The sequence below is a fragment of the Siphateles boraxobius genome, unplaced genomic scaffold (genome assembly GCF_051911475.1).
Source record: "Siphateles boraxobius isolate OS27281-9 unplaced genomic scaffold, OSU_SipBor_1 104, whole genome shotgun sequence".
Taxonomy (NCBI): domain Eukaryota; kingdom Metazoa; phylum Chordata; class Actinopteri; order Cypriniformes; family Leuciscidae; genus Siphateles; species Siphateles boraxobius.
In genome coordinates this window covers 3609861-3681949 of record NW_027508705.1, presented here as the reverse complement: position 1 = coordinate 3681949, position 72089 = coordinate 3609861, and the positions used below count along the sequence as shown (strand labels likewise).

The window sequence follows — 72089 nt, the reverse complement described above, 5'->3', positions numbered from 1 at the left end:
CAGCAGTCTCTTGTGACGTGTCCCTCGGACTCATCCTCCGAAGCAACGGCAGTGAGGCTCGCAAGCGGCAGCTGCGCGTCAGTGAGGAGAGGTGGGGAAGGCGAGAGCGAGGCTCGAGGGAGGTTCTCCGGCGAGCGCGTCGCTGTGGCCACAGGTTCCGGCTGTCTCAGGGAATGGCACTTCTTTCTGCGCGGTCCCACAGGGGGCGGAGTGACTGCTGTGGTGTTTAAAAATTTGAGTCGAGCCCGCAGGGTCGACAGTGGAAGCTCCTCACAGAGCTCGCAGCCCCCGGACGCGAGGGCGAGCTCTGTGTGTTCCAGGCCCAGGCAGAGAGCGCAGATCAGGTGGCGGTCTCCGGCGCTGAGCGGGGCTTTACACGAGCCACAGGAAGTGCGAGGTATCTTTAAAAACACGCTCGCTGCTCTTTTAGAATAATATGCAAAAAGGATACGTCGCCGGATAGCGTAGCTCGCACGGATGGCTGAAGGTGGCGAAGAAAGCCGGCTTCCTCAGCGCTGTCCTAGGCTGGCTGTTCGCTGTTCGACGGCGGCGGTGGCTTCTCCCAAATCCAGCGATGCGAAGAGCTCGCTGAAGAGTCGAAAAATCAGAGAATTCAGCCTACAGCCCCTATTTTATACGCTAAGCCACGCCTATCTGGCGGGCTGTGACGCTATAAAGGCGCGGGCGCCCTTCATTGGGCGTGACGTCACGCCGGGCTCACTGGTAGACTGCAGCAGTTGCCCGCAGGGCAGCCAATGAGCACGCGAGATGGCCTGCTCTAGGTCTGCTAGCTGCTGCACTGCGTTGACAAGGTATACAAAATTAAGGATAATTTTTTGGCTTCAGTATCTCGAAGATGAATCTTTCCCGTAGTGTAAGCTAAACTTACGCAATACGAGAGAACCTCTCGTAAGAGAACTGTTTATTTCGGACGTGTTTGACATAGAACCAGATGAGCTGAGCATGTTATGAAAGTACTTTTACTTTTAATATTTAAAGTACATTTACAGTTCATTTTACTTTTTACTTAAGTAGGGTTGTCATTGTGGTACTTTTACTTTTACTAAAGTAAATGTGTCACTAGTTATTTGTACTTTTACAAAAGTACTGAGGTTCAGTACTTCCTCCACCACTGTGCATACTAATAGTAGCAAGTAAATTATAGGTATTGGCTGCAAGTAGTATCCGGTAACAACTTCCATAAGTAAAGTTACATTCAGTAGTTTGGTGCTAATTTAAAAATACTGCTTAAGTAAATTGTGTTTTTGTGAAGTATCATTCAAAGCCTAATTGTGTACACTTACACCCCCCTTTATTTCTCCATGTTAAAATTATGCTTTAACTCTCAGTGACACTCTCTATAACTATTATCAGTTTAATTTTCATAAAAGTCAGTGAAGATCATGCTGATCCACGTTGATGACAGTGCAGTGTCTAACACCACTGCATTATTGGTACTTTAAGTACACAAAGAACAGCGATGTTAGCACTAGTTAATGTATTACTGAATGACCATAGTAGTTACCGAATGCATCAGTGAGAAAATGTAATTGATTTTCATTCTGATGTTTCTCTACAGAGGCCTCGATATGCTGAGCTGCGTCTCATCATGAATCAGATCCCTGATATCCAAGTTGATGCGCTGGAGCAGTTTGATCAGAAGGCCGTCCAACCCGCGGTATCAAAGGCAGAAGAGAAGAAAAAGAAAGAGCAATTTAAACGGCTCATTGCAGGCATTATTGGGGTATGGCCACTTTTAACATTATTAAACATAGGTACTGAATGTTAATTTTTTTTGTCATGGAATACACTTTTTTGCTCCCAAAGAATTTTTCAATATTAATTCAAGAGGTATATAATCTCTTGCCACTTTAATTATGACTATTGAAGTCATTTTCATTATGGCTATTGCAGACATGCTCAATTATATCCAAACTTAAATTAAACTTGTTTTAAATTAAAACTAAATTGTCTCTAAAATGAACGGAGGTAGCTGCAGACTGGATGTTCTACCTACTCATCTTTTTAAAGATGTTTTTCCTACTGTGAGTTCTAGCCTAACAGCTGTAATTAACAGTTCTCTAATGAACGGAGTGGTACCCAATAGTTTTAAATATGCAGTTCTTCATCCCTTGTTAAACAAAACCTAACTTGGATCATACAGTATATCACAACTATAGGCCAATTTCTAAATTGCCTTTTATTTCGCAAATTTTAGAGAAAGTGGTCTATTCAGTTATATTCATATCTGAATACTTATAATATTTTAGATGCATTCCATTCAGGCTTATGGACCTGTCATAGTACAGAATCGGCACTGCTCAAGGTCACTAATGATGAATTATTATCGTTGGACTCTGGATCACATGTTGTTCTGGTTTTATTTCGATCTGAGATCTCGCTGCCTTCGATACAATAGACCATGAAATTCTTCTCAATCGTCTGGAGTGTTGGGCTGGTGTGCAGGGTATAGCTCTTCAGTGGTTTGCTTCGTATTTAAAAGGCAGGACAGTTGCTGTGAATCTGGGAGACTTCTCTTCCACATTGGCCCCTTTAGTTTGTGGTGTCCCTCAGGGGTCGATTTTGGGACCGTTGCTGTTTGTTTTTTGGGGGGGGGGTTTATTATTTTTTTATGCCTTTATTCATCCCCACAGGGGAAATTCAGATGTCCAGCAGCATATAGTGTGTGTAGACTACCAACAAGCATTCTCACCGCAATACACTCATTAAAAACACAGATGATAACAGTTAAAAAGTTAAAAAAATCTACTATCATTAGTAGTAAATAATGCCCTTCACCCAGATCCATTATACAGTCTTATGGTGGCCGGAACAAATGACCTCCTATATCTCTCAGTCCTACAGCTCATGGAGAGGAATCGGTCACTGCGGCTGCTTTGCTGGGCAGCCACAGTATCATGCAGTGGGTGGCTCCTGTTAATAAGGATAGATTCCATCATGCTCCTCATTCTTCCCTCCACCAAATCTCCTACAGAGTCCACCCTCCACCCCAACACTGACACACACTTCTTAACAAATTTGTCAAGTCGGTTCCCCTCCCTGGCTGTCATACAGCTGCCCCAGCACACCACAGCAAAAAACACAGCACTGGCCACAACAGACTGATAGAAAAGGTACAGCATCTCATTACAGACTTTAAAGGATTTTAGCTTCCTGAGAAAAAAGACTCTGCTCTGACCCTTTCTGTATGCTGCATTAACATGTACTGACCAGTTCAGTTTATGATCCAGGTGGACTCCCAGATATGTGTAAGTCTGGACCACCTCAATACCCTCCCCCTCAATTACCACAGGCAGATGTTTTAACTTACGCCTCCCAAAGTCCACTATCATCTCCTTGGTTTTGGATGTGTTGAGGATGAGACCATTGCACCTGCTCCAGGTCACAAACTCCGAAATGACCCTCCTGTATTCCTCCTTGTCTCCTCCCCTTACACACGCCGCCACCACAGTGTCATCAGAATATTTCTGTATATGGCATGATGATGTTCTGTATGAAAAGTCTGATGTATATAGGGTGAAGAGGAAAGGGGATAGCACATTAACCTTGGGGGCCCCAATGCTTGTTTCCACAGTGTCTGACACCATGTTCCCCAGTCTGACATATTGTGGCCGCTCCGTGAGGTAACTGATGATCCACTTGATGAGAGCAGGCTCCATTCTCAAGTTTTCGAGTTTCTCTCTCAGAATCTGAGGCTGGATGGTATTAAATGCACTTGTAAAATCAAAAAACATCAGCCTCACATACCCTCCTGTCCCATCAAGCAAAGAGAGGGCTCGATGAAGCAAATAGAGGACAGCATCCTCCACTCCCATATTCGCTCGATAGGCAAACAGCATGGATATGCATTTGTATGCACTACATTTGGTATTTGTTCAAAGGTTACATGCAATTTGTAGGATGGTTTGTATTTATTTGTGAAATATTATCTAGGCTCATTTATTCATATTTGCAAAACACAATACATATTTGTTACTCCACTGCATTTTCGCAAAAATTGACCTTTGTACTTGAACATTGCTTTATGTTTGTTTGCGAGTCGATTTTTCCTTTGCAAAGCAGATCGAGTTTGTTTTGCGAGTCGATTTTTCCTTTGCAAAGCAGATCGAGTTTGTTTGCAAAATGCTGTATTTGTTTGTTTAATTATGGCACATAATTCGCTCCATAGAACTTGTCTGGTTCTTGTTGACTTCTGAGGATCTGTGTCGAAGGCGTCTAGTCTACGAAGTCCTGAGTAGGGAATGAGACACAACGTCAGTAGATGATGCTTTAGGAACATCCTCCAGGTGTGATGATTTTCTGAAGCTGGTATAGAACAATGTCAGTTAATTTGCTAATGGCGCTAACACTAACTTCTGAGACACCATGTCATCAGAGAACCTATATAACCGAGATGTTTCCTTTCATGGGTTCAGTCAACGCTGCATCAGGAGTCACACATCCAAATTATAAAACCTGATAAAAGTGTGTGAAGATGCCCATCCTGCCGCCACACAAATATTTTCCAAAGTTGTACACTTAAATAACGCCTGTGAGGAAGCTAGAAGATTGAGCCTGAACACCAAGATGCAAAGTTCAGATGCCTCAAGAGAAACCACATCCTTTGTTTTGTAGCCGGAACACCTTATTTACAACCACCAAAATAAACAAACAACTGATCTGATTTAAAGTGCCCCTATTAGCCTATGCTATTTTAAAGTTTCCTAGTGTTGTTTTGGAGTCTCCTACCACAGGTTTACATGCATAAAAGATAAAAAAACGGTTTCATTTTCTCAGAATATACATTTGCACAACACCACATTTTCAATGATTCTCAAACGACTCGTCAGATGAATCAATCTTTCTAAATCCCTCCTGTCCGCAAGCTACTCTGCTCTGATTGGCCAGACAGCTTGGTCTACCGCACACAGCACGAGTCGAAAACAAAACCGCCCATTGCCATAACAACGTCAGCTCTGCGTGTCCTGAGACTTCCTACACCGTAAACTAAACATAGTAACGAACAATGACGTCGATTTTATCAATCTGAGCGCGAGTCCGATGATGAAACACTGGAAGAACTAATGTTAGTTATTCAACCCGAACCTCCATCGCAAGGACGACTCGAGCAGGACTCAGTGTTTCTCAGTGATGGACTACTCGGTTTGAGGTACATTATGAGATGTTGCAACTGTAATTTTCACCATCAACATTATCAAGTGCATGTCCATCAATTAAACAGATTACTCTACTTGTACTTATTTATTTATAGAGTATTTTTCTAATTTATTGCGGTGAACATGTGTAAACTGTATCAATAAAAGTGCATACATTAGCCGAGCTCTAGCGTGAATGACTGATGTAACACAAACGTTGGTAAAACAAATCTTGCTGCATGTTAATCTTTACTCAATGTAGTGACAACAACACAATCTGCATTAATAGACACAGTTTTAAGTAATAGTGGCCCACAACTGATTAGCAGAAGTATTTCAGTAAGACAGTAATAATGTGAGTTAACCAATTAGCAGGAGCCCAACACAATAAAAACTCAAAACTAAGTATTTTGAACACCGTCTTTCAAGAGCAAGCGGTTTTCGAATCCTGCATTGAACTCCGAGATTTGAGAAGCAGTCGTCAGTAAAATAAAGGGAACACAGCAAAAGTTTAGGATTATAATGCTGTGGTATCGTGGTAAAGATGAACTTTAACCACTGATTCTTCACATGCTCGTCCTTGGGCAGTGAAAAAAAAAAACTGGCTTTACCTTCACATTGTAGAGCACAGCGTCTTCTCGACATGATGCTGTCCATTATCCACAGGAATCAGCTGCCGGTTTGAGGTTCAAGTGTCCCTGGTGTCTGCACGCGCAATAAGTGGGCGGACAATATGCTAATGTTTTGTCTTGACGTCACAACGAAACGGCTTATGACTCGTTTGAAAAACGGTTCATTTCATCGACTCAGAGTCGACTCTTACTTTTGAAAGACAATAACTTTTTATACGGTGCACTTTCAGATTTAAAACTTTGCAATGTAGGGTGGAGGATACCCAGATCTTTCTCCTGTTTAATGGTTAGTTAGGGAGAGAGGGAAGTTATCTGTTTTGGTTTCGTTTACTTTCTGTTTTGGATTTATTTAATGTGTTCCTTTACTTGATATTATTCATTTCTTTTCTAGCTTCGGCTACATAAATAACCTCTACCTAAAAAGGGAATAACATTAACTTACCTATACAAAACAGCAAACAAAACAAAACAGATAACTGTATAATTTGGACGTGTGACTCCTGATGCAGTGTTGAGTGGACGGGGAACATCTTGGTTATATAGGTTCGCTGATGACATGGTGTCTGAGAAGGCGGTGTTAGCTCCATTAGCAAGTGAGCAAATCACGCCAAAAAAGCTCTGCAAAAAAACGCCCACTTCCATGAAGCACCACGAATGACATAATAAAGTTGATCTCCCTACGCTCTCGACATACTTAAATATTTTTAAAAAATGGGGAAAAAATGAAAGGATCACCTAATCATCCACATGGACCATTGGTGCTTGGACCCTGATGATGTTAACCTGTATCGCTCAGCCCTAATCATTCACACAGTTGAACTTAGAAATATGAAACCATGAAAACAAAATATGAAAGCTTTATTTTTTCAATACAAAATCGGTCTTACATTTGCATGAAAAAATGTCCTGGTCTGCTAAAATGATGTAATGTCTTTGATTTATTATATGCAATTTCATTTGATTTAAATGTTGACATTTAATTGTAAACCTTTAATTTGATTGGTCCATTTGTGTGTGTGCTGATAGAAACCCCTAGGACAGCAGTTCAAGAAGGAAGTACACATCCAAAACCTTCCATCTTTGTTTAAAAAGCCAAAACCTACGAAAGATATGCTGGAGAACACTGATGCTGCAGGTCTGATCGCTCTATTCTCTCCTGACCGTGACCATTGCTGAGGGAACACAGCTTTACAACACAATCACTCATTGAGCCTGTTGTGTGTAGTACATTATCCAGCCTGAAAGGCCTTTTTAAGGCATTAATGGTTTATTGAAATTGGGGTGTATGTACATTGTTTCTCTTTTTTTGTATAGATATGTAATGGATCTGTATAATTGTTTAAAGAATATTAAAATCTTTCTGTCAGAGTACCTCATTAAAAAACATTTTTTGAAAAATATTAAGTTTTGTTAATTATACGGCCATATCAAATTGTGTAAAAAGTATTCATTTATACTCCTCAGTTTTTAATAAATATATACCTGGACAGTTGTCGGTGATTGAAAGGACTTTTTCCTCAGTTGTGAAATGTAAAGTCTGCGTAAAATATTTTTTTAAAGTGACAAGCCTATATATTGTGGTAGAAATCGGTAAAGATTTCTAACACCTCCAATATTATCCTCAGGTGACTCCCACTCTGACCTTGTCGGTAACCCCTGACACCTAAGTATAACTAATCCCTAACTCGCCCCCTATGAACACTATCACTTGGGAATAAGGTCTCTAGTGTTCCACTAACCTGCTGCGTAACCAGACAGACTCAAGACAATACCTTCGAATATGCCTTAATCACGGCCTCGAGGATCTCAGACCAATTTCAGAGAGAATCCCACCAGCAAAAAGAATGCAACCGTTTTTATAGAATAGGAGCATGGCAAAGGTGACATGAAGAACCAATTATATTGTAGAAAAATCATGGAATCATATGTATAATTCAGAAAACCCTTTACTAGGTAAAAGCAAATCTAGATTTCTTGATTACTTCATCTTGTTATTCAAAGTCATGAGTTTATATACTTAGACAACTGTCTAGTGTTGAAAAATATTTTTTTAGTGTTGTAAAAAGTCGAAGCAGAGACCAGGAGACGTTGGGATATCTTTCAAGCAGAAGTTACTCTTTATTGAGAACTTGGTGTGCGTCGCTGTAGTCATCTAAGTCTAAGTCAGTAGCTCAGCATAGTAGAGCTTTTACCTTTCAAGGGGGAAAAGGTATTACATAGAGGTGAAATCATATTACATAGAGGTGGAGACAATCTGAACAAAGCTAATTACAAAAATAATTGTTGAAATGGGTTTGGAGAGGACGCTGGCGCACGTTTGGCTGCCGCTTCTCCTGATCTAGTTGTTTATTATTATTTTACTCTTATATTCTCCTGAATCACTTTAACTTCTCTGAGTCTTAACTTGCTGCTGGATTTGCACATACTTACCTCGTCTGAACCAGCGTTTTAAAGTGTCTCCCCTGGTCTGTCTGCTGCTGGTCTCATCTGTAGCCGTGTATCTCCTGCACTGTCCCTGCTGCCTGCCTACTGTTTGCGGCTGTCTCCGTGTAAGATCAGACGGGTCCTTGGTGTTGTCAAGCTCTGCATGTGTAATGGCTGTATTACAACTTTGAACGTCATCATGCGACTTCACTTAATCACCTGAATTATTGACATCTTTATTATATATGGAACCTGCGTTAAGCAGTGGACTGAACTTCTGGACATCACCATGCTGAGGTACTCTTTCTGAACTTTTATCTCTGGATCACCATGGCCGTCCAAATATCAGCGTTATAAAATCTCTGCGTTCCTTGCACCTCCTCCGGCTAGCTACATTCACAGAGGCTCTTGTCAGAGTCGTTCTGCTGCCGGTGCTGGAGTTACTGCGTTTTGGTCGAACAGCAGGCGCACGCTGCATCGTACTTCTGTACGCCGTGGAATCTGTCATGGAAATCTACGCTATCCAGAGGCTCTCTCTCAAAAGTTTGTGGTGAATGTGTTCTGCAGCACTATGCGGATTGCTCACTTTAACACGAGGTCAATAAACAAAACAACACTTATCACTGATACTATTCTCGATAAAAAAAAATCGACATTCTTTGTCTCAGTGGCACAAAGACGATGAATATTTTAATCTGAATATGTGTGCCCCACCTGGATATAAATACATTGAAGTGCCTCGAGCTTCTGGTAAAGGTGGTGGCCTGGTTGTAATATTTGGACCTACTGTATCAATTAATGTTATTGATGATCCTAGTGTTTCATCATTTGAAGAATGTCTGGTTTTTAAAATCAATGGTGTTTCACCTGTTCTTGTGCTTCTCATTTATCGCCCACCAAAACCAAATCCAGTATTTTTTCTCTGAGTTTATGGAGTTGTTGACACTTCTTAGTCCACTCTGTCCTGCTATGGTGTTGACTGGTGGTATCAATTTTCATATTGATAATCCTAATTGTGTTAATACTGTTACCTTTTTGGACATTTTGGATGGTTTTGATTTTACACAGCATGTTGCTTTTCCGACCCATAGGTTGGGCCATACATTGGATGTGGTTTGCTGTGCTGGTGTTGGTATTCAATCTCTGGATGGTATTGAAATGAGTATAAGTAACCATAGACTTATTACTTTTGACATGAATGTTATGTCTTCACGATCCATTTCTAAACGCATTATTAAATTTCGAAATATCAAGTACTTCACTCTCTTTTCGACTTCTCACTCTGGGCTTCCCATTACTTATTCAGTTGAACACTATAATTCCATGCTATCAGCACTTCTGGACGAGTATGCACCTGTGTGAGAACGGGTTGTTACATTTAGGAAACCCTGTCCATGGTATACTCCACAGAGTTACGTTTAATGAAAGCTGCTGGAAGGCTATTAGAACGGCAGTACAAAAAATCTGACCTGACGGTACATAGGCTTCTCTACACCCAACAACAGTCTGCTTACCATTCTGCTCTGAATACTGCACGGAATAACTACAGGTCCTTCTCAAAAAATTAGCATATTGTGATAAAGTTCATTATTTTCCATAATGTATTGATAAAAATTAAACTTTCATATATTTTAGATTCATTGCACACCAACTGAAATATTTCAGGTCTTTTATTGTTTTAATACTGATGATTTTTTGCATACAGCTCATGAAAACCCAAAATTCCTATCTAAAAAAATTAGCATATTTCATCCGACCAATAAAAGAAGTGTTTTTAATACAAAAAAAGTCAACCTTCAAATAATTATGTTCAGTTATGCACAATACTTGGTTGGGAATCCTTTTGCAGAAATGACTGCTTCAATGCGGCGTGGCATGGAGGCGATCAGCCTGTGCTGCTGTTGACAATCTTCTCAAACCAATTAAGGCCATTGTTCATTCCTCTGTTGACCAGTGTAATAAGTTTCTTCACTATTTCACTATCAGATCGAGGGGCTTATACAGCTCTTTCATTCAATAATTTAACTGCGTTCACACCAGACGTGAATTGAGCGTCAAATTCGCGCCTGCCGCGTAGTTATACGCGTGTACACTTTGAATCCATTCGCGCGTCAAGAGCGAAATTGACGCACGTAAAAAACAAAAGTTTGAAGCGAAATATACGCGCGTCAGAGGCGAAATCTGTTGGCGGCCATCTTTTTACAAGACGGCTAATGTTGATCGAGCATTCATTGAAAGAGTCACCGCTCTTCATTTGCTCTGGAGAGCAGAACAGCGGCGTAGGGATCATCATCACCGTATTTGGGTCCACCAGACCCTTCGGAGGTGAACCCAGTTTGGCGAATTTCACCATTTGCTCCAGGAGCTGCGCCTGGATGTCGGCCGCTTTCAGCGGTGCATCCGCCTGTCCCGCGCCCAGTTTGATGACCTGTTGTCCCGCATCGGAGCGAGGATCACCCTCACCCACCTAATCTGTAATTTATTTTTGTTTTGAAGATAAATGGAACCAGTCTAGGCTACTACAAAAGTGATTACACTGTCCTGTGATTATTTTTTCCCTCACACAACACTGTCCAGACACAAACTATTCTTGCACTAAAGTATGTTCGTTCTCTTTACATTAGATTTATAATGATGTTTCATATAATCTAGATTAGATATGGAATAAATAGCATACAAAATTAATGTCACATATATTAAAATCAAGTTTTTATGTGATAAAATATTTACTTCACCACGTGACCGCAGCAAGCTGGCTCCTGATTGGTTAACGCGGCGCGAATTGACGCAGAAGTTCAGAATTTTCAACTCGGGCGGCAGACGCGAATTCGCATCAAACACATGAATGCACAAAAAAGCACTTAAATAATTTGCGCGTAACGCGCCAGACGCTCAATTCGCGCTATGCGCCCAACTTGACGCGCGAATGAGGCGAATTCACGTCTGCCGTGCTCTACAGGAATTCTTTATGCGCGTAATGCCTCTTTGCATTGACTTAACATTGAAATCACTCCTGCTAGACACTCTATTCTCGTCCGGTGTGAACGCACCATTATACATTCTTGGCTAGAGTTCAAGAGCGTGTATGGCTATTCAGTTAAATCATCACCTATCACTGAACAGTCTTTTTGAACCCTTTCAATCTGGGTTCAGAAAAGGCCATAGGACTGAGACAGCTCTAGTGAGGGTTGTAAATAATTTACTTATTGCGGGAGATTCAGGTGCATGCAGTATTTTGGTCTTATTAGATCTAAATGCTGCTTTTGATACTATATTTCACTCTCTTCTGCTAGATAGGCTGGAAAATTGACTGGGTGTTTCTGGAGCAGTATTCAGTTGGTTTTCGTCTTACTTAACGAATCGTTGCCAGTTTGTAAGCTTGGGTAATTACAAATTTGAGACTGTGCCTGTTCTACAGGGAGTCCCTCAGGGTTCAGTGTTGAGTCCAATTTTATTTAACATTTACATGCTTCTACTTGGGCAGATCATCAGGAAATATGGTCTTGGGTATCACTGCTACGCGGATGATACGCAGATTTACATCACCACTAGTCCTGATGTTCATTGCTCATTAATAGCTTTGCATAGTTGTCTAGCAGAGATCAGTTTATGGATGCAGACTAACTTCCTGAAACTGAACGGCTTTGTGTGTACGGAACCGCGGTGCTGAGCGCGCATTCTACAAGATACCACATTTATCAGACACTTAGGCTCTGTTGCGCAATGAATCCTCCACCATAGGTGAACTGTGATTCCTGCTGCACTCTGCGACAGCAACTCAAGCTGGATAAGCAGAGCAGACGTTTACGATAGTTTACATTTTTATAAACACAGCGAAACGACAGTCGAGGTGGTGACGCGGTGGGCCCCGTTGATGTAATGTGAATGTAGCGGTGGCATATTCTATGCTAATTCACCCTCACACTCCGTCATGGTGATATCGCAAGACTGCTTTTCACCCTACTCTTTACCGATTTACAATTAAAAGTCACTGACAAATTGGGATTTAAGGCCACTTAAAATATCTTGTGTAACAATTTTTAAAAAAATTGCCAGTTATTTTAATCAGATTGCACAATAATATTTGGACCTGGTCCGGGGAAGCAAATTATCAAACATTCTCTTTTATTTAGAGTTATTGTTGCACCTAATGTAATGTTTGCATTAAGATTGAGGATAATCCTCAAGTTTCTTCAATAATAATACCTAGATTATTTATTATCTTTTTCAATAATGAACCTGGTGAGAGTCCCTATAGGTTACAGTAGGGGTTGCCAAGTAAGTTTGGCACAGGGCCAACAAAAAATGGCGGCCCAGAACATAGTCAAAGGATATTTAAGAAATGAATTGATGAAAAAAGCACCCAGAATTGCCTGTGGCAGACTGTTACAGAGTATTTTGTGACTGGTAGTGAGCTGTTACTCTGTGTTAAATCCTGTAGTAGGACGTCCTACTGTACAGTTATTAACAAAAAGCCACATTTGGTGTCCGGGTTTTACACTGGATAATTAATAATGCTGTAGTGACACATAACCTGGCAAGTATCTTCATTCACCAACTTGCAACACAGACCACCTTGCTAAAACACACATGTGGGAGATGCGGAATGGATATAAATAACTTGAATAAGCCCATTAATGGCGTGTTTGAGTCATGCTCTTAACGAACTATGTTTTATGTCCTCTTACCATATTGTGAATAATAAATGTGTATCATTTTAATTTGCTTGTTGTTACACAATGGAGCCTAACTTATTGTAATAATTATTTGACGTAGCCTACTTTTACACTCAGAATTATTCCTTGGCATCCTAACGTAACGGCATTTTTTTAATTGTTTGCGTGCTGGAGGTAAATTAAGCTAACGTTATTACTTCGTGTGCAGAGTGATGATAACATTTAAGCTAGCTGGTGAGAGAAAATGGTACTATCACAGATTCTAAAGACGAAAGTTGACAGCGAAAATAGGGCATACAAAGAAGATTAAAGACAGCAATGCCAGAGACAATTTATATAGAGACATGCCACTTACTCAATCCTCAATACAACTATATAGGAAAAACACGCAACACCAAAGATGGCGGTTGTATGCACGTCCCGCCCCTCCCGCTGGAAAGCCAATTGTCTGCTTTTAACAGTCAAGCCGGGAAACATTTAAGCCTATCATCTGGTTCCACTGACGCATGCGCATAGTTGAGGTTTGCGACAGGGGAAAATACGTTACTGTTTGAAAAGGCGGCAGATTTGATATGCAGTTTATGTGTGCATTGTATAAATATCAGCATCCCAAGTGTCTACCGCAAGTGTCTACTATTGATAGCGGCTCCCTGATGCCCGCAAACTAGTTCAAATCTCCCGGAATCTAGAGCGAGCGAGCAAGAGCATGCACATACTGTGCTTCAAACCGTGTAGCACGCACACGTCAGAGAGGGAGAGAACCCTGCGCATGCGTAGTAAAAATATAACCTATGGGGAAAAAGGCGTTTTAAAACTTATTTTGGGGCAAAGTCATCAAACTTTTTCATTGATTTTTATCATATTTTACTGCTGTTTCTATACATGCAGTTTTTATGTCCCGGTGACCAGTGAAAGTGCAGTTCTGACTCTCTGCCCATTCATTTAGATAGGAGCCTGGTCTTGTCAGTCCGAAATAGCTGCCCGGAGGCGTTGCCAAGATGGCGGCCGAGTGGCATGACTTGCCAAAAAGGACTTTGACTGCGTTCATCCTACCTAGTTTTGTGAATGCAAAGCCGGTGTGTCGATCTTATCCGCAACGAAGCGATCCACGACTCTTTAGAATGGCTTTCAGAAATGTAAAAATTAAAAGCTCACCTTTAATTTCAAAATAAAACATTGCTGCTAAAATGTTTCCGTACTTTTATTTTGAAGGCAGAATCATTAAAGACGAAGTGATTGTGAGTAACTGTTGCTGTCATGACAGATCTATTTCAGAACCAGCCGCGATCAAAATAATCTGGCTGCGGGCAAGGGCCAGATATTATTGCTGGCGGGCCGCCTATTGCCAACCCCTGCTTACAGCATTGAGATTTTCCTCTTTTCAGTTTATATGTACCTGAAATGTTTTCAAATGAATCAGTAACTAATCAAATCATGAGATCGATATCAAAACTCAACCCTATTGATTGACCTAGAATAATAAAATAAAAAAACATCACACCAATAGATTATTCTGTTAATCTTAAAACATTAGTCCACATCTTTTTCCTGGTGCCTTATTACAAGATGTTGCAATGGGCTTTCTCTTGTTGCTAAGGCAGGACCGTTACTAGCACGCGCCCTTGATCCCTTACTTTATGTTGTGTGGCTCTTTTTGGTCTCTCATACTTCCATTGCCATCAATACAATTAGCAGGGCTTGAACCCATGTCACTCCTATTTTCTGTTGTGCACAATTTGGGGTTTTATAATCTGATTTGCATACTCACTATTTTTCCACCTTGTGGATGATAAGCACAATTCATTTCAAATTTATTCTCAACAATAAGCCAATTCAATTCTGTTTTCAAAAAACACTCAACCCACTTTGAAACACTTAACCCACTTTGCTCATGTTAACAGTAACATGGCTCTGGCCACAGGGTGGCAGGGTGCCATCCCACCACCCAACTATTTGACGGCCTCAGAATAAGTGGTGGGTTGGCGCCCACTGAGGGCCTAAACGTCCCCTGGCCACCTATGTCCCTTGATGGTGATGGTTCGAACACCTGCAACCTATTTGACAGGGTCCAGATAGACTGCATGAACAGACAAACAGTCTAATAGGTTTCAGAATAGATGGTTTGTCTACCTGCAACCTATTTGACAGAGACTGAAGTCCAAAACAGCATTTCACCAGTAGCCTATTCGACAGGGCCCCCTGTATGCAGTTCATGTCCGGAAATTCTAACTTCCCCAGGCCGGGAGTCTGGAGCCTTAAAGCGGTGGTTGATTATGATTTCCCTTTTCTAACTTTAGTTAGTGTGTAATTTTGCTGTTTGAGCATAAACAACATCTGCAAAGCTACAACGCTCAAAGTTCAATGCAAAGGAAGATATTTGCTTTTAAAGAAATCGTTTTTTTAGGACTACAACAAACGGCTGGTAGGGACTACACAGGATTCCTCCCGGGTTAGTGACATCACAAACCCTAAAATTTACATCCGCTCAAGTTGTCACATCCGTCTTTTCACATGCAATACAGTACGTAAGACAAATGCAATAGCATGTCACTCTGTAGGCAACAGTTCCCACACGAGTGATTTTATAGATTATCATGACAGAATATGCTAATCAAAGACTTGAAGATATTAACACCACATCAGCAACATAAATTCATCAACTAACCATTCAGAAACATCCTGTTGCATTCTACCTGTTGACACTTCTTGAGTCTCTCAATCATTGTCCGACTCCAGTTTAAAGGAACACGCCGCCGTTTTTTGAAATGGGGGTTATTCACCATCTCCCACATTCCTCTACATTTAGATAGGTGGGGAAACGCATTTTTGTCTCAGTGCATGCATTGTCTTCGTTTGGTTGTTTGGCTAGCTTAGCTTAGCATAATGAATGGAATCCTTTGTTGCCGGATAGCATGTCATGAGTAAAAGAGTTATAAAAAAACAAATGACTTATTGTGGCTTGCGTATTCACAACGAGTACAAATAGAAATGCCGATTAAGACTAAGCGATTTCCTAGGCAGATATTGAATTGGGAATATATGGGGTGGAACACAGGCGAAGCACTGCTACTTAGGCGCAGAGATATCACGCAACACCTAAAATCCCCCAACTTCCGTCATGAATATTAGCTGGCTATTTTTCCTACAGTAGACATAGTGAAGAACTGAACATGGAGATGAGATGGAGGAGATGAACATGGCGGATTTTGTGAGAGACGAAGAGGGTGACTTCTCAGACAGTCAAGATCCAGAACCATACCTCTATGAACCAGAGTTTTCAGAAGAGGAGCTGCGTGCTTTGGAAATAGACCGACAGGAGGAGGAGGTTGCGATCGCTCAACAGCCTAAGGACGTGAGGATGAGAGCCAACATGAACTGGTGGTGTGAGTGTGGGGGAATATGCCAACCTATGCCGACTGAAATAGAGTGTCTGTGCTGTGGCGAGTGGGACAAGGGACTGCCATCGATGACCAGGCTCAACGTGTCAGATCAAGATGAGCGTGCCCGCAGTTGTGTCACAGCTACCTAACTTGCGTGATATCTCTGCGCCCAAGTAACGTTAGCAGTGCTTCGCCAGTGCTTCCCCACCATATACTGGGGCTGCCCTTCCGTGGGCTCACCACCTGCAGGAGGGACCGTAAGGGGCCGGTGCAAAGTGGCTGCAGTTTAAGGCGGGGGGCTCGACAACCCGATCTCTGGACACGGAAACTAGTTTTTTTTGTGGAATGTCACCTCGCTGGTGGGGAAGGAGCCTGAGATTGTGCGTGAGGTTGAGAGGTACCGACTAGAGATAGTCGGGATCACCTCCACGCACGGCTTGGTCTCTGGAACCACACTCCTTGAGAGAGGATGGGCTCTCTACCACTCTGGAGTTGCCCATGGTGAGAGGCAGAGGGCTGGTGTGGGTTTGATTATAGACCCCAGCTCAGCCGCCATGTGTTGGAGTTCACCCCGGTGAACGAGAGGGTCGCTTCCCTGCGCCTTCAGTTATCTCGCAGTCGTTTGTGCCTACGGGCTGAACGGCAGTGCAGAGTACCCGGCCCTCTTGGAAATTGCTCCGACTAGGGACTCCGTTGGTCAACTGGGGGATTTCAACGCCCACGTGGGCAGCGACAGTGACACCTATAGGATCATGATTGGGAGGAACGGACCCCCTGATCTGAACCCGAGTGGTGTTCTGTTATTGAACTTCTGTGCTAGTTACAGCTTGTCCATAACGAACACCATGTTCAAGCATAAGGGTGTCCATCAGTGCACGTGGCACCAGGTTCGGAGGTTGTTGATCGACTTTGTCGTCGTTTCATCTGACCTCTGGCCGATGTCTTGGACACTCGGGTGAAGAGAGGGGCAGAGCTGTCAACTGATCACCACCTGGTGGTGAGTTGGATCCGATGGCGGGGGAGGAAGCTGGACAGACTCGGCAGACCCAAACGTACTGTGAGGGTCTGTTGTGAACGTTTGACCGAGTCCCCTGCCAGAGAGATCTTGAACTTCCACCTCCGGTGGAGCTTCGACCGGATCCCGAGGGATTCTGGAGATATTGAGTCCGACTGCAGCCCAGATGGTTGTGGAGGCAAAAGATCCGGCCTGGGAGGAGTTTGGAGAGACCATGGAGCAGGAGCTTGGTTCATATTGCCGGCAGTAGGTCAGACTTGTTCCTGGTGCATGTGGGCTGGGCTGCCTTTTGTCCGGGGTTCTGTTCATAATTTTTATGGACAGAATTTCTAGGCGCAATAGGAGGATGTATGGTTTGGTGACCACACAATTTCGTCTCTGCTTTTTGTGGATGATTTTGTCGTGCTGGACCTTCAGCATGCACTGGGACAGTTTGCAGCCGAGTGTGAAGCAGCTGGGATGAGAATCAGCACCAAATCCGAGGCCATGCTTCTTAGTCGGAAAAGGGTGGCTTACCCACTACAGATTGGTGGAGAGCTCCTGCCTCAAGTGGAGGAGTTCAAGTATCTTGGGGTCTTGTTCACGAGTGAGGGTTCACGAGTGATTGGTGCAGCTTCTGCAGTAATGCGGTCGATGTACTGGTCTGTCGTGGTGAAGAAGGAGCTGAGCTGCAAGGGCGAAGCTCTCGATTTACCGGTCAATCTACGTTCCTACTCTCACCTATGGTCATGAGCTGTGGGTCATGACCGAAAGGACAAGATCCCAGATACAGGCGACCGAAATTAGCTTTCTCCGCAGGGTGGCTGGGCGATCCCTTAGAGATCCTTTGGGAGGAGCTTAAGGGGCCAGCTGAGGTGGCTTGGGCATCTGTTCCGGATGCCTCCTGGACGCCTTCCCGGAAAGATGTTCCAGGCACGTCCCACCGGGATGAGACCCCGGGGAAGTCCTAGGACACGCTGGAGGGATTATGTCTCCCGCCTGGCCTGGGAATGTCTCGGGATTCCCTCGGAAGAGCTGGAGGAAGGGAAGTCTGGCCATCTCTGCTTAGACTGCTGCCCCCGCGACTCGGCTCTGGGTAAGCGGAAGAAGATGATGATGGTTTAGAATAATCTGAAAGGCCTGCAGTTGAGAGAGCTAACTTTTTTAATGTTGATCCTGATTTACTTAAAGTTGGAGATCTCCACATAATCTTGGATCCATGGGAAAGAAACAAAAAACATTCCTATCTCGTACCCCTGGTGATAACAGCATTTGTGATATCAAAAGTTTGGAATTTTAGAGACATTTTATTTATTGAGTCTAGAAAATTAACTTTAAACAAAATGGAGTGACCAATATTGTGACCAATAAACTTTTCTAGCCATTATTTTCTCTTTGGATACCTTGTGCCCTATTTACCCTTTCTTTGTCAGGGAACTCTGCATAATCAATTTATGTTTTTACCCCTAGTTAGTTAATTTAATAACCCTTACTATGTCAAATCCAGTCCAAGTTTTAACTGATTGGTGAGTCAAGCTCCTACTACTGTTAATGAACTTCCTTTCCTTCATTAAGATGTACAGTAGGGCAGGACTGGTACCTATCGAAAGCAGATTCAGAATGTTAGTTTAACAGAACATACAAAGAACTGCAGTGAATAATCAAATGAAATCAAGTGAATATGATAATAAGTGTTGTTGGGGATTTACAGTTAAAGACCTAGAACCAGATATGATGAATGAAGACCCTGAGTCAAGAGTGCAGTCAATTGAAGAATTTTTTTTACTGAAGATGGTTTGTAGTTTCATCTGGCAGAAGTCAGCTTCAAACTTACAGTTACAAAAATCACAGCAATTATACCATACACCATACACCAAGGTCTAAGCTACATCTAGCCTTCATTGACTAAAAAAATAGATACACATAGTAATTTTCCACACATATACAGATAGACTGAAGCATAACTCCATCAATTAGGCAGCTGTCACTCAGACCCTGAAGTTAGGCACGTCGTGACCTTCCAGGTCGCAGATTTGGGTTACTGACCAGCATGTCCCGAACAACAAATCAGTCCATCTCCTATAACCAAAAAGACTAACACACACACCAACACACAGCCTCTTCAAAGTTGGATTTGGCCAGGCTCTAACTATAAACAGGAGAGTATTTCTCAAAACATCAAGATACGTTCTTTCTCTCAAGGAGAGAACACTTTAGACTAACTGGAAAGTAAGGCTTTAACTGAGAGATGGTCCCTTAAATTATAGACTTCAATGACCATAGTTGTCAGGGTACCCTAGAAAAGAAGACGGATGACTTGACATGTTAAAGAAGTCCACAATTAATTTCTGGAAGCCGGGCTAAATAAGCACTGCATTCCTGTTACTGCATTCCTGGCATTTAAGGCCAGACCCTCGTTCACCTCTCATATACTTCATACACTTTGAAAGAATACAAGAAAGAACATTTTTGGTAATCGCTCATATAATATACAGAGGAAATATTGATAATTCATTGATAACTTGATTGTCAACCATATATATAAATCACTCAAAAGGATATAGATGTACTGAAGAGACAAGGAATTCCAGATTTTCCCCTTCAGTGTCCTTCTGTGTGGATCGGTTGGTCAGTTGAACTTGTTGGGCAGTTGCATTGGGTCGTCAACCAGTGATGGTACTCAAAGGCCAGGCGTTGAGATGTATGGGCTCCTTCTTTGCCTCTCCTCCGTCTAGCTTTAGATCAATCCTATCCTTAGGAAAAATCTCAAATGAAAGTTTCACCTTTTCCTGAACTGAATCAGCCTTGCCTCCATGCTGACCCCTCAGAAGGGTCAAAACTTCCTTTTTCGGGAGCGGAGATTAAGGGCCAATCCCAATTCTACTACCCCTTACCCCTTCCTCTCTGTTTTGAGCGTGCACGTGAAGGGGTAGGGCTGTCTCGATTCTATTTTGGTTGGAGGCGGAGGGCTAAGGGGAAGGGCCAGATAGCCTTTCAAACGAAGATTTTTCGGGACCACACTTCAAACAAAGGGGTATGAGAAGTGTCACTGCATACACCGGCTACAGACGGAAAATGGCTGCCCAAGCAAAAAACAAGACCCATAAATGTAAGAATTTTTGCCTTTAATAAGTATTTTAACAACAAATAATGATTTGCTTTGTTACATTCAATCTTGTGTTCATATTTACGGTCAGTTTCTTCAAAGAAATGTTTGTAAAAAAATCGCTATAGTTGGCTTATATTTTACAGTACATCTGCTATGAACACATTGTTTTCTTGTGGTTATATGTGAACACGATATAAACGAACAGTGCTTACAATTTCGTGCTTTTTGCAACATGATCAGATCAACCAGTCTGACATCGAGCAACGTTTCCTTCAGTCCAAATAAGTCCATTTTGTTGCAGCCATCATATATTACGTTACCATAAACTGATCCACCAGCAAACTTAGGCGTCAAAGATATCGTCGTCTCCGTTGTTTTCTGCGAACTTCACAAGACAAATGCAAAAAAAATAGCTGTAACCCACACAACTGAGATGACTGCAGCTGTCGACGGCATCTTGGAAGTTTGTAATAAACATCGGTGCATCTCCTGTGACGTAGGCGTTACGACGTATAATGACGTGTAACGGTGTAGTAGTGGTGTCCCATTTCTTAGGGGAATATTTTCACCCCTACGCCTTGCCACTCTGTTTCAAGGGTCAAGGGGAAGGCGAAGGCTTAGGGGTAGACGAAGGGAAAAGGGGTAGAATTGGGATTGGGCCTTAAGACCCATCAGCCACTTCCTCTTCTTCTATCTGTAATTGTGTCTTGTTGAACAGACTCCGTCAATTTTTGTCATACAGAAAAGTGTTATACATAATTCAAAACTGTTAAATATCTACTTTTATTTGTATACACATAATAAAAACAAAATGTTGTGCTTTTCGTAAAATAAAGAAAATAAACATGATGCGCATCTACCGTCTCTCAGTGTGAAGTTCATTCTGAAACGAGACAGAAAATGAATTGTAACTTAGCGAAAACTTGCCCCACAGAAATGAGAGATATGTCTTTAGAAAACTTGTCTATTTTTTCTAATTCATTTCAAAAACAAATATTCTGTTTAAGTAATCTGTATGAAACCAATGAGAGGTAGTTTCTCAAGCGTCTGCTCATTATCTCTAATATGACCACACCCACAAGGGATTTACATTCTGATCGTCCACGTGAAGGAACGCAAACCTGTAAACGCCCCCCATTACCTCAAAACAAAGCATCAAACTTCATCATTCCTCTAATTTTCATCGAGTTTGGAAGACACCCTGTGAGTTTACCTTGGATTTACCTCAGAAGAACAACATAATTTTAAGATGAGAAAGATTTTTAAGGTAATAAATCTATTCTCACTTATATAAGTTAGCGTGCTATTGTTGCATAAACTGTACTACTTGAAGTGGTGTCAGACCGAAAATGTATGAAATCCATGTAAAAATGTTGAAATATGAACTATAGACAGGTAGGCAACCTTTCAATGCTAAATAAATATAGTAGGTTAGTGTGACTTTAAAGTGCACTTTACAGAAGCGCGAGTAAAAGACGTAACCGCAATACAACTTCACCCATGCCATTGGATTCAGTCATTGGGCCAATGGGTAATCCTTACAATCCATTATCAATAAACCACATTTATTCATTTAATTTAAGAATATGACAAAACGATAAGGTTAGAAAAAATTGCCCATATCAAGTTAAAATAGCCTTTGGAAAACAGTTTAATTGTTTAACTTTTTACATGGATTCTATGTGAGGAAAATGTCTTTATCCATCTATTATGCTGTGCAGACTAAATGCTCAGATGCACCTACATAAACAAAGCTTGTCACAGTTGTGAAATGTGACGTCTGCATAAAATATTTAACTACTGAGGAAAGAGTCTATACAATCACTGAAAACTGTCCAGGTATACATTATTTATTAAAAACTGCAGAGTATAAATCACAACACTTTTTACATAATCTGTACACAGACATGTCAAATGCGAATTAGTGTTGATTTTGTTTTGTTTTTTTAAAAATAGCTCATTGTCTCCTTTTGGAATGTAGTGCTGGATGCTGGTTTTGCACATAAGATCCCTTGAACAGATATGGTACTGTATAATATCAAAGACTTTTTTAAAAATTTTTATGAGGTGTTCCGATAGCAAGATTTAAATTCTTTAAATAACAATTATACAGATCCATTACATAGATCCGTACAAAAGAAACAATGTACACCCAAATTAAATGAAACAAATTATCTCTTCGCCTTTCCTTATTTCAATAAACCATCATTGCCTTAAAAAGGCCTTTCAGGCTGGATAATGTACTACACACAACAGGCTCAATGAGTGATTGTGTTGTAAAGCTGTGTTCCCTCAGCAATGGTCACGGTCAGGAGAGAATAGAGCGATCAGACCTGCAGCATCAGTGTTCTCCAGCATATCTTTCGTAGGTTTTGGCTTCTTAAACAGAGATGGAAGGTTTCGGATGTGTACTTCCTTCTTGAACTGCTGTCCTAGGGGTTTCTATCAGCACACACACAAATGGACCAATTGATTAAAATGTTGACATTTGATTGACAATGATTTATTATATGCAATTTCATTTGATTAAATAAAGATATTATCATCATTATTGTAGCAGACCAGGAACATTTCTATGCAAATTTGACCAATTTTGTTATATAAAAAAAAGTGTTCATATTTTGTATTTATTTTATTAGCGAATGGAACTGTATGAATGATTAGAGCTAAGCGATACAGGGTTCAAGTGGATGATTAGGTGATTCTTTATTTTTAAAAATATTTAAGTATTTTGAGAGTTTAGGGAGATCAACTTCATTATGTAATTGGTGGTGCTTCATGGGAGTGTGCGTTTTCCGCAGAGCCCTTCTGGCATGATTTGCTCTCTGCAACTCTGATTGGTGGAATTTTGAGTACAGCATCACGAGTAATAGGCTATCAGATCTTTTGTAAATGGTATTTTTCAGGACTTTTGATTTAATGTCAAGTCACATTTATTTATATAACACTTTTTACAATACAGATTGTTTCAAAGCAGCTGTACAGTGATAAAAGGAAAATAATGCAACAAAGTTTGTTTTGTAGGGCTGAGCAAATATGGGCAGAATTCTTTACTGCCCTAGTACTTCAAAAAGCCTTTTAAAATGTTTACATGTGAATTAAACGTGGCACAATGGCCTTCATCATCACAGTATGCTAAAGCCCATCTAGTGCAAGGGATTTCATCAATATGCTGATTGAGGACTGTTGGGACACTCCAGGCACAGGATGGTTCTGTCGGGAGAGACAGAGTCATTTGCACCTCAATGACACGTCTGTACCATTTGCTTCACAGGACATATGCATTCATGGTATGGGCCAACCCCATATTAAATCCTACGGCTCAGGAATGGGATGTCATTAAAGTTCATGTGCATGTAAAGGCAGATGTCCCAAAACCTGCCCGCTATGTCATATTCTTGTCATTTTCACTGTGCTGTATGTAAAATTAGTGTTACCTTGTTTTTATTTGAAAAAATATAATCCCCATGAGTGCCCTGTTGGTTACAGTGTTTACTTCCTTTACATTCATATTTTTCAAACAATTAATTTATTTGTGAAAAATACAGTAATATTTTCCAGAATCAAGATCTAAAGTAATTGTTTAATTTAAAGATTTCTTTTTAAACTAATGTTTATTTCAGCAATCAGCCACCCTGCTCTTTGAGATATCGCCCATCAAAAAAACTTCATCGGTCGACCACTGGTTTAATGACTATTTTGACAACTGATCGTTTAATGCAATACTGTGTTTTGAATTGTGCAAATAGATAAGTCCATTGGCTTGTTCCAGTCTGGGTATTCTCCATAGTACACCTCATAATTAGGAAGATCGAGATTCAGATCATGATTGTCTGTTATAAGATCATGATATAAAATTTTGGGAAGATCGCCCACTCCCATGACGGGATTTAGTTATTCTATTTCTGTGATGTTTTGGCTGGGAAGAAGAACATTCAGGGAGTATTTCCAATGACAATGATAATCTCAGGTATTGATTATGTGCTTAGTTTAATTTAAGTTTGAATATAATTGAGCATGTCTGCAATAGCCATAATGAAAGTGGCAAGAGATTATATATATCTTGAATTCATCTTGAAATCAAATTCTTTGTACAAACAAGTGTATTCCATGACTTTTTTTCTAACATTAAGCATGTATTTTTTTTTAAATATTAAAAGTATCCATACCCCAACAGTGCCTGCAATGAGCCGTTTAAACTGCTCTTTCTTTTTCTTCTCTCCTGCCTTTGATACCGCGGGTTGGACGGCCTTCTGATCAAACTGCTCCAGCGCATCAACTTGGATATCAGGGATCTGATTCATGATGAGACGCAGCTCAGCGTATCGAGGCCTCTGTAGAGAAACATCAGAATGAAAATCAATTTCATTTTCTCACTGATGCATTCGGTAACTACTATGGTCATTTAAAGGTGCTAACATCACTGTTCTTTGTGTACTTAAAGTACCAATAATGCAGTGGTGTTAGACACTGCACTGTCATCAACGTGGATCAGCATGATCTTCACTGACTTATGAAAATTAAACTGATAATAGTTATAGAGAGTGTCACTGAGAGTTGAAGCATCATTTTAACATGGAGAAATAAAGGGGGGTGTAAGTGTACACAATTAAGGCTTGAATATTACTTCACAAAAAAACTATTGTTTTTGAATGGGGCATTGAGATTGTTATGTGCTACAACGGACGCTTCAATAACATACAGCATCATCAAACAAATGTATCTTTTTGTTTACATTACAAGTAATGTTTAATTTTTTTACTAAAGATATGTTTGGCTATACCAAAATTGGTGAATGCACATTATAACCCACTTATTGTCCACGCAAGTTAATCACTGTTCTAAACTAAAGCGCTGCTGCATTGTAACGCACACACATACAGACAGTAGCCCACACATTACACACAGATCACACGCACGGAAACATTCAGCAGCTCAGAAATTTATTGTCAACGCTGTTCTGTGTTCTGTTCTGTGATTTATCAATAAAATAGCTTAGAAACTGAAATGTTTTAGCATATATTTCTTACTAACTAAAACCCCCACCTTTACTATTAGAGAGACGCTGCCTGCTAGAATTAATTCACACGCAATCATTCTCACTAATACTTTCACATAAATGTAATCTTTACTGTGCTACTTTATCTATATATGATTTAGAACGAGCAGAAATCTAAGAGAAATATAACAAGACAAAGACAAAAGAACTGATAAAAATAAGCTGTATGCCTTGTGGGCAGCACTGTGTCAGATGCCATAGTTGTGCACAAGGCAACCCGCATTCGAGTCTCAACGCAAGCCTTTTTTGTTCATTAATGACGTCATCAACGACTAGTCAACTTTAATCTCATGAATGCCAACTTAAAAAAAATCTGAAGTCATTCAACCCCTAGTCTGTACGAGTCAGTGGATGAATGCAACTGATATCCAGCAGGTGAGCTACTTTGGGCACTAGAGTAACATTGGCAAAAAGTATATACTTTTTACAGTGGCGCAGCATTAATATATGTACAAATGTGCTTCCCATACGGAGAAACATGCAAGCTATGATAGCTGAGCTGAAATGACGCACTAGAGCCTCATAGATGAGCAAGGCCAGCTGAGTTAGTGCAGCATTGCAGCCTTCGTGTTGCCCATGCATCTGCAGACCCTTCAGTACACTGGCGTAGAGCCACGACACAGCCTCCGGAAGCAGGTTACCACCAAGCACCTGCACAAGAATTCATTCACATACACACACATAGTATTTTCACAAGGCATAGGATTCAAATTCAAAATAGCTGGCATCTTTAGAATTCAATTCTAATCTCATTTGCAGACTGATAGAAATATTGTGATGAATTATGAATGTTTAAAGGGATAGTTGACACAAACATTTTAATTCCGTCATCATTTAGTCACCCTCGAATTGTTCCAAAACTGTATGAATGCTGAACACAAAAGAAGATATTTTAAAGAATATGTGTAACCAAACAAGCCCAGAGAACTGCTGACTTCCATACTATGGAAGTCAATAGGGACCTGGGCCTGTTGGGTTACCCATATTCTTCAAAATATCTTCAGAAGAAAGAAATTTATACAGGTTTGGAACAACTTGAAGGTGTTTAAATGATGACAGAATTTTCACTTTTGGGTGAACTATCCCTTACAGAGACAGACAGGAAAAATCAGCACCTGTTTTAGCAAAGTCCAGCAGAGCAAACCAGCAGTCCGTTGACAGTTTACGGTGTCCTTCCAGGAAAGGGAGTTAAAACATATAGTCAGGAGGTTCATATAAATATCCTGAAAAGGAAGGGAGAAAAAAAATTAGATCTCAGAGGTCAGCTATAGAAGCCAACAGATGAAGCCCACAAATAAACATTTAGTTACCTCACTTCGGAGAAGGCTCTTGCCCAATTCTGAGAGCTCATCTGTAGGTGTATTTATTTGAATCCCCTGTGAGGAATCCATCGACACCATCTCCTCGTCTCCTGAACAGAAGATGAAAGTCTTTTTAAGATCTGCTGATCCTATGTCTTGACAACATCGCATGAAAGAAAAACTAAGGTGAAGTATATTGTATTTAGCATTTAAGGTGAAGATGATGACATCAGATGAATGATTCTGTTTTAGCAAGATGTTTCTGCAAGCTCCTCTTCTCTTTATTGCGAGCCAGATTAATGAAACTCTCACCTTTTGTCTTTAATGGCTCTTTGAGCCCCTGTCCAGTTGAATAGTTATGCTGATTGAATTAGGACTGGGGATACTCTAGAGTCTGGGGCAGGTTCCTATACCTGGATCCTTTATTTGCATGTTTTATTTATGGTCGTCACCCAGGTACTTTGTCTCCATTTCTAAGCACTGCCCCCTAAAATCTATATAAACTACAATGCATCACTGCCTTAGCTGGCTTTGATTACTGCAGCTACGAAACAACACATTCTCAATGAAGAATCCTGTTGAAGATGCATCCAAGTCTTCTGGTCTTCACCTCTGAATTTTCTAACACATCACAGTACTCAGTAGGCTTTAAACTACTAGTTAAGTCTGAAACAGTGCATGGTTCATATGGAAAAAAAAGGTATTGTGACCACTGTCATGTGGACTAGGGAGCCGAAGGAGGCGATCTAAGTTCGGTTGCACTGGAACTGTGGCACGATGCACGTGAAAGCAACTCACACTCTGGTCCATACTTGTTCAGAAAGTAAAGTAACTTATGTGTTTCAGACGTTATTAGTTCCATCCAAAACACACATACAAGCGTGAGTGAGTGTGCAGTAATCCGAGTTGAAAATGAAATGCTCACAATCAGATGTCTCCTTTAAGCAGCAGAAGCCACCTTCAACGTGATGCAGTGTTGTTCACTCTGCAGCACATAATAGTACCAAATTACTGAATAAATAGGCTACTTTGTTTTGCTTAGAGGTCATTTTGTAGCTCTCTCAGATGTGGTTTGGTTGTAAGAGAGACTACCGTGGATCGTGATTTTAGACAAATACATTTTATTTTAACCATTGAGTGGTCAGACTTAATTTCATTGGTGAATTTCCACCCAAGATACAGGGAGAATGTGATCATTAACTTACCATCTACGTCCTCTTTGTTTGCAGATAACTCTGGACATTTTCTTGTAATGCAAGTCACACCTGAAAACACATTTACAAAGTTTCTGTTATTATTTTGTATAAAAAGTGAAGAAAATTTGAAAGGCTTCACAAGCATAAGGGAAACTCACTTAGAAGGTCAATGACCTCACGCGTGACCAACCGCAACAGCTGCTCCTCCACCATTTCCTGAGTCACATGGTTCTCCTCATAGGCCTCCTCCTCCTGAGCACTAAAACATGAATAACAACAATATTAATAATAATATCGACTTGCCAAAGTCAACACAGATATTCTACTTAAACTTACAACATCAGTATGTTGCCATTCTCACGCCAATATAATAATAGTTTTATTTAAATGTATTATGTTGGCTTAAGAAAGCTTCCATATTGAACAGGTGCATGATGCATGACCAGTTTTATCTTTGAAGGTCTAAATGCAGTAGATTTTGGATTGTACTTCTGTAACCAAAGCTGGCTTGAGATTTAAAAAAAACATACTAATGCTGTATTTAAACATATTATGTTGACTTAGGAAAGCTAACATACTGATGTTGCATTTAAACATTATTATTATGTTGGCTTGACAACGCAAACATAGTATTCTATTCACAATGAAACACAAGTAGTGACTGATCTTCTGTATTGTGACAAAGATCCGTGTGAAACCGTTTACCAAAAGAAATAAGGGTTTCAAAAAACTTGGTTCTGTGCCTCTGTTGTTGATTGTTGTTGTTTTGAAACGTGCATAATGTTCCTTCTACCCAATAGAAATATCAGTATAAAGCGCTTAAAAAATATTTAGCAATTAACGCAGCATCGGTTTTTCCCGTCATCTTTTGTCTAGTGTTACAATATGACCACACTCTTATTCATGCAGATGCTTTTAAACCATTCAAGCACGCTAAGACACAAAAGAGAACGCAGTGTCAATCTCCTGTCTGTGCGACACACACACACACGACTTGTGCCCCTTCAGACAGTGCTTGAATGGACAACACACAAAATTATGCCAAAATGCCCATTTTGTCCAGTATCCACGCAAGCAGTCTTAAATTAGTTAAATGAAGTCTTTAATGAACAAAGAGTTGTGAGAAAATTGGATGTGCGTCAGATCCGCGTCATGTGCGGCAGGTCTTAAAGTGACATCAGCCTAATAAACCAGCTGCTGTCTGTCAAATAATCAAAGAACAAATGAAAAAGAAAAATCACTCACTGCTCTTTACTAATACTTTTTAAAACTACAAAAGTTATTCAATTTATAATTTATGCAGTGAAGACTGAAGTGTTTACAAGGCACAAGTAACAGCCACAAGTGACTTGAAGTACGGAGACATGAAAGATGCAGCTACAAAGTCACTGATGGTGTGAATGGGGCTTTAGTCAGGTCTTCCGGAGAATAGAAAACTCATGTCAGTCTTATGCAACTGCAGCAGTAGTTATACGATTCGGCTTATGTCAAAATGATTTATGACCCTAAATGTTCAGCTTCTCTCTTTCAATCTCAACCACACACACCCGAGGCAGGGGTATCACACAAAAAGTGTGAGAAGAAAGTGGTGTTAAAAGAGCTGTAAAAGAACCGATGGCCAGAACTGTACACAAAAATGTTGTATTATGCAACACTAAAATATCTCACCTCAGACTGGTCCTTTGGTTGATGATCTGCCACCGAAAACTCAGTCTCTGTTTTCAATAACATAAAAAAAATAGGAGATAGCATTAGGCAAATCCTGTGCTACAAGCAATATTGGTTGCTTCACTATACCCAAATTTAATTAATATTGTAAAATAACAGTGAAGTGTCTGTGCAACCTTCAAACTTCATACTAGGGGTGTGCAACATTGAAAAAAATGATATCTTAATATTTCATGGGATTTTGTTGATATTGAGATTTGAATGATATTTAGGCCCTGTTTACAGAGAAAGCCCGCGGGTGAAAGCGTAAAAATATTTGATCAGATGTGCCTTTCGTTTACACAGCGACGGCGTTTTTGGGGTTTAAAAACGCAAAAAAGTGAAACCACCCTCCAGAGTGGAAATCTTAAAAACGCTCCACCGTCGCGTTCCCGTCTAAAGGGTAAAAACGCAAATCTGCTCATGGTGGCTCTCGTCGCGTACGCGTCACAGACATGCGCCAGTACAGGAAAATAACAACCAACATGTCGGATTATTTCCATACGTCAGACCTTCAAGTTGCCATAGCAGCTCTGATAAACGTACAAGAGTCTTTTTGCTGTTCGCTTCACCATGTTTTGATTTCGCGCTACTAGAGAGAAGTAGAAGGAAGGTTGAACGCAGGCGCGCGGACTTGGTGTTGTTGTGTGGCAGTGCTTCACATTGCCACCTAGCCGCCTGGAGTACATTGAATTTCACACACTTTTGCGTCACCATATGCACGCGGATTTCCCCCCCATAACGCTAGTCTAAACGCAGAATTAAAAGGGATAACGCAACGCCACTTTTGCGTTTTCTCTTCAGGTCGTTTCCGTGTAAACATAGCCTTAGTGTGTTTTTCTGTTTTGTCTGGTTTAAGCCAGTCATGGAAAGCTGATTTTTTTTCTAGCAATGGTTAGTTTCACAGCAGCTCCAAATTAATGGAAATGAACTTTTCTATTAAGGGACAATTTAAATGAGGCAATTATTGGGTGTGATGTGAAGTTTACCTGCTGTAGATAGGCAAATAATGGACCCAGCAAAGGACAGAGTAGGCTGTCATAGTACTCATGAGGACAGGACATGACCAGCTGCTTCATGAAGAGACGTGAAAGACATTAAAGAAAACAACAAAAACAAACTGTAGCCTACCCTGAATACAGTTAGCATCATCTACATTTGATAAAAAGGATCCGTGTAAATAATGGCAAACTAATCCTGTGCCATCCAATGATGTTTATGATGAAGCTGCAAATGGTAATAGTTTAAATCATGTCAATAATATGCAACTATGCATGTTTAATTGAGTCAAATACTTCTCATTCTTTCTTATAGAGTGCCTTTGATTTAGTTTATACCTAGATGTTAGTAAGTGCTATTAAACATGTACTAATATGTAGTTACGCTGGTTGTAATTCTAGTCACTAGTTAAGGTTAGTTCTTTATTCATTCTTGATCATAAGCTCATGGTGATATATTAATTCAGGTATTACGATGATTATTTAGGTACCATTATTATTAAGTGTTACCGGTAGAGGTTACTGACTAGCTGCATGATTCTGCATAAATTGAGAATCACAATTTGTTTTGTTTGAAATAGAAATCATGATTATCCCACAATTCTGAACAGACAATTAACCAAAATAACATGTAATTTACTAGAGGTTCTGACAAAATGTTAATTGCTGTGGTCTATTTTTTTTTTTAAGTTTAATTTATTTAAATGAATAACTTAAAAAAAAATCTGTTTGAATGTCAGCGCCAGCACGCAGACATGTAGCGATGTTGAGCTTCAGACGGCCTGAGTTCGAGTACCCGCTTGCTGGTTGAAAACACTATCGTTTTGCCAACTGTTTTCTCTCTGGTTCAGCGGCAGTGCCAACGCAGATCTGTATGTTCGCTGTGATTATACAAGGTTTGATAGACATAGAGCCGAATCGCTTTCAGTTTGGAATTAGATTCCGTGGGTGTTTGAATCTAGATCACAATTTTTACTAATTAACCCTGTAGCTCTACTTTTTAGCAGAAGTATATTTAACTAATAGCAAAAAATACATATATATGATACAAAGGATATGGACTAGGGGACGGAGCCTGTGGTCTGGAACACTGTCTAGATGGATGAAGGCGGAACCAACAATCTGCTCTGCCAAGCCTTCAATTGCATAAAAGTCTTGTTGCAAGCAGGGACCAACATTCCCAAGCAGTTGGTAACTTTAAAAAGAAAAACAGAAAAGGGTAAACAGGACCGGGAAAGTGAGATTAAACCACTGGAGAAGAGTTTTTTTATATTAAACAAAAAACAAAACTGAATCATTGAACTTTGTTCCAACCAGTTTTCGTAGAGTGAAGAGAAGAAGCCTTGCATGCGCTCATCAATGTTTCTGTACACTGGAGAGTCGTAGGAATCTAAAACTTGTTGAGGAATTCCTGTAGGAAACAAGAAGAGTCATTTCTTTAACATAACCAGGGTTTGATGTTTAAGTGACAATTAATATTCAGTAATACCATCGATTCAACTGCACTGACACTAGTAGATGAAAATAAAATCTGAATAATAATATTCCATAATAATCGTTTACTCACCCTCATGTCGTTCCAAACCTGTACGACTTACTATCATCTTCAGAAAACAAATGAAGAACTTTTTGATAAAATCAGAGAGATTTCTGTCCCTCCGTTGAGAGCTATACTAGCTAAACCACCACTTTGACGCTTCAAAAGTTCATAATATACATAATCCATGTGAATTCAGTGGTTATAGTCCCAATTTGACTCTAACGCTTTATTTGGACATTTAAAGAGATGGTATAATGCCCCTTTTTACAATATGTAAAATACGTCTCTGTTGTCCCCAGAGTGTGTATGTGAAATTTTAATTAAAAATACCCACACAGATAATTTTTTACAGCATGTTAAAGTTGTCCCTTTTTGAGGGTCAGTAAAAACACGTCGTTTTGTGCGTGTACCTTTAAAGCGGCACTATGCAGGATTTCTGTTTTTGTCAAACAGCGATCCCTAGAGTCGCTATAGAGTACTTGTATTTAACGTTACTGTCGTAAACACCACTCACGCAGAGCGTATCTGGACTCACGGCCTCTGCACTTCATAATAATAAAGTAGCCTACCGTGTTAGGCTTACCTGAGCCTAAATGCCAGATGACACCAATAAAGTGTATCATGTACGTCGCATTATTTTGCAGGGCTCTCAAGTTATGAAGACAGGCAAGAGTGACATCCAGCCGACAGATACATTTTTGTCATTGGTTGTTGCGTTAAATGTTACCCAGATACAATAGTGCTATTTTCTGATTGGCTATTGTGTAGCTCTACGAACAAAACCTGATTCCTGCCGGTTCCACAGTGAGAGCGGCGGGGCCAGAGTTTTGGCATATTAAATATATTACAAATAGTTTTTCAGCGTGAGAAATACAATGTGTGGCAGGAGAGCGTGACAAAAGACTGAAATGAGTGACTGTCACGCTCAATGCGTGACACTTGAGAGCATAGGCGTAATTTGCGGGAGGGACGGGTGGGACATGTCCACACCACTTTTTGCCAGGGTCGATTGTGTCCCCACCACTTTTGAAACATCTCACGGCACGGATGTACCAATACGAATAAATAAAAAATCTCCAGTTAACTCTAGTAGAACATTCATTTCGTTCGTTTGTTAAATTAGAGGCGATCTGAAATGTGTTGTTTTTGAAATCAAGTGACCAAAGTGCTCGTTGCACCTGCTATCAGTGGAGTGGATACAGTGTTCTTTTGTGACTCGCGCACAGTCTTCACGAATCACACGGACGCGCGCTTCAATCCGTTGCAGAGAGACTTTTTATTCGTTACGGTGAAATCACAAAACATAATGCACAAAAAACGTGTCCCTGCTTGATATACAACCCAATCGGTTTTAATGAGGAAAAAAAAAAAACATACTTAGTGCGGATTAGAACCCAGAACCTCTGACACGCTTGGCAAAAGTTCTGCCACTGGACCATTGAAGTACATGAAGATAATAGTCGGATCTATAGATTAATTCAACACAATGTACTATTGTATACTATATACCCCCCCCCCACACACACACACACACAATCATATCTACAAATCATATTTATCTGACCGCTATCAGTTTGTAGCAGTAAATGAAGAGATGTCTTATCGATCACAAGTTCAGTATGGCGTACCACAAGGCTCAGTACTAGGACCGCTGCTGTTCACTCTGTACATGCTACCTTTAGGAGATATCATTAGGAAACATGGAATTAAATTTCACTGTTATGCTGATGATACTCAGCTCTATATTTCTTCCAAACCTAACGAAACTCACCAATTCACAAAATTATCGGAATGCATAGTTGATATAAAAAATTGGATGACTAGTAATTTCCTACTACTAAATTCTGAAAAAACAGAGCTTCTAATTATTGGACAAAAAACTCCCACACGTAATAACAGAGCAGCCATCAAGTGTTAGACGGTATTCTAGGTTAAGTCTTCGTCGTCAGTTAGGAACCTGGGTGTGCTCTTTGATACCAATCTTTCATTTGAAAGTCACGTGTCTAGTGTCTGTAAAACCGCATTTTTCCATCTTAAAAATATATCTAAATTACGTCATATGCTCTCATTGACAAATGCGGAACAACTAGTTCATGCGTTCATGACATCAAGGCTAGATTATTGTAATGCTCTACTGGGTGGTTGCCCTGCACGCTTAATAAACAAACTACAGCTAGTTCAAAACGCAGCCGCTAGAGTTCTTACCAGAACCAGGAAGTACGACCATATTAGCCCGGTTCTGTCAACACTAGGGCTGAAACGATTCCTCGAGTTACTCGAGTTACTCGATTACAAAAATTCCTCGAGGCAAAAACTCTGCCTCGAAGCCTCGTTAAATCCCTATGACGCGCACTATACGCGCAGCGCAGGGATTTGATTGTTTCACACGGACCGTTTATTCACACGGACCTGTTCAGGAAGCATATATTTTGAATTAAGTTGGCGCGATGGCGGAGAATAAATATGTAAATAAACGGCAGAAATTGTCTAAAGTGTGGGATCATTAAACACTTAATTCACTTAATACACTTAACTCGCTGAAACAAGGTAACGTAGTCTAAGCCTTTTGATGTTCGCTGATTTTAATCCCATACTGTATTTGTAGTGATGTCGTGATGCGGTTTGACTAGATATGATTTTTAGCTTTGATGACATTTTTAAGTAGTAAACGTAACTATCACGTTCAATTGCAAGAGAGTATAGCCTAAAAAAAGAACCCCTTCACACACACACACACACGCCAGTCAGACCAATTGCAGCAATGCATCACATATGCTTAAACTTTTATGTAGCCACGCAACAATAATTTCAGCATGCATTCACTGTACACACCGGGACGTGATGGAGGAACAAATATTGTATTCCAGTCTTTGCGAGACCTTGTTTGTATTTCACGTCTGCCAAATACAGACAACAACAAAAAAATAAAGTCCCAAGCCTGTTGTTTTTTTTATAAAGATTCGGAGTACTCATTTTTCAGTTAAAACGCACCGAACAAAAAGCGTGTCAGCTTTTACTGCGTGTTCAACAACGAGTCACGTTACAGCTCTTCTTCAGCATTAAACTACCAGAATACACAAATATGCTTAGTTGCTTAGAGTGGTTATATTATAACATCTTAAAGGAAAATTCACATATGAGATAGCTTTATAACTTGCATACTATATAACTTATAGTATATAACTTATAACAGCTTTAACTGAAATAGACACAAGTTTAATATAACTATTCTGTTAATAAAACACACACACAAAAAATATCCGATTACTCGATTAATCGATCGATTAAGTGCTAGATTAATCGATTACAAAAAGAATCGATAGCTGCTGCCCTAGTCAACACTGCATTGGCTCCCTATTAAACATCGTATGAATTTTAAAATATTGCTGATTACTTACAAAGCACTAAATGGTTTAGCTCCCCAGTACTTGAGCGAGCTCTGAACGCATTATAGTCCTTCACGTCTATGCGATCTCAAAACTCCGGCCAGTTGATAATACCTAGAATATATAAATCGACTGCTGGCGGTAGATCCTTTCCTATTTAGCACCAAAACTTTGGAACAATCTTCCTAACATTGTCCGGGAAGCAGACACAGTCTGTCAGTTCAAAGCTAGACTAAAAACACATCTCTTTGACCTAGCATTCACATAACACTCTATAGACTTCTATAATTCAATATTAGGCTGGTTAGATTAGGTCAGCCGGAACTGGGAACACTTCCCTCATATCCTGATGTACTCGTTACATCATAAGAAGAATGGCATCTACGCTAATTTTAGTGGCTTTGTTTATCCCGAGATTTTCCCGCAGCCTGCCGGATCCAGTCCGTTTCCAGATCTGACGAAGGACTTTCGCCTGGACCTGATGACAATGCAGTGCTGAAGTGCCAACTAGCCTCTCCCTATGGAGGATCCCTATACCACTCTACAGATAAAGCGTTGTGGACTTTTTCGGTTCGCGTACCTACCCAAAGTGATAAGATAAAAAAAAAATTCTGCATCAAAATTTATAGACAAGTAGTTTGTTTAGGCATGGTTTGTAAGGAATTACAAACCTGCGCACATATATTCAAACGCACATAACTATAGAATCAATTCTTAATGCGCATGTGAACGCCATCAGCGTCTATCACAGGTTCACGTTTAAAGTCTGTTTAGAGAGAACGGTGTCGTCTTAGCAGCCCCTAATTTAATAACAAATGATCATTTAGACGGAAGTGAATCAATCAAAACTAACTTTAGCTGGAAAAAACATTTTTCAAGAGCCACTATAAAACCAAACCAATCTCTGTTACCTTAAATTATATGTTTATCTCTGTAAAGCTGCTTTGAAACAATCTACATTGTTAAAAGCGCTATATAAATGAGGATGACTTGACTTGACACACACACACACACCTGTCCCACCCACTTTTTAAAACAAAGTTACGCCACTGCTTGAGAGCCCTGCATAACAATGTCTGTTATGATGTTGATTATTGCAATTTATCATAATAGTTTGCAAATTGTGCTCATTTACACTATATTCAACATGTAAGCTTATTTATGTCCTGATAATTATGTGAGATATTGACAACTGTTCTCATGATAATCGCAGGAATCAACTTTAACAGTGAAAGACTGAGTGAGTGGGACTCTTGTCCGGTTCCTCGTGCTGTCAGATTCTCGTTACCTTTTTCTAGACTCTTCCGACCGCGCTTTTTTCGCGTCGTTTTTTTCCGCCATTCTGAAAACGCAGGTCCGATGTTTACTCGTGTCTGACTCCTCGCTCGGTCAGTCTGCCCTTTCCTCTTTCTCTGTTCCTCCGACAATACTTTTCTAGCTTTCTGCTTCTTATATGCCAGCTTTGTCATGGGACGATAGTTGTTCTTATAGCTAGCCGTATCCTGGATGGGGGCGTGTACGCGTGCAGTGCCGTAAAGCAATTCGTTACCTCGCGAGACCTGATATCACATGATACTTCCTAACACTGAGCCCGCCGGCCCAAAGTTGCAAGGGTGGTTTTGCGGCTCACAGGCACCAGGGGGGTGCGAGACGACCACCATTCAACACGAAATCAGTAATATAAACATTACAATGACTCCAAAGCATTTCGGTTAAGGTAAAAAAGTTACTTAGTTCTGCTTTAAATGCAAATGAGCTGCTGCTCCCGGCACAGAGATGTCTTTGACTCCTGAATTCAAGTGAATTCCCAGAATTTCACTTCGGTGAAATCAACCGAACCTGCTTGACGCACGAGAATAAACCTCAGTGGTTCTCGCACATCAAGCGAACATGCTTGAGGTTCCATTTACCACAACTGATGTGTGAGTTGATGAATGTTTATATGTGAATAAAAGCCTAAATTGAATCTGTTCATCATATAAAGCGATCATGTCTCTTCAGAAAATTTGGACTAAACCAGTCAATTCATATGAATCAGTTTTATGATTTTTTCATTAACTTTTTGAAGTGTCAAAGTATTAGTTGCATAGCTGTCAATGGAGAGACAGAAATCTCTCAGATTTCATCAAAAAGATCTTCATTTGTGTTCCGAAGATGAACAAAAGTCTTATGGGTTTGGAATTACATGAGGTTGAGTAAGTAATGACAGAATTTTCATTTTTGGGTGAACGATCCCTTTAACTTTGCAGTACTGACACTTTTACTGAACTGAATTAACACTGAACTGACTTAAGCTGAATAAATTACTACAGTCTTCTGTAGAGCTGCTTTACAGCTAAATTTAACTTGTTTATAATTGATGAAATCTGCAACAGTAACTGTTCTTTTCCTGTTTATTACAGTGAAGCTGCAATATAAGGTATAATATAAATGTGACTTGACTTAACCGGTAACAGCCAAACCTGAATTATGATGTTTGTATCAGGACAGGACAAATTAGAAACCTACCTAAAACGGAATTCTTCTCCATTTCCATAATATCATAGACTCTAGTAAAGGTCTTGCTAAGTCGGTTGACGTTCTCTGGCAGGAACAAGCTGTTGTGGGTCCTGAAAGGATGAAGAACATGAAACTACTTCAAAAGCGGTTACAATTGAAGAAAAACACTACATATACACAAGCTAATCATGATTATTTTCACATATCTAATGTCTTTTTTTGGAAGCAAAATTTCTAGAAATGACCTAATGTACCTGATGAGGGCCAAAAGGTTGGGCAGAAGGGCCTGCACAGGCTCTGCACAAGGGTTTCTGTAGATGGGGGTCCCGTCAGAGGTAGTGCTGACCACAAAGCCTCCTGCTTTTGCCTCCTCAGGATCGGCAGGCCCACGAGCACGCTTCACAACTCCAAGTATGGTGTACACACAAAAACTAATCTGCCATAAAAGACACAAGCCAATCAAAGCCACTCATATTCACATCTATTACACCAGTGTTTCCCAACCCTGTTCCTGGAAGCACACCAACACTACTAACTTTCAAACTCATCCTCATATGATTAAACTCACGGAGTCTCTAAGACCTGAAATGAATTGGTCAAGTAAAATAAATAAAAAACAAAAAATAAATAAAAAACAACATTCTTTATCAACAGAAAGTAATCAAATGTAAAACACTGCATAGTCTTTACTGTATAATTAAATATAGATTCATTCTACTAAATCTACTAAAGAGCAACAAGTGATTTTTCTTTGTCTTTTGTTGTTTGATTAACATGACAGACAGCAGATGATTTATTAGATTGCTGGAACTTTAAGATAGAATACACTGATCCAATATACTGTTACACATGCAACTTATTTCCCAACAGTTTATGTTCACTTAAAGAGGACTTATTATGCAAAATAACTTTTACATGGTGTTTGAACATAAATGTGTGTGAGAAGTAGGGCTTTCTCATGTATGTGAGGCAAATAGCCTATATGCTGAGTTTCCGTTCATTTATGTGACACGCTCCAGTTCTTCGTGCAGTCAAAGATGGACCATCTTTCTGCTCTTAAGTTTATTCCGTGTACTGTCAAGAGCTTCATCAGATTTTTCATATTGTCAGTCCTGGCAGCAAGTATCGTCGCAAATATTGCATCGCAATTCTGAATCTCTAACCGACGTAATTTTCCCATCTCGGTTATTTCTGGTCGGTTTAATCCTGTTAATACATTCCCATTAAAAACATACTACTGCATTTGTAGTCACATGACTCCAACCCTGTCCAGCCAGCACCATGGAAGCTAACTCAAACACAAAGTCAACACAGCGTGCAAGCCCGAAAGAACTTTCGTTTGCGTCCTCACGTAAGTTTGTCAATTTTATGTGTTTAAAGACTTAAAACATTTATTTCTTAATACTTCCATTTATTTCTAAAACATTTGAACGAGTCGTGTTCAACCAAGTCTCTACCTTTCTTACACAGAAAAACCTCCTGGACAACAACCAGTCTGGTTTCAAAAGAAGCCAATCAACTGAGACTGCCCTGTCCTCAGTAATTGAAACTCTGAGACTGGAAAGAGCAGCTTCCAAATAATACTCATCCTGCAGGATCTGTTTGCTGGTTTTGACACCGTTAACCACCAGATCCATCTGTCAACCCTCAAGACGAAGGGCATCTCAGGAACCACACTCCAATGGTTCAACTCTTACCTCTCAGATAGGTCCTTTAGGGTGTTGTGGAGGGTTGAAGTGTTGAAGTGCCTCAGGGCTCAGTGCTGGGATCACTACTCCTCTCCATCTACATATCACTAGGATATGTCATTCAGAAATATGTTTTTTCCTATCACTGCTACACTGATGACACACAACTCTACCTCTCATTCCAGCCAGATGATCCTATGGTAGCTGCTCGCATCTCGGCCTGCCTGACAGACATTTCTTGCTGGATGAAGGACTCAACCTTGCTAAGACAGAGCTGCTTGTGGTCTCAGCCAACCCAACACTTCATCACAACTTCCATCCATTCAGCTAGTTTGTCAACCATGACTCCATCCAGGACAGCCAGGAACCTTGGAGTTATGATTGTTAATCAGATAAACTTCACAGACAATTGCCACTCGCATCAAATTTCAAGGCACTGATGTTTCCCTACAGAACAACCACTGACACTGCACCCCTATACCTAAACTCACTACTTCAAACCTCCAGAAGCTTGCGCAGCCTAAAGTGCTGTGCAATCATATCAGGGGATCTCTCCTCACCCACCACCAGTGTGCAGCATCCACTTGGATGATGCGACGGCAGCCACAGTACAACGGCGCCAGTGTGCTCACCAGCTACAGGTGGAGAGGAGAGAAAGTGATAGAGACATTTCAATGGATGGGGATTATTAGCAAGCAATGATTGGCAATGGCCAATGGAGGGAAATTGGCCAGGACAATTGAGTTACACCCCTACTCTTTTATGAGAAGTGCCATGGGAGTTTTTAATGACCACAGAGAGTCAGGACCTTGGTTGAACTTCTCATCTGAAGGACGGTGCTTGTTACAGTATAGTGTCCCCGTCACTATACTGGGGCGTTAGGACCCACAGTGGTCACAGGGTGAGCGCCCCCTGCTGGCTTCACAAACACCTCTTCCAGGAGCAACCTAGTTTTCCCAGAAGGTCTCCCATCCAGGTACTGACCAGGCTCGACCCTGCTTAGCTTCAGTGGGCAACCAGTCTTGGGCTACAGGGTGATATGGTGATATGGAATGACCTGTCTATTTCAACCCGAGCTGGTGAATATTAAGCCATTTTCAAGAAACTGCTGAAGATGCATCCCATCAACACTTAACTCATTAACACCAACATTTACAATTCTATATCTTTTTCTTTTTTTTTAAAGAAAAAAAAATCTTGGCTACATAAACTATGCTGGACTCTTTTTTGGTTGTCCATCGAAATCCGATGATGTTGGTATTGGTATCCTATTGTTAGTTTGATTGCTTCTATTGCTCTACTTATTTGTAAGTCGCTGTAATGTAAATGTAAATCTTTAAATGATACCAATTATGCATTATTATATAGTAGAATTTGCTGGCCGCCATTTAGAACTTCTTTGAAAACATCCTTTTTCGAACTCCTCCTAAACCTTTAGCCCAATTTTTACTGAAACAGGCTCATATCATCTTCAGGCCATGCTGGTAAAAAGCTGCTTTTTCATTGACCAAATCATTCTTGAACAACATCAACAAATTTGATGGCACGGTGCCAATCTGATTCTGAGGCTTTAACTCTGCAACACTTTATCATATTGACACCAAACTTATTTGTACGTCATTGTTACCGAATAAATGTAGTATGGTCAGTGTGAGGAGACAGCGCCACCTATTGGTCAAAAGTGATTTCCAGCTTTCAATTTGACGGGTTGCGACAAATAAAAAATGTGTTGCCGGTTTCAGAGTAAAGGCACTGTATGTTAATTTACATGCTCAAAGCATCTCATTCACAGTAAATGAAACAAGCTGCTCTGAGACACAAAAATACAGTATATCATGAACTACATGTGTAAATTACGCATTTCACTCTGAATCTGATAGCACATATATTAATTTAATTAAATCGAAGCCTTAGCAATCTGCTAATTACACTAAGCCATAGAGCAATATTGATTTAATTTCAATATATCATGAATCCCTAGGGCACACCTACCCGTGACCTGTTGATTCCCATCTGGTCCTCTGTGTCAGGGTCACTGATCACCTGATCAGCACCAACATATGCCAAGAAGGTGGCAGGATCCCATAACACGCTACACAACACAGAAATTAAAGAAGGATTTACATATCATTAATTAATTTCAACATCTGTTTAATAAACTCAGTAAAGGCCAGTCTGGGTAACAGCATCCCTTCATACCTCCTCATCTCCTCTGACAGCCACTGGGCAGTAACAGGTGCCATGAGTTCCTCCAGGAAGGCTTTCTGCTTGTTATAGTCTTTAAACTGATTGCTGATCAGTATCAGGGCTTCCATAAGAGCACACTTCTCCATCTGTGTCAGCAGCATCTCATTTGAGAACAACCTCTTCACATGCTCATACATCATGTCGAAGCATGGCTGCAATGCATGAAAAATAATCTATTATCGTTAGAGTTTATATCAAAATGGAATGCTAATATATCACAATTTCTTAAGGCTGACATCAAACGGACTAAAATCCTTCATCAAAATGAGAAGTATACGTTTTGAAATCATTTTCCAGCATTAAAACAAAGAGCAGAATTAATCCTAACAACTATTAAATAGCATGTTTTGCATTGTGGAGGAACATTATTTGTACTTGCATACTTTAACATACCAGAATAAAGTCTGAATAATCTCGACACATCCTAATGATGGAAGAACAGGCATGTCTTCTGACGTTCTTTACAGCTCGCGTTCGAGGTGCCTGAACACATCCACTGAACGTCAACAAGAGTGTTTGATTAGAGAATGATTTGCAGATATGTTTACAAGTATGGGGACCTTACCTTGCGTTCTTCAACCAATTCAAACGTGATGGCAGGAAATATCTTAGAAAGGAAACAAAATTGATGTTGGTAGATATTTAACACATCTATAATTGCACTAAGTAAAACACATTCAGGCTATTAATAAATAAATTAACTAAAATTTAGGTAAACTATATGTAAATCTATGACATAAGACTATTATAAATACAACAGCAGAGAGAAGACAAAAAATCTTGGGGAGAAGGGGAGAGAATACAGGGGGTTAGAAAATATTGTGAACCAGATTCAAACTCATATTACTGATTGATTGATTCTAGATCATAAGCCGTGTATAACCGGACCACAGGGCTTGACATTAACACCAGCCAATCCGGCAAATGCGGGTGGATTTCAGCAGTGGTGTGTAACGCAGTCACTCCTACTAGCCACTTTGTCGAGTTGAATTTTATATATATAACATAAACATTTTTCAATTGTAGTCTTTTAAAAGGCATCTGCAATAATAATCTAAGTGCAATGTAGTGTTGTCAAAAATATAGATTTTTTGATATATATCGATACTGAAATATCTGAAACGCAGAATAGATACACAATACCAGCTGTACTTTCTCGCTCTCTCACCTCTCCGACATGGAGTTGACACAAACCCGCCTCCCCTCACTCACTAGTTTCAATTACTCCGGATGAAAATTGTTGGTGTTACAGGGCTTGAATTTCTCACACCCAAAGTGAGTGCACATAAAGCTGCCTCTCAGTCCCTTTTTCTCTGCTTATCGCACTTAAACAGTCAAATACACACAAAAAAAGTGTCAAAATGCCGGTCTGGGCCAGTATTCACACAAACGCAGTCAAGTTATTTTTGAGTGAACATAAATAGTTGAGACGGAAACACGTGTAACAGTATAATGGGTCAGTGCATTAGCTCTTAAAGTAAGCTCAAATTTTGCTGTGCAACAGTAAATATGGCCAGACCTTAGAGCTTTACAATTTTGAAACAGCAGATTATATCCCTCACCTTATAGAGTACTTGAGGCAGGAAGTGAGGTTGGTGTTTGACGAAGGGAAAGAGAGTGGATATGATGGTAAGAACACAGGACAGAATGAGAGGATCTCTTGTCTCATAGTTTACAACCATCTGCAGCAGCTCCATGCCCTCATCTATGGGAAGTTTCTACAGGAGTGGGAAAAAAAAAGTCTCAATGACAAGATCCGCTTTAAATCCCACTGCTGCACCATTAAAGAAATTGCATGGTCTTGCCTCTTTTTCGAGGATTTTGAAGAGCTGTCCAAATACACTTTCAGTGAAGAAAGTCATGGCATCCCACTGAACCGCTGAAAGAGACAGAGCAGAGAATATGTATATATATATATATATATATATATAACTTCTATCTATTTGTAAACAAATGAGGCAATGATCCCTGTAGAGATAGCAATACACATTCTCCTTTTTTGCCAAATAAACAAAAGCATTTCTTGCTGTATCAAAATGTCACCTAGTTTTCCTCAGAGATGGTCTCAATAATGTGCTTAAAGTCAAGCCAAATTCAGTTTGTATCCTGAATTGTGGATAATTAAGCTATAGCCTATATCATATGCTGAAGTACATTTCTGGATTGTTAAAGATTAAAAGCAAAAATAACAACCGTACAGAACCGAAAACCGTGACCCTTAAACCGTGATACCAACCGAACCGTGGGTTTTGTGAACCGTGCCACCCCTAGACGACACCTATGACACAAGTTTGTATAGAATAGTAAAAGGTCATCAGCATGTGCTACTGGTAAACAAAGATCTCAGAAATAGGAAGATGAATCCCACTTTGACAACTGGGGTTTTTGTGTGGGCAAAAAAAATAATAAAAGGAAGCGAAAGAGCAGAATATAGACGCAGTGGTGGCTAGGGAAAAGGGCGCCTTTAAACCTCTCTCACTGTACAACGTAGGAGCACCGTTTAGGAGCCACGACAACAGAAAATCACTACGATTGGTAATCTTTCGTCGGGGACAGCCCAAAATGATACACTGTGTACCAGGCATAAGACTTGCCGTTTTGGAGATCCTCTGACCCAGTCATCTAGCCATCACTATAGGGCCCTTGAGAGTCACTCAGATCTTTTTGCTTGACCATTTTTTTCAGCTTCCAACACATGAAATACAAGAAGTGACTGTTCACTTGCTGCCTAATACTGTATATCCCACCACTTGAGAGGTGCCATTGTAACAATATAATCAATGTTATTCACTTCACCTGTGATTTTATTGTTGTGGCTGATCAGTGTATTTACATAGCATAATAGCAAATTTATAAATTTGACCACATAGTGAAATTGTGTAGGACAGGGCAAGGGTGATGGGTCAAAGTAAGAGTTCAAATTTGCATAGCTTACTGGATAAAAAAAGACTGATCACTCTGATAAAGCAGAAGCTTACATAATTGTGATGCACTCTTTGACAATTTGTTCAAAAGGAGACTTTTTTTTATATAACTTTTGAAATTTTGTTCTGCTCTACGGTGATTCTTTGGAGAAATTTTAAATAACTTTTGGAACCTGGGATATCCTGAGGTTAAATGATTGTAGCTGTGTGTCTGAAAAACAGGTCCAATTCTTGTCCGAATTCTAATTCTCTCATTATGTAATCTTTGCATTAAAATAATGTTTCCAATGCAATGAAGCAGGGCTCTGAACCGGATCAAGGAACGAAAAAAAAAAACGGAAACGGTCGGAGACAGCCGCATCTGAGACAAAAAAATGCAACACATTACGTTTTAATCAACTTACAGCAACAACAACTTTGTCCTGTTGTGTAATACATTTGGACAAAATATTTTGTTATTAAAGATGAAGTGCTATGCACAGGCTGTATTGGCTATGACTAGATAACAAATACTAGACTTATATTAGACTCTACTCTGTTACAAATTTTTTTAAAGTTAAGAAAACTCTGTACTTATCTAGACAACCAGTTCTTTATTTACCCCCTTGCATTGCAAATAAGCAGCGTCTACAAAATGTGTGCAGCACTTCATTCTGAGCCGGGTGGAGCTACTGGATGAGGTTTTGCCAACAGTTTGAGAATCCACTGCAGTTACGAGGTTTAGACACAAACTCTTTTTAGTAGGAAGTCTATTTAAGCTCTTGTATAAAATATAGGGGAAAAAATAACTTTATTAACTGGTTTTCAGAACTGTAATATTATGGAAGAAATGCAAGAACAGAAACGTTAAAATACTGATTCTGCTCGGAGTGAACCGTTTGATTTTTCATTTGGCTTTGTTTTTAAGCCCCGCAAAACACTAGCATAGTTGTGACCAAAAAAAATAAAAAATTCTGCAAGCAGCAGCACATTTACAAAAACAGCATAAACTTTTGGCAGATTAAGGTGTACCTACCATAAAGAAAGTGTAGTAACAATACTCACGTGTTGTATTCCCAGTATCTAGTGTGTTGATCTGATACTGTGCCCACTCCCTTGCAATTTGAAAAGCCTCAAAAGGGACAATTTTAGAAGCCAGACGAACTGCTTCCCCCTGATGAGCCCTGAAAGCTGTTTAACAAATATTGATAAGGGGTTAGCCAAACCGGTGGGAAAAATTATTCTTTAAAAAAAGACAATAATTTAGGTTGTATTAATATTCTTTCTTTGTGATAATTTTGAGATTCAAACCATTTTATTTCTGCCATATCTTTATACATCACACAGGGCATGCACTGGTTGGTGGGGGATTTTTTGTTATTCATTTTCCTAACTGTTATTTATTTTCCTAACCACATCAAATTCAATCACATCATAATCATCATCCGCATACAAGTCCATGTTCAATCCTGTCCTCTGCAGTCAACAGGTCCATCAACATACCATTATGATATAATTATGAAACCACTTGTACCATCAACATTTCTCTCTACAAAATCAATAACTGGAACCTTTAATCTCTCACACACACACGTACACACCCTGTGGTGAAACAAGCTATTGCTTGATCTGACTCCACTGACACTATTTGATGAGAACTGAGCTGGAAGATGATTTCACTGTTTTCTGCAGAGCTGCTTTATAGCAGAATTGAACTAATTTAATAATTGATGATCTTTACAATGAAACTGAATGAACATTGAACTGACTTCAGCTGAACAATGACACTTTTTTTTTTTTTAGAGTTGCTTTACAGCCGATTTGAGCAATGTTTGCATCATTGAATAATTTTCCCATTGATCACTGTAAAGCTGCTTTGAAACAATCCGTATTGTATAAAGCGCTTAAAAATAAAGGTGACTTGACTTGATTCTGCAACTTTTAGATTGACATATGAACTGCTGGATTGATAATATCATCTGTGCATTTGATATTCAAGGATTGGGAAAATTACTACTTACTAGTAAACTAGTCACTAACCAATAATAACTCACAATTAAAGCAGCAGTTGAAATCTTCATCACTATCAAAGTCCACTCTGGAGAATTCACAAGCTGGACAATCATTCTTGGAGGGAAATCCAGTCTGTAAAAGGCAAACAGAGCAATTAAATATGATTAAGTATGACAGAAATTACTCAGAACTGCTCTGTGTCTGGGAAACACAGCACTTACTTTCACAAGATTGATCCTTGCTGATCTTAAATATTTTATGGTCATTTGGCAAATTATTGGATCCTTCGATAAAACTTCATGTCGGAATAAGTTTCCCCAAGTCATTTGCGTGGACGACCTCAGAAACTGTTTTGAATAATATGCAAATACATGATTAAATATGGAATGCAATATTTAGTAACAATTCTTGGTTGACCAATTAGTTTCACTGAGTAGCTATAATGCAGTTCAACCTGACTGGGATGAGTAGTGAAGGCAAGAAGAGCTTCCATATATTTATTCAGGTTAACAGGAACTTGTACTTCAACATCTGAACCCTGAAGAGAAAAATAAGTATCTTCTGCATTTGTCATAAGAGTAAAAAAGAATAAATGATACACAACAGTGATGCTCATGCGATCACCTCACCACTAGAGAGCAGATTTGGCTGCCAAGGGCACAGAGAACCTGACACAGCCTCTTCAAAAAAGTGTATCTTCTTTCCACGACGACACCCGATGATCTGAATTGGGCGATGGACGGTTTTGGTTAAAATTAACAGGAGTGAACTCAGTTGTTCTAAATTAAGCCTGTGTTGGTTTTTAAGAGAAAAATGTAAACTCACTGTTTACACAGGGCTGCACCATCTGCCGACCTATATTAAAATAAAATCCAAACAGCATTTTGCAGTCAATCAAACAGTATCCAAGTCATTTAGAGCAGGGTTCCTCAAATCTGTTGTTGCAGGGCCACTATCCTACAGAGGCCCAGTCCCAATTCGCATACTATCCGTCCTAAATAGTAATCGGAAATAGAATTAGTACGTCCCAAATCGTAGTATGTTGAAATGAGAGTTTCAAATATACCCGGATGGTCTACTATTTCCAGTCAGAATCCGAAGTGCAGATCAATGCGCACACTAACGGCTAAAATTGCCCACAACCCACCGCGCGTTGGACAAAGATTCAGTTACAACTACAAACACGAGTGAAAAGTGTTAAAAAACTACAGACATGTGGAACGGTTATGTAGAGAGGTTTAGATAAAGGGGTTTGAGTGATTAATTATCAGTATATAACCTGACGAAAATCGATTTATTCAACGTTGTCTACATTATATTGCATCTGCAGCAGCATTGTGAACTTTTGTAAAGATATGTTTAGCCATTACCTTTTAAATGCATCATTATATTCGAATTGCAAACACACGAGGAGAGTCTCCGCATGAAAGACCCACGACTGGCAGATGAAAGTGCTACTACATTTCTCTCCGAAACGCTAGGAAATCAAATTAGATTGAATGGAGGATTTTAACTGTGACAAGATGATTGACAGGGCAGTTTACGGGCACAGGTTGCACGCAACAGATCTGTCCTTTAAAGATGACGTGATAGTATGTCCCAAAGCTTGCCTACTCTTTTGCTACACACTCAAAAGTATGATATTTTTCTTGACAAAAAGAGTACGTACTTTTAGGTTGTAGTATAAGTAGGCGAATTGGGACTGGGCCAGAGTTTAGTTTCAACTCTAATCAAACACACCTGAACAACCTAATCAAGGTCTTCAGAGGTACTAGAAAATTGCAGGTAAGTGAGTTTGATCAGGGTTTGAGCTAAACTCTGTAAGACAGTGGCCCTCCAAGGCCAGATTTGAGGAACCCTGATTTAGAATAAGCTTAAACGTTTACTTACTGTGCAGCAGACAGGATGTAGTTCATGGCGACTTCATCAAAGAGTAACATAAATGGCTTTCTCTCCTCTAACTTTCCCTGTGGAAGTAAAGAATTTGCTCAATCAAAAATACTTCAACTGATCACTTAAACACTTGATACTAAATAGCACTACAATTGACTTCACACAACATAGTGGTGCTAGGCAGGGCTTGACATTAACTTTTTTGCTCACCAACCAATGTGGCTAGTGGTTTTCCAAAGTTACTAGCTACTCAGGATTTTCTCTGGCCACAACATCGATACCATGCGGAGAAACTGCCATATAGATATTTTAATACTATCTCATAATTTGGCAGCAGGTATATTTAACTGCTTTCACTTTAAGACCTGACACACAGATCTATTATGCAGTTACGCATGCATTTTCTCTCTCATCTGTTTACGTTCACTTAAAACATAACTGGCATAATACTCGCCAAGACCGGCATGTTCACATTATTTTGTGTTTATTAGACTGTTTAAGGGCAATAAGCAGCAAAAAAATAACTAAATTCAGCACTGTAACGACTGAGATAAATCAGACACAAGAATCTGTTATATTGAACAAATAATCTTTAAAAAAAAAAAACTCACCAGCCACAAAACAAGGTGCTAAGGTGTCTGCACAACCCACAATGTAATAGAACCAGGCCTCTGGTTGGCATGGTTTTACGACTTAAAAGTATGCAGTCATTTTGAGTCAGGTCAAAGGAAAGACACACAAAATATACTTTCCTGCATTAATTTATAGACGGACTGAGCTGTAATTGAACGTGCATCCCAGGACATTGTGTATACGATGATTATTATTACTATTATTATTAAGTCTTGTATAGTGTATCTTGCATTGTGTTTTGTTTTATGCATGTCTGATGATAGAACTACTAGTTAATGAAGCCCCATCTAGGTGGTGTCTTCCATCAAATTCTTCCTCGTTTAATGACTGTTCATCTTAAGCCCTGCTGCTAGTTATTAGTAGTCCATTTTCCACCATTAGCAAGTTCTTCCAAAAACATCAGTACAGCTATACACTCACCTAAAGGATTATTAGGAACACCATACCAATACTGTGTTTGACCCCCTTTCGCCTTCAGAACTGGTTTAATTCTACGTGGCATTGATTCAACAATGTGATGAAAGCATTCTTTAGAAATGTTGGCTCATATTGATTGGATTGCATCTTGCAGTTGATGTTCGAGAAACCAATTTGAAATGATTCGAGCTTTGTGACATGGTGCATTATCCTGCTGGAAGTAGCCATCAGAGAATGGGTACATGGTGGCCATAAAGGGATGGACATGGTCAGAAACAATTCTCAGGTAGGCCGTGGCATTTAAACGTTGCCCAATTGGCACTAAGGGGCCTAAAGTGTGCCAAGAGAACATCCCCCACACCATTACACCATCACCACCAGCCTGCACAGTGGTAACAAGGCATGATGGATCCATGTTCTCATTCTGTTTACGCCAAATTCTGACTCTACGATCTGAATGTCTCAACAGAAATCGAGACTCATCAGACCAGGCAACATATTTCCAGTCTTCAACTGTCCAATTTTGGTGAGCTCTTGCAAATTGTAGCCTCTTTTTCCTATTTGTAGTGGAGATGAGTGGTACCCGGTGGGGTCTTCTGCTGTTGTAGCCCATCCGCCTCAAGGTTGTGCGTGTTGTGGCTTCACAAATGCTTTGCTGCATACCTCGGTTGTAACGAGTGGTTATTTCAGTCAAAGTTGCTCTTCTATCAGCTTGAATCAGGCAGCCCATTCTCCTCTCACATCTAGCATCAACAAGGCATTTCCGCCCACAGGACTGCCGCATACTGGATGTTTTTCCCTTTTCACACCATTCTTTGTAAACCCTAGAAATGGTTGTGCGTGAAAATCCCAGTAACTGAGCAGATTGTGAAATACTCAAAACGGCCCGTCTGGCACCAACAACCATACCACGCTCAAAATTGCTTAAATCACCTTTCTTTTCCATTCTGACATTCAGTTTGGAGTTCAGGAGAGTGTCTTGACCAGGACCACACTCCTAAATGCATTGAAGGAACTGCCATGTGATTGGTTGATTAGATAATTGCATTAATGAGAAATTGAACAGGTGTTCCTAATAATCCTTTAGGTGAGTGTATATGCCTTTTACAACCTATTTAAGTCAGCCTTCAAAACGATTTTTCCAGTTAAGGTTGATTGTAAAATTTTTGCTTCACATAACTAAAGTTTCCGGTTCCACTTTATTTTGATGGTTCCTTTAACACATTCTGTTGACTATGATTAATGTTACACCTACATGTTTACCAACTCTCATTAGAGTGTTAGTAGAGTATAAGTACACTTGTGGGGTTAGAATAAGCTGACATGTACTTGCAAAACTACTTAGTCAGTAGAATGTATTTTGGGGGAGCATCACAATAAAGAGTTAGCAGATCAGTTTAAATACAATAATTAATAGATATAAACTCAAGTACATACAGAAAAAAAGGAAGTGGGCTTGTTTGAGATATGGAGTTATTAGAGTCTTATTGTACATTTTCTGAAAAGCTACATTTCACACTTTCCAATGTCATGTATGTAAGTGAAAAGTGTTAGTGTACTAGACTACAATGACAGCAAAGAGTTACAGCATAAATACAACCCCAAATCCAGAAAAGTTGGGACATTTTGTAAAATGCAATAAAATCAAGAATCTGTGATTTTGTTCATTCTCTTTAACCTTCATTTAACTAACAAAGTATAAAGAAGATTTTCAAAGTTTTCACTGATCAATTTAAATGTATTTTGTAAATATAAACACATTTTGATGGATGCTACACACCATAAAGGGTGGGACAGAGGCCAAATAAAAGTGAAAAGCTTAGATAATATCCAAGTTAAACAGTTTTGAAAGAGTCCACAATTACCAGGTGAATTGGTCATATGATATGTAAGGGTATCGTGATTGAGTGTAAAAGGAGCATCTCAGTCTATGCAAGTGTTGCAGACCTCACTCTGGGGTCAACTCAACAGATGATAATGTGCCTTTAGTAGATAAAGGACAAGAGTGTGTGTTCAGTCAAGCAGACCTCCGTGTTTGCCGATGACACGCTCTTGTCTCACTTATTTACTTTATTTCTCATTTATTAAGTTGACCCCCAGAGTGGGGTCTTCAACAGATTTGTTGGGGCTCGTCCGGGACCAGCTCCACGTGTCACAAGGAGACTGATCCAAGCATCTCAAAACTGTTGGGAGCATTGGGGCTAGAGGTTAGTGGCTGCTGCGTTCACGGACGGCGAGTCACGAGGCGAGTGCCAGGCGATCTGCGAATGGCTTTCTGCATCCCGAGGTTGAGGCTGCATCCAGGATCCAGAGGGACGTCAGAGAGCAACATCATGACGGATCGTGCTAGGAAGCAGCTGGTGTGGGACATCAAGAAAGACTTAGTAACCTTACCTGCTGATGAACTTTATTGCATTGTCAAGGTCAACTGGCAGATACCAGGGAAAGACACATAGGAACTGGATCTGGAGGACAGTGATGGATGTTTTGAGTACACTGCCACTTTCATGTCAAGTGAGTCCTTGCTTGAGGCTGAGGCTATGAGCTTGAAGCTATGAGCAAATAGCTATCATTACAAGAGACTGAATGTTCTATTAAGCAAGCATGTACTGTTGTAAATTCACATAAGTTAAAAGACATGCATCCAACATTGAGAACTCTCACACACACTAATACCTTATCCAATACATGATCCTGTTGAGTCAACATCACCATTCACTGTAACTGTCTCGGTGATGTTAGAAGCAGGGGTGATAGTAGAAAAAAATCCTGAGCCTGAACTTTTTTCCCTGGGACAGATGCGTAGGGCGAGTTTATCCTCCGCCAATTTCTGACACAAAGTGACGAGTGGATGAGCGATTGTTCTTCTCGTCTTCTTAAATTGTTGTCATATATTTTTGTCATTATTTTTTGAGAATGCAAGACACACACAAACACGTGTCTATCTACATAACTCTTTTTAGTTTTTTGAATTCGACCCAAATCCTAAATTTCACTTGCACTGCACTGCAATGTATTTTTTTCATGATTAATATTGCATTGCAAAATAATGTGTACTGGTCAACTAGTCTAAAATTAAGAAACCCCTAGAAAACAGTAAAAAAAACATTTGTACATTTAAGATAGTTCTACTCAATTTGTTATTCCAATATCCAAATATGATAGCCTACTTAATAAAAAGAAAAGAAAAAAGGGCTTTTATTTGTGCTGTCTTTGCATTTGAACATTGCACATTTTAAACAGGACACGCATTAGCTGAATAAACGTTAGCCAATACAAACATACTTATAGAAAATAATTGACAATGAATAGACAGGAGTTCTGTCACAGGACCAATAATAGCAAAACGAATCACTTATTCTAAAAATAATATCAAGTATATGTTAGAAGAATCTGACATAGGGCTGTGTTAATAGTAAAACGTCCGTCATTTAACGAATTTTAAAAACACGGGATGGATAATAAAAAATGCTTTCTGGCATTTTGACAGGAAAAAAAACACAACCAAGAACAACACAGTTCGTAAATTTCCATTTTACAATTATCTCTCTCTGTGTGCGCGCGTTCTGTGTTTGTGAGAGAGAGAGCTCGCGCAGGACTGATACAACGGTATCTTATCCATAAGTAACGCGCTAGTTTTCATACAAAATTATGATGTAACATAATTAGGTACTTTAGTTATTATAACACAATAACGTAACACATGCAGGCTACGTTTCTCAACACAGAGAATGAATAAATAAACGCCTGTTTGCAGACTCCTTATCAGGAGGCTAAATTAATCCACAAATCACAGCACTTTCATAATCAGTAAGCCATAGCGATTTCAATTTTATTTAGATTTATTGTTCATCAATACTTAAGCATTTTATAATTTGCATGGCTGTATGATGTCTTCATCTTATCTGAGTGACATGAATGACAGAGTATTTTAAGGTAACCCATGCGATTGTGATCACTCCGTGTGATAATAGAATCCAGATTAAGTTAACTCAATACAATACTTCAACTTTCCACATCCACCCCAGCCCGTTTACCTTCAGGAGTCAGAAGTACCGTGACTACTGTAGCCTACTGTCCTCGCTCATGAAATCAGTTAGAGGCGGTCGCGGGAGTGGAAGCGGGATCGAGCGGGATTCTTTATTGCTGTCGATTTTCAGTCTCTTATGGATTAAAGGCCTTACGTATCCGTCAATCATACCCGCTTGCTATTGGAATGAACCCAGCGCTATGATTGGTCGAGCTCAGCTTCTTTTGCTGTTGAATTTTTTTTTTTTTTTTTTTTTTTTTTTTTTCACAGACACGTCTGTACGCCGGAAATCCGGCGTGGCGCCGGAACGCTATCAGGCCTGTAGAAGGGCCAGAACTGAAACTGGTACATAGAATGTTTTCTGATTATGAAGATCTCTGTAAGAAACTTCTCCAATATATGTCTACCAGTGTTGGACATGTTACTTAAAAAAAAGTAATTAGTTATAGTAACTAGTTACTTCTCACAAATAGTAACTGAGTTAGTAACTGAGTTACATCCTTATAAAAGTAACTAATTACCAGAGAAAGTAGCTATTGTGTTACTTTTTTTTTTTATGTTCAAATAGGCCTGTCAAATAAATATGCACCCAGTATTAAATATGTTAAATGAATGAAATGGACACTTAATAGAATAAATTATTATTATAAAACATTGAACACTAATCTACACTATTTTAATGTTGCTGTGGGACAATGTGAGAGAACCCTATTAAATTCAATATATTATTCTAAATATTACCATTACTATAGTAGAACAATAAAACATAATAGATGGTTTATACTTAATATCGCACAGACCACAACTGCCCAACAAATAAGTTTAAAAATAAGTTATGCTACTTAAGAAATGTACCAAAAATGAATAAATAATAATGAAAATTATACTTACTCTTTGTAGTGCATATCAAAATGCTAAAACTGTTACACAACTTCACAACTAGTAGACATACTGTAGCCTAAGTATTTTCTGCCTCACAAAAGTAAACCGTTTAACCCCCTGGGGTCGGCTATCGCGCCGGCGCAATAGTCTCGCTTTTTTTCTTATCAGTGCAAAAGAAACTCAAATAACTCCGTCGATTTTTGTCATACAGGCAAGTGTTATACATCATTAAAAACTGTTAAATGTCTTTTTTTTGTGTACACTAATAATAAAAACAAAAAGTTGTGTTTTTCGTAAAATAAAGAAAAAAAACATGATGCACGTTCTGTCTTCTCAATGTGAAGTTCATTCCGAAAAGCGACAGAAAATGATCTGTAACTCAGCCAATACTTGCCACCCACACATGAAAGTAATGTCTTTACAAAGCTTGAAGTCTCCTTTTTTAAATGAAGTAAATCATATCAAAAACAAATATTCTCGGTTTAAGAAATCCGTATGAAAGCAACGACATGTACAGTTTCTCCAGCCCGAGCTCATTAACTTTAATTTGACCACACCCCCACGGGCGAGAGCTGTTCTCATTCAAAGGATCCACGTGAAGGAACGCGGATTTAATTTAATTATTAAATTAAACAAAGAAGCAGCGACTCCAGTATTTCTCTACTTTTCATCAGTTTGGAAGACTGTTTATGCTGTGGATTTACCTTGGATTTACCTCAGAAGGACACGTCTTTGATTATGAGAACAATTTTTAAGGTAAGAGACATAATAGTAAGTGTTTTATTGTTGCATAAATTTTACATTGTAGCTACTAAACTGGTGCCAGCCTAAAATGTTATTTAATGAGATACAAGTATGCTAGTATGAGTGTTTATGCTAATATGGTGAATATGTTAATGTTTAGACCTGTGTTTACTGTTAAATACTGTGTTTGTGGATATCTGCTCAAACGTAGATGTATAATGTAACAGTGCACTGCCGTTCAAAAGTTTGGGGTCGGTAAGATTTTTAATGTTTTTAAAAGAAGTCACTTATGCTCACAAAGGGTGCATTTATTTGATTGAAATAATATTTCACAATATTACTGGGTTTTTGTATTTTTAATGTAAAACAGCTGTTTTCTATGTGAATATAAAGTAAAAAGCGTAATTTATTCCTGTGATCAAAGGTGAATTTTCAGCATCATTACTCCAGTATTCAGTATCACATGATCCTTCAGAAATCAGTATAATATGATGATGTGATGCTCAAGAAACATTTATGATTATTATCAATGTTGAAAACAGTTGTGTACCTTTTTTAGAATTATTTGATGAACAAAGTTAAAAACAACAGCATTTATTTGAAATAGAATCTTTTGTAACATTACAAAAGATTAGGCCATTAGGGGAGGGTCTTTGTCTTTCTCAGATGTAAAATGCATTCATATTAATGAGAGATTCACGCCTCCTTGCATAAAGCTTTCTCACACAAAACACGTCATACAAATTTTAAATCAATATATTGTCTTATCTAAATGAGTATGCAGGATGATTTTCACATAGTTTTGGAGCAAATATTCTAGGCTACGTGATACAATTTTCAAAAGTCTTGTGAAGAAATAATCACTATGGTTTTTTTTACCTTATTTCGGTGACATTTGTTTGTTGTTTTTTCACAAACCACGCATAAACATTATTATCTTAAAATTCCAAACTTTACATACATGTTGCTGAACTATTACTGTAGCAGAGTTTGTGCTGAATACAATTTAATAAGACTTTAGCCATGAAAATGTCACTCAGTAACAGAAATAAGCACAAATGTCAGAGCATGTCAGAACACCTCCAGGACCCAGAAAACCCCTCAGACCCCAGAGGGTTAACAAGAAGTGCTCTCTCAATATAATACTGAACAATTTAACAAAAAAATTATTATAATAATAAAATATAATATTTTGGGGTTTATTTTTATAACCTACAGAGAACGTCATCATCAGAGGTCATTTAAGCCAAATTCTAGGCATGTTTGCCGCACGTGTTTACAACCGTCAAACAAAGATGTTTTCTGGGAAGGTTCCCTGCAGGTTATTTTCGGGTTTTATTTTATAACCTAAAGAGAACGTTACCAGAACGTTCCCTGTTATTTTTTGGTTTTATTTTTATAACCTTCCCAGGAAGTTCCCTGCAGGTTATTTTTTAGATTTTATTTGTATAATTAATTAAAACGTTGCAGATGATACCAATAGGCTATAGAGATTATTCTAATGCTGAAATTAGTAATTTATTTATAAACAAACTATATAATGCTCAGACACCCTCTGTCTCTCTTGCGCATTTGTTGAGTGCGCTCTCGGACACACTCGGTCTCTCTCGCGCATTGTTGAGCGCACTCGCGGCGTTTGCTTCGATTTTGTCCACTCCGGCGCCTCACAATCACACACACACACACACACACACACCAGAGAAAAAAACTTTGCAGGTCCTATGGCGGTGAGAGAGCCTACTCGGAAGAAAACCGCTTCAGTAAGTTCAATTATAGTAACGCGGCTAACGGCACATTATTTTGTCAGTAATGGTAACTGCTTTTTAACGGGGGAAACAGTAATTCGTTTGATTACTCGTTACTGAAAAAGATTTATAATTATTTATATAACTGATGTCTACACATGCACAACATACTATGACACAACATACAAACTAGTGACATGACACATAAAAAAGTGAAAAGCTTAGAGAATAGGAATCAAAAGGACTCACTGACATTGACAAGATTAACCCCTTAGGTATCGAAATTTGGTCGAAAATCGAATTTTTAGATACTCAATGGAATCGAGGCAATTTGGTAGGTGCCTGAAAAGTATCAAAATCGATACCTAACCCTAATAAACACACAACAACATTGAGAAAACAGCAAGTCTGACCATGACGGACTGAAAAGAAGAAATGAAGCAGAAAAGATTTCCGCGTGAAAGAAGACTTTGCGTACACTTACCTATTATGTAATCGCCACGTACCAATGGTCGTACAAAAGGTTTTTACCAGCCCAAACGAACTGAAAATTTTGTTCAAATTGTCACATCAGTTACATCTAGGGATGTTTTTTTTAATCCTTGCGAAACGTTTAATTGTAATTTAATTAATTTAAAGACAAATACACAATTTTTTCATTAAACCACTGTTTTTAAAAAAAGGGGGGAAAAAAGCAATTTTAGCTTTCTAAACCCCACCCCACCAAACCAAACCGAACCGTCAAAATCGTGGGATGAGCCGAACTGTCAGTTTTGAGTATCGTTACACCCCTAGTTACAGCAGTTTGTTCTTCAATTTTGCTTGAAGTATATCAGGGTCTTGAGGATTTGAATGCATTTTACTGCAGGTTTGAAAAGTGCAGACTCTCACCCCACACCCACTCTGTTTGCCTTCCGTTTACCCTTTTCTCTTCCAGAGAATGACTGAGAAGGAACCTGGAAGCCTTGAGAGAACTCTCTGCTGGTCAAGCAACTCCCTGCTGTCTGGGTGAAGTTTGCCATCTTCACTCCACTTTCTCCAGCACACGCACAACAGAAGCACAAGAGAAATAAACGCACCCTCCGGGTTTAACAAGTTACATGTTTGCTCTCCTTTTTCCCCAAACCCCGCTACACTGGTGGAGAATGTGGGCAGCAGAACAGCGACAAAAAGCAACCCCAGGGGCAGGAGAAATCTAGGAGGCACCTACCAAGCGTGGGAGAAATCTTCCGCCACCTTGCTGAGGTCTCTGTGCGGCGAGACAGTTGGTTGCTGGCCAAAATCAAGTGGCTGGGGAGCTTGTGTGCCTAAGAACAGAGACCACCGCCTGGATTACACCACTCGAGCCAAGAGCTTCAGCACTGCATATTCTCCCGAAAATGACAGACCAGGATGACATAGAAGCCTATCTTTACACTTTTGAGGTTGTTGCGGCTCGAGAAGAATGGGGTCGCGAGTGGGCATGTCTGCTGGCCCCGCTGTTGACTGGTGAGCCTCAGCAAGTATTTTATCCCTCCCCCCTCGAGGATGCCGCAGACCATGACACACCAAAGAGGGAGATCTTCGCCCGGGTAGGACTATCTCTGGTGTGCGCAGTTCAGAAAGTGCATGAGTGGAACTTTGAACCAAGGGTCCCCGTACGTGTCCAGGCTGCCCAGCTTCCCCGACTGGTCAATTTTTGGCTACTGCCCGACCAAGCCTCTGCTGAGAAAGTTGTAGAGAGAGTCCCTGTGGAGTCCACTGTTATGTGCTTTGACTCACCCTCATCGCCGCACCGTCGGTCTCACCAACCCTGAATGATTTAGTTGAGGCAGTAGAGCTGTCAGAGGGGGTTCTCCACCAGAGATTCCGAGGGGAGAGCCGTTCCGTCTGTCCGGAAGGGCGCAACGTGTTGTGGATGGCAACTCCAAGCCGGTGAGCCTTGACATGCCATTCTCGTGTATTGGGACGGATCTCAAAGGGGCACTGCCCAAGTCAGGTCGGGGTCACATGCATATTCTAGTAATTGTTGACTATGCCACCCACTACCCAGAGGCCATCCCCCTCAGACGAGCAACAGCAGCAGTCATCGCCCAAGAACTCTTCCTGTTGTGTAGCCGACTGGGGATTCCTACAGAGAACCTAACTGACCAAGGGACTCCCTCCGCCTCCCGGATAATGGCCGACCAATGCAAATAGCTAGAGGTGAAACATCTTCGAACCTCAGTCTAACATCCACAGACTGATGGCTCAGTGAAGCCGTTTAATAGGATGTTAAAGCAGATGCTGAAGAGGATGGGGGTGCGATTGGGACCGGATGCTGCCGTATGCGTTTTTTGAAATCAGGGAAGTACACCAGTCTTCCACTGGTTTCAACCGCCTTTGTATTGCTCTTTGGACGTCAACCCGGAGGACTTCCGGACATCACCAAAGCAGCCAGGGAGTAATAGCCCTCTCCCTATCGCTCCGTCATTGAGCATATTCGAAACATGAGGCAGAGAATCGACAAGGTAATGCCTTGGGTACAGGAACATTGGCTCGAGTCCCAGCGTGCCCTGTATGACCGGGTGCCTGCGCAACCTCGTGTGTATTGATCCCCGACAAGTTCCTTGCCTCCTGGAAAGGTCCCTACACTGTCATGGAGCGGGTCGGAACTGTGAACTACCGTTTACGCCAACCCGGGAAACAAGGCCAGAGCAGATTTATCGCGTTAACCTCTTGATGCATTGGGACGCAGCGCCCAAAGTCAAGGCGCTGTTAGCAGAGATGGACGAACAAAAGGAGGAAAGCAACCCATGAATTCCCCTGGCCCAAGTCCAAGAAACAGGGACATGCATTTCTGGGGTTGGGCGGGTACTATGGCTGTTTTATACCGGGCTTTTCCTCTTTGGCCTCTCGGCTGACAGACCTAACAAAGAAATGCCAGCCCGACAAGGTCGAGTGTAGTCTCACAGCAGAAGAAGCATGACCCTAACGCCATTTACAAAATGCGTAAATTGTCAGCGCAAACTTTAAAAATGATTTCTCTGTCTTTTTGTCAATTAAATAAAGGTTTTAGAGAAAATTAACAAATCAAAGTTTCTTGATTTTATTGGATTTTACAAAATGTCCCAACTTTTCTGTATTTGGGGGTGTAAACAAATAAATATGGAAAATGTATTTCAGAAAAGCAGCTGAAAAGGTAAAGTAGTATAATGTAAATGCAGCAGTCACTCACTTTCCTACTAATGGCAATTAGCAGACACTCTGCAGCCTCCAACTGAAGCTCGGGTTCGCTAAGCAACAGGCACAAGATCTCCAAAAGACGGCAGTTTTCATTGGTGATGTGGCTCAGAGCAACCCAATCAATGTAGCCAGCCAGAGTGTTGAGAGTGGCCACACCAACTCGCCAGTGAGCTTTTGTCTGGGAGTAAAAGACAAAAAACACAGCTTATTTCATCTGACAAATATGCTACTAGATAGTGATTGTAGAGCAGATAGATTACATTAAGAAACTGTAAGAAAGCATTAACAATTAAATATTTGATTTTTTTAAGAACTTAAATACAAAACTGCAAAAAGCAGTTATGGGGCCAAGCATGACAGTCTCAAACACATTTGATGGAAAGATGCCATATAAAGGATCTATGCATTACCCAAGAACAGCTTGATATATTGAAAAGCTTTTGGCAAATTATAGTCTTAAGGTCATCAGAGCCAAATTTGTTGCATATCTGATGAACACAAGAACAATTCAAAATGGTAATATTGCAAAATCGGACAAAAGCCAAGTTCCTCCACTTGGCTTTTGTCCGTTAAATAAATAATTCCTGTAACCCAAGAATTTGAGAACACATCAATCATAAACATAATTACTGTACAATACTGTTAATTTTTCATAATTTGTTATTCTTATTTTACATCTGTTAATTCCTCAAAATGCATGAAAAGAAAATTCTACTAGCCCTAGCTCTGTAACCAACAGTAGAACGCTACCATAGAGGACTTCTATCTGTGAAAATAACAGGCTCCTCTCTGGTCCCTCAGCAGAGAGAATCAACACCAAATTGAAGGTAATTTAAAATATATATACAGTAGTCAACATTTGAAGTGGATCACAAAAGATTATCAAGTTGTCCTAAGACAAGAATGGGTATTGTTTCAAATTCACAAATAACTTTTATGAAAAACACATTCTTTCCCCTTACACAAAAAAATAACAGGGTAGAAATGGCCTTTTATTTCTAAATTATGACAGTTTTCATGTAAAAATCCTATTAACATGAGTACAAATAAAGAAAAAATAAAACATTTTTTACAAATCTTTTTTTTTTCAAATCACACTGGACGTTCTTAAAGGGGAAAAATGTGTTTTCAATGATGAACCTAATGGTTTGACTATTGGTTAAAATATGGTTGAAATAAAGCATTTTCCAAACCCTTTTAGATGTAGGAGAGTTGACCAGATCTCAGATTTTCAACAGAAAACATTTGAAATTGGCACTTGAAAAATGAAACAAAGCTTAAATGAAAGTGATTGAACCCAGTCTAAACCCTGTACACTGTACATTTTTAGATGAACCTTTGGTTATTTTAATGAATATTTGGCCTCTAATAAGAACAGCACGAACCCCCTCACAAAAACCTGATAAATAAAGATTAAAAGTCCAACTCGCCTTCAATTCCAGACCAGCAACACATTTCTAGAAAACAACATGAATAAATCCATTAAAATCATATGAACGTGACAATATTCTGTTCCATGCACCACAGTGTAAAAAAAGCACACAAATCATTTAAAAATGTTTTGCATGTGATCATAAATGTCTGAAGAACTCACCAATTTGTTGTACTCATTCACATGAAGCTGCAGAATGCCAAGCAGGAAGGTGAAGATGCTGTCCATATTCTGCGTAAGGGTTTGCTGGATATCTCGCCGTCTTTGAGTGGGTAATGTCTGAAATGTGATCACGTCCTCAGCTAACCGCAGAAGGACAAGCATTACAAGTTCTGTCTGAGCATCCTAAAGAGAATTACAATGATTATTGTACATGTCATTATTTACTTAATGTGCATGCAAAATGCTCATCAAGTAGCAGATCACCAGAATGTTCTCACACTGACTCCTGAAGATTTCTGTAGAGTTTAGTTTCAACCACTTGTGTCAAATTTGACAAATTATATCTCAAGCCATCTGTTAATTAACCAATAATCACAGCTGTGTGCTAATGTAAGTTTATTTTCCTTTGTTTCAATGGTTTATCTTTTGATTGTGTAATCTAAACAAGATTTATTTTTATTCACTTGAAGCTTCTTTCTCACCTGTCCTTCCTTCACATTTGTTCCTTCTCCCTATTCCCTCAAAATGGTTATATGCATGATACAATGTTCCATGTGAAAGCAAGCGGATTTTCACGTTGATGTTGGATCATTTGAAAAGTCTCAGTGCAACTGGTACAATGGTCTCATGCCCACAGATAGAGAAACAATCATAAAAGTTGAGTGTTTAGGCATACTTTGCCCACTACAGTGGGGATTCCCTTCCCAGGGTCTTTCATTCAAATTACCTTCTGTTCTCTAACAGGGTCCAAACTCAAACTAAGATCCTATTTAATTCAAATACCAATTATCTCACTAAATTTGAAGAATGTTTTTATCATTTATTATTTTCAAATTGATTAATCATGTAATTGGCATAATACACGTTTTACACTTCATTGTGAGTAGAAAGTTCTGAGGATTCTGATGTTACTGCAATTGTCTGAGCAGTCTGTGTCCTAAATGTTCATCAAATAACAAAAAGAGAGAATCACTCACTGCTCTTAACTGAATATTCTTAGTGGCTACAAGGATCAGTGTGCATTTAATTCAGACGGTGAAGCTATGCAGGTTCTTATATAATACTATTCAATTTCTGTAGTATTTCTACTACTACCTCAGTGTTTCCTATTAATTACCTGGTCACCATGATTTTGTCAAGTAGGATATCTTCCTGGGTCAAGTACAGGTATTTTTTTGAAATGTAGGCCCAGTCCTAACCTTATCCCAACCCCTAATCCTAACCACAACCCTAGAATCAGAGGGAAATGATAGTTGAATAACAATGATGTAGAAGCACTTAACCCTGGTTGTAAGCCTAAACTTGAAGAAGTGTAAACTTGTCCCTCATATCTGAATGGCTGATTGGAATGTTGCTCCAGAATCAACAAAGATGCTGATCCAGGAACACACTGTAGTTTGGTTAAATCACGTTCACCTAATTACCTAGAGCCTAGCGGCCCGTCATAGTCTAATCTGTGCTGCCAGATTTCCATAATGAACCAAAAATCTTTGAAAACTTCTCGTAATAACAAAAAAAGTATCTAATGTTGTTTTGTGCCATAGCGTTAGCAAAGTCAAACAAAGTAAAATTGACAGCGCAATAAGACATTGTGCCCTTACCAAATCAAAAACGACTGCAATTTTATTAAATAAGTATATGCATTTTGTGCTGATTGTTTCAAAACGAAGTGCACGCTTTGCTCTTGTGATCATCTCATGATCCGGTGTTTTCCAGTGTACACAGTGCATGAATGTAGTGAACTCCATTTCTGCATGTGTTTTTCACATTTGCATAATTTTCAGATTTACTTTTGCTTCCGAATTAGCGAATTAAAAGCAAGGTGCAAAAGAGGGACCCTGTTTTATACTAAACTTTCTAGATCTTGTAGACAAGGTGGACATCCATTCTTCTTTTTTATCCGGCAATTAAATTAGCCCAATTCTGGGTTTTGGATGTGAACACCTACTTTGTTTTTGGAACTAAACTCTGACAGGAAGGCATAACTTCAGGAGCAGGATGAAGCAGACCTGTCCTACAACATCAAGCTAAAACTCTTGATACCCCCATAGCAGCCAGGGCTTCCATCTCCTTCAGCATATCGGGCCAGTGCTGCGGCCACTCTCTCTTGATCATCTCAACTACTATGCGTGAGAGCGCATCCTTAACATGACATTCCTCTTGCAGAATTGGATGTGTACCCTAAAACAGGACATTAAGCAATATAAATAAATAAGAAATCTTCATAAAGCATGCAATAAGATAATTGAGTAGAGACACTTCCAAGATGCTCACATCTGACAACAGGCCCATAGTGCAGTTCTTCAGCCGGAGCTTTTCTTGTGGTGCCATGTTATTCCACTGAAACCTGTTCATAGAAGAATGTGTTCAGTTTAGTGTTCATTGTTCACATCCACCCATTTTGGGATATGGCATAAAAAAACCTGAATGGAAAAAATGTGCATAAAAACTCAAACGCTCAACTGCGGCGGATCTCTTTTTTTTAAATCTAATAAAACAACATGTATTTAAACTATGAAACTATGATTAAATCCCTTAATGCACTAACTTGCGTGACACTGCCTGAACAGAGAATGTGATTGGATAACTGGACTAACTAGCGAACCAATCACATCGCGCAGCATCTCAAATGTTGGTTTGGTGGTTCTGAAACACCTGAGCCAAAGTCTGTCATCAGAATGCAGTGTTTCCCATACATTGATTTATTTGTGGCGGCCCACCACAACATCAATATTGACCACCTGAAATAGATTTTAGTGCTTCCCATTTATTAACTAGACTGTGGCGTAATATCACATTCATTATCTAACTTCTCATAATATCATAAAAGGTCTTTACTGTCGTGTTCTGTGCCATTGCTGTCAAACAAACTAAAATGGAAAGTGCGATAGGGCTTTGTGTCCTTAATCAAAGGACTGTGTTTGTGTCTCTATTCACAGTGAATGAATGCAGTGAACTCCATCTGTTCATGTGTTGAGTTTAGTGTGCATTTGGGATCGCAGTTATGCATTGTTCTCCCATTTGCATTGTTAATGATTACAGAATTTCGCTAGACTTGTAATGAGCCGCGTTTGAAAACTTATTTTCCGTCAAAATAAAAGCTAACAGGTTTCTCTCATGCATGTATAGAAATTAGGACAATTTATTTTTCAGTGCATTCGTTTTACAATATAAGGCTATTACTGTCATAGGAATAATATTATAACAACATTATTATTACTATTGTGTACTGTAATGTAGACAGACAGTGATTCACAACTGAAAAGAGGTTTGAGTCCCCTTTAAAGTTCAGGTACAAGTCAATGCACTGACTTTTTTGTGTGTTCAATTTGCACACTGAATATGGGTTGGAGCTCTTAACTTTGAACTCTCAAAGTTCACCAGATTGATGAATTTAACTTTAAAATGTACAAAATTGACCCCGGACCCCACTAGAGGGACTGAGATACACCTAAAACAGATTCACAAAATCCTGTGGGAAACACTGGAATGGTTTGGTTATATTTCCTGCCCAGGAGCGTATCGCATGATTGCGTTTCCAAAAAACAGCATCCGACCGCAAGATAACATGACAGCGTTTATTGCATTTGGGGTAGAAAAACAATTGTGCTTTATTCACAATAGTTTCAGATGCTACACTAATTTTGCACAAAAGTTAAATTCTCAACTTGGTTTAGAAACATAGGCTAGCTATTGATGTATGTACACACACACACACACACACACAATTGTTTTTAAACACTTACTTGACTACATGCTCCAGTATCTGCAGCCCAAAGTGTCTGACCACTGCCGTCTGTGATTTCTCCGCTAACTGAAGACCACATTCAACGCAGAAGGGACTTTTCTCTTTGAAATCTTCAATAAACTATAACAACAAAAAAAACTATTAAAACATTTAACAACAAGATCTAGTAGATCAGCATGTACCTCAGATTTGGGGTGACTGTTCAATACAGCAGAGAGAGCAGAAAATCTGCCTTAAATTATTTGTTTTATAAACAAGGTTCTTAGCACAATCATATCCAATTAAAGGGACAGTTCCCCCAAAAATGAAAATTCAGTTTTTTTTATTCCCCCTCCTGTCATTCCAAACCCGCAAGACTTTCGTTCATCTTCAGAACACAAATTAAGATCTTTTAAACAAAACCACCCATTGCCATAATGTCAGCTCTGCGTGTCCTGAGACTTCCTACACTGTAAACTAAACACAGTAATGAACAATGACGTCAATTTTAACATATCAACGCGAGCGCGAGTCCGATGATGAAACACTGGAAGAACTAACGTTAGTTATTCAACCCGAACCTCCATCGCAAGGACGACTCGCGCAGGACTACTCAGCTTGAGGGACATTATGAGATGTTGCATCTGTAATTTCTCACCATTAGCATTAACAAACTGCATGTCCATCAACAAACCAATTATTTTACTTGTACTAATTTATTTACTGAGTATTTTCTAACATATATCTGTGAACGTGTAAACTGTATCAATAACAGTACATGTTTGCAATACATTAGCCGAGCTCTAGCGTGAATGACATAAACCTAAACATGTAACATGTAGACATGTAACACAAACGTTGGTAAAACAAATCTTGCTCCATGCTTAATCTTTACTCAAAAGTAGTGAGAACAACACAATCTGAATTGATAGACAGTTTTAGGTAATAGTGGCCCACAACTGATTAGCAGAAGTATTTCAGTAAGACAGTTATAATGTGAGTTAACAAGTTAGCAGGAGACATACACAATATAAAACTCAAATCCTTTGAACTCCGAGATTTGAGAAGCAGTCGTCAGTAAAATAAAGGGAACACAGCAAAAGTTTAGGATTATAATGCTGTGGTATCGTGGTAAAGATGAACTTTAACCACTGATTCTTCACATGCTCGTCCTTGGGCAGTGAAAAAAAAAAACTGGCTTTACCTTCACATTGTAGAGCACAGCGTCTTCTCGACATGATGCTGTCCATTATCCACAGGAATCAGCTGCCGGTTTGAGGTTCAAGTTTCCCTGGTGTCTGCACGCGCAATAAGTGGGCGGGTAATATGCTAATGTTTCATCTTGACGTCACAACGAAGCGGCTTATGACTCGTTTGAAATACGATTCATTTCATTGACTCAGAGTCGACTCTTACTTTTGAAAGACAATAACTTTTTAGACGGTGCACGTTCAGATTTAAAACTTTGCAGGATATTTTCATTCTTTTAGAGCTATGTTACACACTACATGAAAGGTCATTTTCAAAAATCCATAATAGGGGCCCTTTAAATCTGTTCATCATATAAAGGGATCAAGTCTCTTCAGAAAATATTGACTAACCCCCTCAATTCATATGGATTAGTTTTGCGACCTCTTTAATAACTTTTTGAAGCATCAAAGTGGTAATTGCATAACTGGCAATGGAGGGACAGAAATTTCACAGATTTCATCGTCATTTGTGTTCTGAAGTTGAGCGAAAGTCTTGCAGGTTTGGAATGACATGAGGGTGAGTAAATGATGACAGAATTTACATTTTTTCATTCAACTAACTAATATTTCAATATATGGACACTATCAATATAACTTTTTTTAATAATAATATTTTAATTTTATAAAGTTTAAGTGATCCTGTGACCACCTTGTAAGTTTGCTGAGGCCCCCTATTGGGCCCCAGTCCCCTGGTTGAGAACCACTGGTCTAGTGTAATGTGTTGATCCGCAGACAAGCCATGTTTGTTTTATTTAATTATTTATAGGTTTTGGTCTTGCAATGACAATAATATTCATCTATGTCATTGTGTGGATCAGTTCTGCTGCATCCCTTGATGTATGATCAAGTGAGTGTGCATTCAATATTGTATGCTATGCGAGATGGTCATTGACACAACGTCGCCTAGTACAAACTTATTTTTGCTTATTGATTGATATCGATAAGGTTGGCATTATAAAGGCAAAGCATAATAACATAAACATAAACAAAATAAGATTTACGACTTAAATAAACATGAATTAAATCAAAACGGGATTTTCTAAAAAAAAAAACAATTATTCAAATGGGAACTCCATAATATGGATTTACGTATCAATACATACATAATAATCTGTATATTGTATTTGATAGAGGATAAATCACCTTAAGGGCCTCCAGGCGGTATGTCTGACTGGATTCTGCCTCCATCATCACATTCACAGCCTTTATAAGCTCATCGCACAAAGGACGTATCGGTTCGGCCATGGCTTTAAGCACGTCCAGCAGACGGAATGTAAAACACCAGTCGACTAGTAAAATGTTACTGCACGCTTCGCTACTAGTTCAGCCTCTATGGATGTGCATTAAACAAAACGTGGTAGGTCTCTGCTGTTTGTGGACCGCCTTAATCAAGATGGCGGAAGTTACGTGCCCTCTGGGGATTGTAGTTTTTTAATGTTATTGACAAGCGCCCCGTTAGTTTTACATTGGCTATTCGCTGAATATGCGTTTTTCTGTCTCTTTTTTATTGAAACGACATTCTTACAAATATATAAATACCACAGTTAGTTTAAATAATATTCAATAATTGTATATCGTAATTCATTATACCAGTGAATGTTCGGATGTGTGTGACTGTCTAAAAATTCCTCTCACTTCTTTTTCAAACATGCCAGATCGCTTGATTTTATTTTAGAAAAAACTTTGTAACGTCATATTTGCATAAACATTTGATATTAATATATAAAGGCACAACTCTACAAGTTTAGCAGTGTTCTTGTTAATATTAAAGTCCCCATGAAATCAAAATTGAAGTTTTTTGGCTTTTAGTATGGATTTGCTAACCTTAGTGTGTTAGCCCTAGTGCTCCAAAAACAATGACAAATTTTGCATTCAAAACTTACCTCTCACTTCCGCCAAGGATCAATGATTTTGAAAACATCACTCTCCAGCTTCTCAGGAGATTTTCTGTCCAATTAAATGCACACTAGAATCTGAAGTGTCCCACCCACTTCATTATAAATAGACGCTGCTAAAATCCAATAATTGGTCACTTTTTCCACAGATGTACTATTTTCTACATGCACTAGGGTGCAGGAGCTATTTGTTGTATGGTAAAGTTATTGTTGTCCACTGGGTGGCGCTATTACTGTGTATAATTAGAGCACCTGAGCAACAAGGGTGTGTAATTGAGAAGCACACAGTTTTTGACCGCATGGAAGAGTAGCTGGCAAGGTGGATTTTAGTTTTATGCTGTCTACAAGGTAGGTTATGGCTTTGTGAACAAGGAAAGGCCACAAGAAGTTTTGAGATCATGTTTAATGGAGCACAAGTAATAAAGAAATGGACAAACGGTTGCATGAGAAACGGCTTTGGATAGGGAATGTCTCAGGACTGCTTTCTATTGTGGCGAATGAAGTCTGGTTTCGTTAGTGTCAAGAGAAACACCGCAGTTCCAGTCCAGAGGACACGTTAGCACAGAGCGGATCATGAGCTAGTCAGTGCAGACCAGAAAAAATATCGGACCCTTTTGAATTATGCACAGAATACTATTTTAAAGTGATATGGAGGAGATTTGGAGAATATTAGAGATTAGGAGGAAACTGGCTTTACAGAGCTGTGATATAAACTAAACGCTATTGGCTATTTAAAAAAAGGGGAGGAGCTGTTTGATATGTTCCGCCCTGTCTTACTGTTTCAGTGGAAATTACGTTCACATAGAATAATGCTGCGAGTTTGGGCCATTAAAATTTTTATTCTTGACAAGCACCAGCTATGGCAAGCCGTTTTAACATTTAATCATTTAAACCTATAGGCTAGTCTCTATTTTCATGCTACTAGGCTACTTATTTTTTAGATTCTAGTATCTATTCAATCAAGTACTAGTACTTATTCATTAGCTACTAGTGCTTATTCTTTAGGTAGGCTTCTAGTGCCTTTTCTTAGTACCTATTTAATAAAATAATAAATAAAAAACTTTATTACAGACTCACCGGTCCAAATAAAAACAAACAAGACAGTACACACAATACAATACAATATAATAAAAACAAATACAACTTCAGAGGAGACAACTATACCAATGCTTCCATAACTTGGACTTATACCGTGTAGTGCTAAACTTGATATTGGTCAATGCCACAATTATATAATTCTCTGAGTTATTCAGCCGACATATAAATTTGTACATAACATTTCTCAATGTGGCTTGCAGAGTATTAACACCTGCAGCCACAAACATCTCACTGGCACTACACCAGCATGGTCTTCTCAGCAGAATTCTCAGTGCGTCGTTGTAAGCTACCTGAAGTTTATGCAAGCTGGCTTTGCTGAAACTCGACCACAAGTGGGCATTGTGGAGAGGAGTGCAGTAAGCTCTGAACAAAGCAACTTTCACACTATCTGTGCACCCACCAAACTTACGAGCCAAACTATTCGCCTGAGCATATATAGAGCGGCATTGCCTATAAACGTCGAGGTCATCCTTCAACTGGTCTGTAATGAGATGCCCAAGATACTTATATTTGCTCAAAACTATCAAGGTATTACCTGCCAATTAAAAGGAGGAAACATTTGACATTTATCCTCCTTTGTTCTACAAATCATCACCGCACTCTTGTCTGTATTAAATTTGATGTCATGAACAGTTCCATAGTCAGAGCAAACATTAAGAAGCTGTTGCAGACCAGCACTGCTAGGACTGAAGACCACAAGGTTTAAAAAGTCAAAAACTTTAGACAATACACTGGCAAGGGCTATTGGTCTGTAGTTATCAGAGCAACCAACCTTACCAGACTTATCCTTGATCACCGGCACAAGCAAGACAGATATCATTGTATCCGGTAGGAAGCCATGAATTAAAAAATAATTAAAACAAATACCAAGAAGGGGGGCTAACCTCATGCTGGCATATTTAATGTGCTCAGCAGTGATGTGATCCAACCCACTTGCTTTATTATCTGCTAACTTATTTATTGTGCATGATACCTCATGTGAAAAAATTGCCTTAAAATCAACACACTCAATATTGTCAGACATATAAATATCACTTTTAACACAATTAAACAAGGTCCTGTAGTGCTGTCTCCTCATCTCAGCAATATTCTCAACACCTGAGATACCATCTACAGTGCACGGGGGTGGTATACTACATTTGTTAAGACCCTTTACCTCCTTCCAAAATTCAATAGTGTGGTTATCCATTACCTTCTCGGCCATAGATTCTGCCCTCATGGCTTGCTCATTTTTATCAATAAATCTAACAGCATATTTATACGCTGCATTAGCATTTTTCTTTTGTTCAAACAGCGGGCCTTGCCTTGGTCTACCAGCCAACACCCATGATTTAAACGCTAACTTAGCTTCCTCATGATATCCGGCCACATACTTATTCCAGCCAGGCCTCATTTTACCCCTTTTGTTTTTCCGTTTAAAATAGGGTCTACTCCTTTCATACAGGGCTCTCACAACATGATCATATAGTGAGGAGATTTCCTCCCTGTGCTTCCAGACATTACAGGTAGGATCACTACACCTAATTGCATCACTGGGAAGACTGATTTTACTCAGCAATCTATTTGTATCAGCATAATAGCCAGCAATATCCTCCCTTGAAAGGGCAGATCAATCCAAAAATTCAGTATTACAATCAGAACTATCACAAGAGAGCATTGGAATATCCTCAACATTTATCAATATAAGCACAGGCATATGATCATAGGTGGCTGCCCCATACAAAATGTCCATACCCACTATAGATGAGTGTGCATCATCTGTGCTAATACAGTGATCCAACCACGAGGCTGTATGCCAAGCCTCACTTATATAAGTATAAGTATTTGAGGGTAGAAACTCTTGACTTGATAGCTTTAAACTATTATCCTGACAAAACTGGATCATATGATTAGCAAACAGTGAATTTCTGTCCGCAATGACAGCATTCATATCCCCAATTACATAAATACAAGAAGTATTACTACACTGAATAAAAGAATAGATAAAAGCAAGCCTATTAAGATATTCGGCTTCATTCTGAATACATTCATATGGTGTATAAACATTAAGTATGATGAGCTCCCTGCCA

General features: G+C 39.5%; 2 protein-coding genes across 4 annotated transcripts in view; one reads left to right on the top strand and one right to left on the bottom strand.

The window, feature by feature from the left end:
- LOC143754769 (exportin-5-like) overlaps positions 1-10623 on the top strand; it is a 91522-nt gene extending 80899 nt beyond the window's left edge. For both annotated transcript variants that reach the window (XM_077247063.1, XM_077247062.1), the window contains 2 exons: positions 1580-1744; positions 6815-10623. In XM_077247063.1, coding sequence (XP_077103178.1) covers positions 1580-1744; positions 6815-6964 — 315 coding nt within the window. In that variant the 3' untranslated portion in view covers positions 6965-10623. The remainder of the gene's footprint in view (positions 1-1579; positions 1745-6814) is intronic.
- A 9747-nt stretch (positions 10624-20370) lies between these two features.
- On the bottom strand, positions 20371-68422 carry xpo5 (exportin 5). Of its 2 annotated transcripts, XM_077247061.1 has the most exons (34): positions 68171-68422; positions 65797-65918; positions 64325-64397; positions 64094-64231; positions 62051-62233; positions 61887-61913; positions 60449-60634; positions 48799-48875; positions 47734-47763; positions 47538-47631; positions 47363-47446; positions 47130-47255; positions 46950-47040; positions 45961-46086; positions 43798-43871; positions 43555-43710; positions 42558-42599; positions 42386-42475; positions 41945-42144; positions 41738-41837; positions 38312-38493; positions 38067-38167; positions 31947-32043; positions 31691-31827; positions 30624-30721; positions 29596-29642; positions 28086-28186; positions 27937-27996; positions 26741-26841; positions 26546-26653; positions 25944-26081; positions 24541-24705; positions 22705-22813; positions 20371-21254 (listed from the first exon to the last, which is right to left on the bottom strand). In XM_077247061.1, the coding sequence occupies exons 1-34, from the start codon at positions 68270-68272 to the stop codon at positions 21250-21252; spliced, it is 3570 nt and encodes a 1189-aa protein (XP_077103176.1). In that variant the 5' UTR covers positions 68273-68422; the 3' UTR covers positions 20371-21249. The 2 variants fall into 2 exon arrangements, with proteins under 2 accessions (XP_077103176.1, XP_077103175.1); XM_077247060.1 differs by lacking the exon at positions 20371-21254 and having other exon boundaries at positions 22201-22813.
- Between the last annotated feature and the right edge of the window lie 3667 nt (positions 68423-72089).

Bases quoted from the DNA above. Each gene is read 5' to 3' on its own strand.
- xpo5 (XM_077247060.1), bottom strand. From the start codon at position 68,272: ATGGCCGAACCGATACGTCCTTTGTGCGATGAGCTTATAAAGGCTGTG. The intron at 27,997-28,085 runs GTGAGTTTCCCT...ATGTGTTTTCAG, and splicing joins TGAGGTCATTGACCTTCTAA to GTGTGACTTGCATTACAAGA. The intron at 26,842-27,936 runs GTAAGTTAATGA...TCTTCTGTTCAG, and splicing joins AAACAAAGAGGACGTAGATG to GAGACGAGGAGATGGTGTCG.